Source organism: Oncorhynchus kisutch, linkage group LG3 (genome assembly GCF_002021735.2).
Source record: "Oncorhynchus kisutch isolate 150728-3 linkage group LG3, Okis_V2, whole genome shotgun sequence".
Classification (NCBI taxonomy): Eukaryota; Metazoa; Chordata; class Actinopteri; order Salmoniformes; family Salmonidae; genus Oncorhynchus; species Oncorhynchus kisutch.
Window position 1 is genome coordinate 22,506,039 of NC_034176.2, and position 72,089 is coordinate 22,578,127.

The following is a 72,089-nucleotide window of genomic DNA, read 5'->3' on the forward strand; positions in this document are numbered from 1 at the left end:
GTCCCCCTCCACATTCTGAGGATATGTATGACTTAATATTATGTCTCCAGAGAAACCAGAAGGCACAAAAATAAGGTTGTTTTTGGTTTTGTACACAGCCATACGATGTTGTATAGAAAAGTACAATCTTAGGCAAATATATCTCTACAGATTATCTGTCTATCTGGTCAAAATAACTGATACAGGTCCCCCTCCACCCTCTGGTGATATGGATAACTTGTTATTATGTCTCCAGAGAAACCTAAATTCAAATAAAGGACATATCTATCAAATTACCATAGGCAGAATTTGTGTTTTGGGCTGGGGTCAAAATTACCCCAGAGGATTAGATTTTTTTTAAAGTACAGAAACATTAAATAATGATTTAGATCAAGTTGGTTGACAAAGTCATGAAAAATCAGAAGAATAAAAAACAAACACATTTGGGTTATGATAAAACAAAATATTTTAAAAAAAAGATCCCCTCTGGGGACCCTAGTCGGTAGTATGGGTTAAATGAACTTTTTTGGCCTACACTCACTTTTTATACATGTTATTTATGTTATTTATTGAGTAGCCTAGCCTAGGCCGAATGTCCCAGAATCGAATTGATGTAGGCTCGCAGCCTAGGAACAAAAAGTAATGTAATCTTAGAATGTAATATTATTATTTGTTTAAGTGTATCCAATGATGTTATTTTTGGACTAATAAGGAAAAGTAAAACAGACTTCTCATTGCACTCAATGTGCACTCGCTCAGATTAGGCTACGCATTGAACCAATCAAATGCCTTCACGAAAGGAAAACAAACGCACCTTAATATACCACGAGACCTCCCATCAATGTCCTCATTGGCTGAAGAGTGTAACAATTTAGAGCGTTTCATTGCGCTGTGCTAGGCTGAACAGAAAGTGAAGCCAAGAAACTGCGGGTAGTTCGGTTCACAATCACTGAGAATAGCCGCTGAGGACGTTAATGGTGGAGTCGAGTACGCGAGCTAGTCCATTCAGGGAAAGGTCTGAGACAGACCCTACTAAGTAGGGCTTTACATGGAGAGCTGAAATTTAATATGAGGTTAACGACCTTAATGATGTACATATCCCTGGCTTTGCTATTTATTTTGTATATTGGATTTTCTGATGCTGCACCTCGCGTCAACTCCTACGATGCTTCGCCTATCTCCAGGAAGCCTCGCTCAGCCTCCGAGAGCTTGGAACCGCTCTACACCACATTGCCTAATCGTTTACCTGAGGGCAGGTTTGTGCTCGGCCAACTAAATGGGCTCACGCCGTCCCCTACTATTGGTTTCACCGGAGTGGCCAGCAAAACGATACGGGTCTCCACGACTCCTGTCTCGCCAACTGCAACCACCATTCAGCCACCAACAACTGACCCTACAACCCCAAGGCCAAGCACAGAAATGATTTTCAACACTAGAAAAAAAAATACGTTTTTGAGCTCCAGAACATCCAATTCAAGCAAAATATCTGCTGATGGGCAAGCATCAGTTTTTCCTCCAGAAAAAACGAACATGGTCTCCATGGTTTCTCAGCGGACGTCTAATGATGCATGGTCTTCAGATAACATCGATGCATCGATTTCATCCTCCGAGAATGGTCAAGGTGAGTAGCCTATGTTTGCTCTTGGGTGTGATAATAAAATATATAATGTTCTAAGAAGCATGTAATTGTCATTTGATCTTGTGTATTGTACAGAATATCCTTAGACTGCCACACCTGGTTACACGTAATTATAAATAGACTGATATATGAACGGATTGAGTCTCTGGACTTTAATTAATCGCCTCACACATTCACCTAGGTTTGCAGAAATTGCCCTTTTGATGCAGAATCTCAATTCATATGTGGCCAAAGGCCCAGTCAAAACAATGTCGGTATTATGGCTTTTGACGCAGAGCACAGGCGGGCTAAGAAACTGACAGCTTGTAGAAACAATAGATCATGGACCTCAAACCATGGACGGCAGTCTCCTTGTAAAATTATCAAATAACCGAATGATCCATATTAATTACAACATTCCAGTTCAATATTTACCAATTGCGCAATATGAATAGGCTATAGGCTACGTTTTGTGCTCACAGAGATGTTGCCCTTATTCTGAGGTAGGCTATGTGACAAGTGTGTCAGATATTATGGTGATTGGATAGGAGGGGACGGCATTTAAGCAATGTTTTTAGTTATCCATTCCCAGACTTCTCCTTGTCCGCATAAAACCATGAGATTGTATTTTTCATACAAGCAGACAATAACACATGTCCGTTTGGATAGTGGTCTGATCCCTTTGTGTCTATTCAACATCCTTAGACCACGGAAGAGGGATAGGGGAATGTGCTACTCCGCATCCAATCAAAATGACCAGATCAAGACATGAATGAGCCAGCACTGCTATATGTTCAGCGGCTTGTCTCTCACCTCCGCTGCTTCGCTATTCGTATGCATCGCAGATGATAAACGTCCCGACAGAGCCTTTGTGGAGTTTGGGGTGGGCAACACTTGTGAAATAGCTATTTGTCACTGTATAAAATGGCCTCCCAGGTGAGTATCAGGGGACTATGAAATTATGCGCAGCCACCAGTCCGATTTGGGGGTAGTTAACTAGTCAGCGATTCTACAACCTTGTCGAGGCTCCGTTGTTTTCGGGTAAAGGTCACTCTGATAACAATATCAACAACCTGGGTTAATGCCTCACCTCACTGACACAAATTCTCTTCCTGATGGAACACATTTCTGCTGTGTCACTGTTAGTGTGTTGACATGTAATGTCTTTCTTTTTACCGCTCCCAATCATTCAATGAAAATCATGGTGATAAAATATCACATTCTATGCTTCCCACATGTTCTGGAGTTTAAAGCACAGTAGCCTACAGTTGGAGAGGTGGTACCACCCTCCCATGTTTTTTGTTAGTAGAATAAACACTGTCATAGGAGGGTGTGTAACTTCAGACAGAGGTCATTTTACAGCAGCAGGTTGTTTTGAATCATCTCTGTCACATGTGTCCGTCTGCATACTTGAACCATGCAGCCACACTGCTTCACTTTGATGGAACTAATTGCTATGAGGAAGATGGACATTTCCTCATCTCCTTTTTTCACTGTGCTTACATTTCCTCATCTCCTTTTTTCACTGTGCTTACATTTCCTCATCTCCTTTTTTCACTGTGCTAACATTTCCTCATCTCCTTTTTTCACTGTGCTAACATTTCCTCATCTCCTTTTTTCACTGTGCTTACATTTCCTCATCTCCTTTTTTCACTGTGCTTACATTTCCTCATCTCCTTTTTTCACTGTGCTTACATTTCCTCATCTCCTTTTTTCACTGTGCTAACATTTCCTCATCTCCTTTTTTCACTGTGCTAACATTTCCTCATCTCCTTTTTTCACTGTGCTAACATTTCCTCATCTCCTTTTTTCACTGTGCTTACATTTCCTCATCTCCTTTTTTCACTGTGCTTACATTTCCTCATCTCCTTTTTTCACTGTGCTTACATTTCCTCATCTCCTTTTTTCACTGTGCTTACATTTCCTCATCTCCTTTTTTCACTGTGCTTACATTTCCTCATCTCCTTTTTTCACTGTGCTTACATTTCCTCATCTCCTTTTTTCACTGTGCTTACATTTCCTCATCTCCTTTTTTCACTGTGCTTACATTTCCTCATCTCCTTTTTTCACTGTGCTTACATTTCCTCATCTCCTTTTTTCACTGTGCTAACATTTCCTCATCTCCTTTTTTCACTGTGCTAACATTTCCTCATCTCCTTTTTTCACTGTGCTAACATTTCCTCATCTCCTTTTTTCACTGTGCTTACATTTCCTCATCTCCTTTTTTCACTGTGCTTACATTTCCTCATCTCCTTTTTTCACTGTGCTTACATTTCCTCATCTCCTTTTTTCACTGTGCTTACATTTATTTCCTCATCTCCTTTTTTCACTGTGCTTACATTTCCTCATCTCCTTTTTTCACTGTGCTTACATTTCCTCATCTCCTTTTTTCACTGTGCTTACATTTCCTCATCTCCTTTTTTCACTGTGCTTACATTTCCTCATCTCCTTTTTTCACTGTGCTTACATTTCCTCATCTCCTTTTTTCACTGTGCTTACATTTCCTCATCTCCTTTTTTCACTGTGCTTACATTTCCTCATCTCCTTTTTTCACTGTGCTTACATTTCCTCATCTCCTTTTTTCACTGTGCTTACATTTCCTCATCTCCTTTTTTCACTGTGCTTACATTTCCTCATCTCCTTTTTTCACTGTGCTTACATTTCCTCATCTCCTTTTTTCACTGTGCTAACATTTCCTCATCTCCTTTTTTCACTGTGCTAACATTTCCTCATCTCCTTTTTTCACTGTGCTTACATTTCCTCATCTCCTTTTTTCACTGTGCTTACATTTCCTCATCTCCTTTTTTCACTGTGCTTACATTTCCTCATCTCCTTTTTTCACTGTGCTTACATTTCCTCATCTCCTTTTTTCACTGTGCTTACATTTCCTCATCTCCTTTTTTCACTGTGCTTTACATTTCCCCTCAAACCAATTTTCTGCTGCTTTGAAATTGAACACAGACATCAGTCATGTGCACATTTCCTCTGCACACACATGACATGGGTTTTTGATCCTCCATTCTTATACTATGTGGTTTGCACCTGTACTTATTATTGCATAATTTGGTTCCAAGGTTAACCTCTCTTCCTCCGTGCTTTGTGCCCAGATAGGAAGTGACGAGTAACTTGTGATGGATCCTACAGTAGCTCAGTGCTATTTATTTGTGTGTAACATGGTTATAATTGTGTGTGTGAGAGAGAGAGGGAGCTGCACGGCCCTAGATCTCAGAGTCTTGGGTGTGATCTTGGCTGACAGTTGTGCAGGGAAGATGACTTCAGTGAACAAACGGAAAGCTGACAGTGCTCTCCATGCTTGCATAACCGTGCCCTTTCCCTATTACATAAAGCTGGAACAGTGGCCAGAGATGGAGGGCTAATCTGAGGAGGAGGCGACTGTTTCAGAAAATGACATTAAGTCGTCTCGAATGGCCAAGCTGATGTCTGAGAAGATGGCACAACAATAGAGTACAGTGTTCTGAAAGTTTGAAGGTGTTTACAGATGTTCCGCTGTAAACTGCAATTGAACTCAAATCAAATCAAATCAAATTTATTTATATAGCCCTTCGTACATCAGCTGATATCTCAAAGTGCTGTACAGAAACCCAGCCTAAAACCCCAAACAGCAAGCAATGCAGGTGGAGAAGCACGGTGGCTAGGAAAAACTCCCTAGAAAGGCCAATACCTAGGAAGAAACCTAGAGAGGAACCAGGCTATGTGGGGTGGCCAGTCCTCTTCTGGCTGTGCCGGGTGGAGATTATAACAGAACATGGTCAAGATGTTCAATGTTCATAAATGACCAGCATGGTCGAATAATAATAAGGCAGAACAGTTGAAACTAGAGCAGCAGCACAGTCAGGTGGAAGTTGAAACTGGAGCAGCAGCATGGCCAGGTAGACTGGGGACAGCAAGGAGTCATCATGTCAGGTAGTCCTGGGGCATGGTCCTAGGGCTCAGGTCAGTTGAAACTGGAACAGCAGCATGGCCAGGTGGACTGGGGACAGCAAGGAGTCATCATGTCAGGTAGTCCTGGGGCATGGTCCTAGGGCTCAGGTCCTCCGAGAGAGAGAAAGAAAGAGAGAAGGAGAGAATTAGAGAACGCACACTTAGATTCACACAGGACACCGAATAGGACAGGAGAAGTACTCCAGATATAACAAACTGACCCCAGCCCCCCGACACATAAACTACTGCAGCATAAATACTGGAGGCTGAGACAGGAGGGGTCAGGAGACACTGTGGCCCCATCCGAGGACACCCCCGGACAGGGCCAAACAGGAAGGATATAACCCCACCCACTTTGCCAAAGCACAGCCCCCACACCACTAGAGGGATATCTTCAACCACCAACTTACCATCCTGAGACAAGGCTGAGTATAGCCCACAAAGATCTCCGCCACGGCACAACCCAAGGGGGGGGGGGGCGCCAACCCAGACAGGATGACCACAACAGTGAATCAACCCACTCAGGTGACGCACCCCCTCCAGGGACGGCATGAGAGAGCCCCAGCAAGCCAGTGACTCAGCCCCTGTAATAGGGTTAGAGGCAGAGAATCCCAGTGGAAAGAGGGGAACCGGCCAGGCAGAGACAGCAAGGGCGGTTCGTTGCTCCAGAGCCTTTCCGTTCACCTTCCCACTCCTGGGCCAGACTACACTCAATCATATGACCCACTGAAGAGATGAGTCTTCAGTAAAGACTTAAAGGTTGAGACCGAGTTTGCGTCTCTGACATGGGTAGGCAGACCGTTCCATAAAAATGGAGCTCTATAGGAGAAAGCCTTGCCTCCAGCTGTTTGCTTAGAAATTCTAGGGACAATTAGGAGGCCTGCGTCTTGTGACCGTAGCGTACGTATAGGTATGTACGGCAGGACCAAATCAGAGAGATAGGTAGGAGCAAGCCCATGTAATGCTTTGTAGGTTAGCAGTAAAACCTTGAAATCAGCCCTTGCTTTGACAGGAAGCCAGTGTAGAGAGGCTAGCACTGGAGTAATATGATCAAATTTTTTGGTTCTAGTCAGGATTCTAGCAGCCGTATTTAGCACTAACTGAAGTTTATTTAGTGCTTTATCCGGGTAGCCGGAAAATAGAGCATTGCAGTAGTCTAACCTAGAAGTGACAAAAGCATGGATTAATTTTTCTGCATCATTTTTGGACAGAAAGTTTCTGATTTTTGCAATGTTACGTAGATGGAAAAAAGCTGTCCTCGAAATAGTCTTGATATGTTCTTCAAAAGAGAGATCAGGGTCCAGAGTAACGCCGAGGTCCTTCACAGTTTTATTTGAGACGACTGTACAACCATTAAGATTAATTGTCAGATTCAACAGAAGATCTCTTTGTTTCTTGGGACCTAGAACAAGCATCTCTGTTTTGTCCGAGTTTAATAGTAGAAAGTTTGCAGCCATCCACTTCCTTATGTCTGAAACACATGCTTCTAGCGAGGGCAATTTTGGGGCTTCACCATGTTTCATTGAAATGTACAGCTGTGTGTCATCCGCATAGCAGTGAAAGTTTACATTATGTTTTCGAATAACATCCCCAAGAGGTAAAATATATAGTGAAAACAATAGTGGTCCTAAAACGGAACCTTGAGGAACACCGAAATTTACAGTTGATTTGTCAGAGGACAAACCATTCACAGAGACAAACTGATATCTTTCCGACAGATAAGATCTAAACCAGGCCAGAACATGTCCGTGTAGACCAATTTGGGTTTCCAATCTCTCCAAAAGAATGTGGTGATCGATGGTATCAAAAGCAGCACTAAGGTCTAGGAGCACGAGGACAGATGCAGAGCCTCGGTCCGATGCCATTAAAATGTCATTTACCACCTTCACAAGTGCCGTCTCAGTGCTATGATGGGGTCTAAAACCAGACTGAAGCATTTCGTATACATTGTTTGTCTTCAGGAAGGCAGTGAGTTGCTGCGCAACAGCCTTCTCTAAAATTTTTGAGAGGAATGGAAGATTCGATATAGGCCGATAGTTTTTTATATTTTCTGGGTCAAGGTTTGGCTTTTTCAAGAGAGGCTTTATTACTGCCACTTTTAGTGAGTTTGGTACACATCCAGTGGATAGAGAGCCGTTTATTATGTTCAACATAGGAGGGCCAAGCACAGGAAGCAGCTCTTTCAGTAGTTTAGTTGGAATAGGGTCCAGTATGCAGCTTGAAGGTTTAGAGGCCATGATTATTTTCATCATTGTGTCAAGAGATATAGTACTAAAACACTTGAGCGTCTCTCTTGATCCTAGGTCCTGGCAGAGTTGTGCAGACTCAGGACAACTGAGGTTTGGAGGAATACGCAGGTTTAAAGAGGAGTCCGTAATTTGCTTTCTAATAATCATAATCTTTTCCTCAAAGAAGTTCATGAGTTTATCACTGCTAAAGTGAAAGTCATCCTCTCTTGGGGAATGCTGCTTTTTAGTTAGCTTTGCGACAGTATTAAAAAGGAATTTCGGATTGTTCTTATTTTCCTCAATTAAGTTAGAAAAATAGGATGATCAAGCAGCAGTAAGGGCTCTACGGTACTGCACGGTACCGTCCTTCCAAGCTAGTCGGAAGACTTCCAGTTTGGTGTGGCGCCATTTCCGTTCCAATTTTCTGGAAGCTTGCTTCAGAGCTCGGGTATTTTCTGTGTACCAGGGAGCTAGTTTCTTATGAGACATTTTTTTTGTTTTTAGGGGTGCAACTGCATCTAGGGTATTGCGCAGGGTTAGATTGAGATCCTCAGTTAGGTGGTTAACTGATTTTTGTCCTCTGGCGTCCTTGGGTAGGCAGAGGGAGTCTGGAAGGGCATCAAGGAATCTTTGTGTTGTCTGTGAATTTATAGCACGACTTTTGATGTTCCTTGGTTGGGGTCTAAGCAGATTATTTGTTGCAATTGCAAACGTAATAAAATGGTGGTCCGATAGTCCAGGATTATGAGGAAAAACATTAAGATCCACCACATTTATTCCATGGGACAAAACTAGGTCCAGCGTATGACTGTGACAGTGAGTGGGTCCAGAGACATGTTGGACAAAACCCACTGAGTCGATGATGGCTCTGAAAGCCTTTTGGAGTGGGTCTGTGGACTTTTCCATGTGAATATTAAAGTCACCAAAGATTAGAATATTATCTGCTATGACTACAAGGTCCGATAGGAATTCAGGGAACTCAGTGAGAAACGCTGTATATGGCCCAGGAGGCCTGTAAACAGTAGCTATAAAAAGTGATTGAGTAGGCTGCATAGATTTCATGACTAGAAGCTCAAAAGACGAAAATGTCATTTTTTTTTTTGTAAATTGAAATTTGCTATCGTAAATGTTAGCAACACCTCCGCCTTTGCGGGATGCACGGGGGATATGGTCACTAGTGTAGCCAGGAGGTGAGGCCTCATTTAAAACAGTAAATTCATCAGGCTTAAGCCATGTTTCAGTCAGGCCAATCACATCAAGATTATGATCAGTGATTAGTTCATTGACTATAATTGCCTTTGAAGTAAGGGATCTAACATTAAGTAGCCCTATTTTGAGATGTGAGGTATCATGATCTCTTTCAGTAATGACAGGAATGGAGGTGGTCTTTATCCTAGTGAGATTGCTAAGGCGAACACCGCCATGTTTAGTTTTGCCCAACCTAGGTCGAGGCACAGACACGGTCTCAATGGTGATAGCTGAGCTGACTACACTGACTGTGCTAATGGCAGACTCCACTATGCTGGCAGGCTAGCTAACAGCCTGCTGCCTGGCCTGCACCCTATTTCATTGTGGAGCTAGAGGAGTTAGAGCCCTGTCTATGTTGGTAGATAAGATGAGAGCACCCCTCCAGCTAGGATGGAGTCCGTCACTCCTCAGCAGGTCAGGCTTGGTCCTGTTTGTGGGTGAGTCCCAGAAAGAGGGCCAATTATCTACAAATTCTAACTTTTGGGAGGGGCAGAAAACAGTTTTCAACCAGCGATTGAGTTGTGAGACTCTGCTGTAGAGCTCATCACTCCCCCTAACTGGGAGGGGGCCAGAGACAATTACTCGATGCCGACACATCTTTCTAGCTGATATGCACGCAGAAGCTATGTTGCGCTTAGTGATTTCTGACTGTTTCATCCTAACATCGTTGGTGCCGACGTGGATAACAATATCTCTATACTCTCTACACTCGCCAGTTTTAGCTTTAGCCAGCACCATCTTCAGATTAGCCTTAACGTCGGTAGCCCTGCCCCCGGGTAAACAGTGTATGATCGCTGGATGATTCGCTTTAAGTCTAATACTGCGGGTAGTGGAGTCGCCAATGACTAGAGTTTTCAATTTGTCAGAGCTAATGGTGGGAAGCTTCGGCGTCTCAGACCCCGTAACGGGAGGAGTAGAGACCAGAGAAGAATCGGCCTCTGACTCCGACCCGCTGCTTAATGGGGAAAACCGGTTGAAAGTTTCTGTCGGCTGAATGAGCGACACCGGTTGAGCGTTCCTACAGCATTTCCTTCCAGAAACCGTGAGAAAGTTGTCCGGCTGCGGGGACTGTGCCAGGGGATTTACACTACTATCTGTACTTACTGGTGCCACAGACGCTATTTCATCCTTTCCTACACTGAAATTACCCTTGCCTAACGATTGCGTCTGAAGCTGGGCTTGCAGCACAGCTATCCTCGCCGTAAGCCGAGTACAGCGGCTGCAATTAGAAGTCATCATGTTAATGTTACTACTTAGCTTCGGCTGTTGGAGGTCCTGACGAATCGTGTCCAGATAAAGCGTCCGGAGTGAAAAAGTTGAGGAAAAAATAAATAAATATATGAACGGTAATTAAAAAGTGAAAACCGTAAAGTTGTCAGGTAGCAAAACAGGTTAGCAACAAAACGCACAGCAACTCGAAAACAAGCCTGCAAGTTGTGACCGGAAATGACGTAAAGAAAGTGCCTTCCGTTGATTTGATTTGATTGATATTTAATCTTTTGGCACCTCGAGTCAGTGGCACCACCAACCGTGCCGCTTGTAAAACAGTACCCTGTTGGATCATAGGGGACACTTCTATTTCAAACCCATCATTCACAGTTTCAATCTCCTACACGGACCATGCAAGGACAAGCAACCTAGTCAACACACTATCAATGTCCAACTGTTCATTTTCACTAGTCATGTGTATAATATGACACATATTCAACAATTAACCATTTCCACAATCCTCTGTTTTGTTCTCAGCTTTCAATGTACAATATTTTATAATGGTTTACAGTATGCAGCAGCCCTGCCTGCTTCCCACATCATTCCTGGAAATTAGACTGTGTGAATAACAGCAACCTGTCTCCTCTCCTGTAAGAACAGCCCACATGTGCTCAACACCACACCAATGGCAGCCTGGTATTTCCTCTGCATGTCATTACTCTGTTTTTTCTGGGAGATACAACAGTCATCTCATACTCCAACAACAGCAGTCTGTATCCTACCACATCCACTGCATCCTCCTCCTTCCCCTCCATCTCTCTCTGAGAAACAGTCAGACTCTATGCTCATCATGCCTGAGCTCAAATAAATAATACATGCCCACTTAGCAGAGTCTACACGGTCATGCAGATATCTGGCGCCTCTCATTGTGTGTGTGTGTATTTACAGAATATCCTAGTGGTGGTGTAATATAACAGTCTCCCCCTCTTTCTTGCTGTCTGTCCCTGCAGAGTCTCTGTGTAACTGCAGCAGTGAGGGGGCTCTAGATGTGGATGACTGTGACAAGAAGACAGGTCAGTGTTTCTGCATGTCAGGGTACACTGGGCTGCTTTGTGAGGACTGTGAGGAAGGACACTTCACCAATGGCACCACCGGCTGCATACCCTGTGGCTGTGACTCCTACGGAGCTGTCAACCACCTCTGTGACAGGTAAGAGCTCTCGCTTCCCATTGGCACTAATGGCACTGGGAATGAAACACTAGACACCTATTTTCATTTGATTTAACTAGGCAAGTCAGTTAACCTCTCTGGGATATGTGGGACGGTAGCGTCCCACCTCGCCAACAGCCAGTGAAAGTGCAGGGCGCCAAATTCAAAACAACTAAAATCTCATAATTAAAATTCCTCAAGCATACAAGTATTTTACACCATTTTAAAGATAACATTCTCGTTAATCCAGCCACAGTATCTGATAAAAAAAAAATGCTTTACAGCGAAAGCACCACAAACGATTGTTAGGTCACCACCAACTCACAGAAAAACACAGCCATTTTTCCAGCCAAAGAGAGGAGTCACAAAAAGCACAAATAGAGATAAGAATTTATCACTAACCTTTGATCTTCATCAGATGACACTCATAGGACTTCATGTTACACAATACATGTTTTGTTCGTGAAAAAGTGCATATTTATATAAAAAAATCTCATTTTACATTGGCGCGTTACGTTCAGTAGTTCTGAAACATGCGGTGATTGTGCAGAGAGCCACATCAATTCACAGAAATACTCACCATAAATGTTGATGAAAATACAAGTGTTATACATGGAATTAGAGATATACTTCTCCTTAACCGCTGTGTCAGATTTCAAAAAAGCTTTACCGAAAAAGCAAACCATGCAATAATCTGAGTACAGCGTTCAGACAACAAAGCAGCCAAAAATATATCTGCCATATTGTGTAGTCAACATTATTCAGAAATAGCATTATATATTCACTTACCTTTGATCTTCATCGGAATGCACTCACAGGAATCCCAGTTCCACAATAAATGTTGCATTTGTTCGATAAAGTTAATAATTTATGTCCAAATAGCTTCTTTTGTTAAAGGAGCATTCAGGTTCAACCGAACGTTGGACGAAAAGTTCAAAAAGTTATATTACAGCCCGTAGAAACTCGTCAAACTAAGTATAGAATCAATCTTTAGGATGTTTTTATCATGAATGTTCAATAATGTTCCAACCAGAGAATTCCAATGTCTGTAGAAAAGCAACTCTCTCGTGACCACACCTTAGAGCCTGTGGCACTCTGCCAGACACCTGGCTCAATCCCCTCTCATTCGCCCCCACTTCACTGTAGAAGCCTGAAACAACGTTATAAAGACTTGACATCTAGTGGAAGCCTTAGGAAGTGCAATATGACCCCATTTACACAGTATATTGGAATGGCAAAGAGTTGAAAAACTACAAGCCTCAGATTTCCCAATTCCGGGTTGGATTTTTCTCAGGTTGGATTTTTCTCAGGTTTTCTCCTGCCATATGAGTTCTGTTATACTCAGACATCATTCAAACCGTTTTAGAAACTTCAGAGTGTTTTCTATCCAATACTACTAATAATATGCATATATTAGCAACTGGGACAGAGTAGCAGGCAGTTTACTTTGGGCACCTTATTCATCCAAGCTACTCAATACTGTCCCCCTGTCACCAAGAAGTTAAGAACAAATTCTTATTTACAATGACTGCCTACCAAAAGGCCTCCTGCGGGGACGGGGGCCTGGGATTAAAAATAAATATAATATATATAATACAATATAATTATTGTATTAATTATTGGACAAAACACACATCACACAACAAGAGACAACACTACATAAAGAGAGACCCAAGACAACAACATAGCAAGGCAGCAACATAACAACATGGGAGCAGCACAACATGGTACAAATTTTTATTTGGCACAGACAACAGCACAAAGGGCAAGAAGGTAGAGACAACAATACATCATACTTAGCAGCCACACATGGTCAATAGGAGTGCCCATGATTGAGTCTTTGAATGAAGAGATTGAGATAAAACTGTCCAGTTTGAGAGTTTGTTGCAGCTCGTTCCTTTTGCTAGCTGCAGAGAACTGAAAAGAGGAGCGACCCAGCGATGTGTGTGTGCTTTGGGGACCTTTAACAGAATGTGACTGGCAGAACGGATGTTGTTTGTGGAGGATGAGGGCTGCAGTAGATATCTCAGATAGGGGAGAGTGAGGCCTAAAGAGTTTTATAAATAAGCATCAACCAGTGGGTCTTGCAACAGGTATACCGAGATGACCAGTTTAGAGGACTATAGAGTGCAGTGATGTGTCCTATAAGGAGCATTGGTGGCAAATCTGATGGTCGAATGGTGAAGAACATCTAGCCGCTCGAATGCACCCTTACCTGCCGATCTATAAATTATGTCTCCGTAATCTAGCATGGGTAGGATGGTCATCTGAATTAGGGTTAGTTTGGCAGCTGGGGTGAAAGAAGAGCGATGACGATAGAAGAAACCAAGTCTAGATGTTACTTAAGCCTGCAGCTTTGATATGTGCTGAGAGAAGGACAGCGCACCGTCTCGCCATACTCCCAAGTACTTGTATGAGGTGACTACCTCAAGCTCTAAACTCGCAGAGGTAGTAATCACACCTGTGGAAAGAGGAGCATTCTTCTTACCAAACCACATGACCTTTGTTTTGGAGGTGTTCAGAACAAGGTTAAGGGCAGAGAAAGCTTATTGGACACGAAGAAATCTTTGTTGTAGAGCATTTAACACAAAATCTAGGGAGGGGCCAGCTGAGTATAAGACTGTATCATCTGCATATAAATGGATGAGAGAGCTTCCTACTACCTGCACTATGTTTTTGATGTAAATTAAGAAGAGCGTGGAGCCTAGGATCGAGCCTTGGGGTACTTCCTTGGTGACGGGCAGTGACTGAGAGGGCAGAGTTTCTGACTTTATACCCTGCACTTGTTGAGAGCGGTAGTTAGCGAACCAGGCCAAAGAACTCTCATAGACACCAATACTCCGTAGCCGGCCCACAAGAATGGAATGGTCTGCCGTATCAAAAAAGCAGCACAATATTGCTTAGAATCAAGGGCAACGTTGACATCATTGAGGACCTTAAAGGTTGCAGTGACGCATCCATAATCTGAGCAGAAACCAGATTGCATACCCGAGAGAATAGTATAGACATCTAGAAAGACAGTTAGTTGATTATTGACAAGTTTTTCCATCACTTTTGATAAACAGGGCAAAATAGAAATAGGCCTATAACAGTTAGGATCAGCTTAATCTCCCCCTTAAATATTGGATGAACTGTGACTGGTGTCCAAGCAATGGGAACCTCTCCAGAGAGGATGGACATAGGGCAGCAACCTTAAAAAAGAAAGGGTCTAAACCATCTGACCCAGATGTTTTTTGGGGGTCAAGTTTAAGGAGCTCCTTTAGCACCTCAGACTCAGTGACTGCCTGCAGGGAGAAACATGGCAGGGGGAAAAGAGGGAGAAGCATCGGAGATAGTCACATTAGAAGGGGTGGGAGATGAGGAAATGTTGGACGGGCAAGGAGGCATGGCTGAGTCAAATATTAATCCTGACTTAATGAAGTGGTGATTTTAAAGAGCTCAGCCATGTGCTTCTTGTCAGTAACAACCACATCATCAACATTAAGGGACATGGGCAGCTGTGAGGAGGAGGGTTTATTCTCCAGGTCTTTAACTGTTTTCCAGAACTTCTTGGGGTTAGACCCACAGAGAGAGAACTGCTCATTAAAGTAACTAACTTTGGCCTTCCGGATAGCCTGAGTGCGCTTATTTCTCATTTGCCTGAACGAGAGCCAGTCATCCTGAGTATGGTAGTGCCGAGCCTTTCTCCAAATGGAATTCTTGAGATGAAGAAACTCTGCAAGATCACGGTCGCCCCAGGGGCTGAACCTGTTTTTAATTCTCATGTTCTTTATGTTGGCATGTTTGTTAACAATATCAAAAAAGAAGGTCCAAGTGTCTGACAGGGGGCTCAAGCTGATTTTATACCATTTTACAGAGGCGACTTCATGAAGGAAGACTTGCTAATTAAAGTTTTTTTATCAAGCGTCTATGACAAATTAGGACAGGTCGTTTCACTGAGCACCCATTACGAACACAGGCTGTAAAACAGTGATCACTAAGGTCATTACAGAAAACACCAGACTGATCAGGATTATTTGTGAGGATAACATCGAGGAGAATAGCCTTTTCTGGGTGTTTGAAGTCATACCTTGTGGGATTGGTAATAATCTGAGGAAGAGTTGGGGAGTCCCATTGCTTTAGGACTTGGTCATGTGGTTTAAGCGTGTCCCAGTTTAGGTCACCTAGCAGGACAAATTCAGACCTAGAGTAAGGGGCCAGGAGAGAGCTTTGAGCAGGTAGGGTACAGGCCGGTGCTGATGGAGGACGACAGCACCCAGCAACAGTCAACAAAGAGCTATTTGAAAGGATATTTATAGCTACTAGCTACCAAGCCAGAATTAATTGACATTTTTGAGTCCATATATACTGCATCTTTGGCAAAAATTCAGGAAGATGTAGTTTAGAAGTCAAATCTGTTTGAATAACTGATTTAGCAGACACTGTTGTGCATAAAGATACTGTTCTGAAATGTACATTTATCTTGTCACACAGGAAGTTGTAGAGTTCGAACTGCTCCAAATAGCTAGTGTTTATGATATACCGGATCCATCATGCGGAGTCATTATCCACCTGGTCTTGTTCAGCAGCCTGGCCAGCCAGGCCACCATACCCCTGGCCTTTGTAGGAAGAGACAGTGGGGCTGCCATACCTCTGTTGGTTCTCATATCTTGAACTAAACAACACAATGCCCCAGATGCAGCCTTACAGTTTGTGGGAAAGAGTGTGACTTGGAGAGAGGCAGCGTGTGTAGCTTAGGAACATGGTAAAAATAGCTGTCATATTTTTTACTTTAAACCTTGAAAGAGATGTGGCTGGTCAGAAATCTGAGTAAACATCCTTGAAATCCGTGTGTTTCTAATGCCTAGTGGCAGTGAATCAGCTGTCAGAATATACAGCAGGTTGGGCCTCCCGAATGGCGCAGTGGTCTAAGGCGTCACTATAGACCCGGGTTTGATCTCAGGCTGTGTCACAATTGGTTGTGACCGGGAGTCCCATAAGGTGGCGCACAATTGGCCTAGTGTCATCCGGGTTAAGGGAGGGTTTGGCAGGGGGGCTTTACTTGGCTCATCATGCTCTGGCGACTGCTTGTGGCTGGCCATGCGTCTGCAGACTGACTTCAATTGTCAGTTGAACGGTGTTTCCTCCAAAACATTGGTGCTGCTGGCTTCCAGGTTAAGCGAGCGGGTGTTAAGTACGGATTGGCGTGTCATGTTTCGGAGGACGCATGACTCAACGCCTCTCCTGAGCCCGTTGGGGAGTTGCAGCGTTGAGACAAGATTGTAATTGGATTGCAGTTGCATATCATGAAATTGGGGAGAAAGAGGGTCAAATACAGTTACTGATTTCTTTTGATTTTCCCATGATGTCAAGCAAAGAGGCACTGAGTTTGAAGGTAGGCCTTGAAATACATCCACATACACCTCCAATTGACTCAAATTATGTCAATTAGCCTATCAGAAGCTTCTAAAGCCATGACATCATTTTCTGGAATTTTCCAAGCTGTTTAAAGGCACAGTCAATTTAGTGTATGTAAACTTCTGACCCACTGGAATTGTGATTCAATGAATTCTAAGTTAAATAATCGGTCTGTAAACAATTGTTGGAAAAATGACTTGTGTCATGCACAAAGTAGATGTCCTAACCGACTTGCCAAAACTATAGTTTGTTAACAAGACATTTGTGGAGTGGTTGAAAAATGAGTTTTAATGACTCCAACCTAAGTGTATGTAAACTTCCGACTTCAACTGTATATATATATATTTATTTAATATACAGCAGGTCAACAACCTGTAGCTTTATATTTTATTGTGCCAAAGTAAGTCTATGACAAACATTCAGAACATTCAACATGTATGTTGCTGTTTTATACATGAATGTAAGGATATACAGTACATAGGACTCACATTGTAGGATTAGGGTTACAAAGGGAGGGTATATTACTAAACTTTAAAAGTTTACCTGTAAACCAGACTTTTGGTAACTTTCAAGTTTTTATTTTATCAGATGACATCTAGTGGCCTTTGAGTACCTCAAATTATCACAGGTGTCTGTAATTTTATCTGGCCCTCTGTGTGGCCTTATCACATGTAAAGTATATATAAAATACTCAAATAAGATTTGAAAATAATAAATAGAATGACAAAGCTGTGAAACATTATCCTAAGTAAAAACCATAAACTTAGTGAGTACCAAATGAGGGTTTCAACGTTAAATATCCTTAACATTTTTTTAAGGCACTTTTTTATTTATTTTACTATGTCAATATGTTTTGGCACCAAACTGGTGGCAGTTGTGAACAGTTGGAAGAGTTGCAGAGTTCATTGAAGATAATTCCGTTGTTGATTAGGTGCTTTTTTCAATAAGGCTATTTTCTCTTGAACCATATGGTCTATCCACTAGAAACAATATGGACACAGATATAAAATAATAACTTTTAAAACGTTATTCAAGTATACAATACCAAAGTTACCATAGATTAACTGTTATTTACCAAAATGACAGAAGATTCCAGTATATTTGGTAAATTACCAGTAGCTTTGCAACCCTATGTAGAATAAAAATGTCCACCTTTTGCCTCATTCTCTCATTTACCACAAAAAAATGAATCAATACAGCAGGGATCATCAACTAGGTTCAGCCGCAGGACGATTTTTTTTTCTTGAGCAGATGGTCAGGGGGCCGGAACAGAATTACAAATAAGTTTTAGTCTGCAAATTGACCACAAGAAGCCCAAACATATTGACTAAAACATAACCATTTCAAACCATGTTTACATTTGTATAGGATCCAATATCTCTCTATTATGCATGGGAATAATTTTGGAAAATTATACTTTGGAACAGATTTCCATAATTAGAAATCACTTAGAGCTGATTTGCTGGTGTTTTTAATGTCTTATGTCCAACAAAAAATAAAAAAGTCTCATCTCTGCTCTGGAAGAGGAGTTCTACTGAGATATCAGCAGAACTCCTTTCCCAGTAGAGGCTGATATCTCAGTAGAACTCCTCTTCCATTAGAGGCTGATATCTCAGTAGAACTCCTCTTCCATTAGAGAGGCTGATATCTCAGTAGAACTCCTTTCCCAGTAGAGGCTGATATCTCAGTAGAACTCCTCTTCCATTAGAGAGGCTGATATCTCAGTAGAACTCCTCTTCCATTAGAGAGGCTGATATCTCAGTAGAACTCCTCTTCCATTAGAGAGGCTGATATCTCAGTAGAACTCCTCTTCCATTAGAGAGGCTGATATCTCAGTAGAACTCCTCTTCCATTAGAGAGGCTGATATCTCAGTAGAACTCCTCTTCCATTAGAGAGGCTGATATCTCAGTAGAACTCCTCTTCCATTAGAGAGGCTGATATCTCAGTAGAACTCCTCTTCCATTAGAGAGGCTGATATCTCAGTAGAACTCCTCTTCCAATAGATTTATTTTTAAAAATAGTGCTGAAAAAAAAATCACTTGCAGGCAGCCAGTTGGGGAACCCTGCAGTATAGATCAAGTGAGAAGTGGGTAAAGGATCAACTAGGCCAGGGGGTTATTCTGAGGGCAGGGACATATGGGGCTAGCCCTGCCCTCACACAATAATACTACTACACATAATATGATCCTGCTCAGACAGTCTGAGCCAACAGTGCTAACCCAGCTAATGTAGCAGTGGTCTAACCTAGGCCAGGCCAGCTCTCTCCCAGCTGGTAAGCACTGTGATTTACACAGATTAGCTGGCTCCCAGACCCCCCAGCCTCACGCTTTAGGGGATTTCTCTCATATACTGATGGACCATCCAGCCTTTCTGTATTACAGTCATAGTCCTACTCATATTTAACTTTGGCATTCTATCACATTTGCTATTGGAACTTTGTCAGTGTGTCTGTGTGTTGTTCTCACTTAGGCCTATTTAATTGCATGGCCAGGAACCGAGGGCTTGGATTACATTTATAACCTACTGGTTCCAGAACACAGCATACTGACCTGATCCAGCCTGGAACCTGGGGAAGGACCAGGATGTAGTAGGATTGCAGACGTCTGGATCAGAGCTGCCTGCCTGGGATTTCTTCACATTTCCTCAAGGACATATGAACTGATCGGGTCTAGGATGAGCATACTTCTGATCTGTAAAGTGTCTCTAATAGTGCAACAGTTCTCTTCATAAAGACCAAAACAGGGTCTATCAAATGAAAAGATTTGGCATGGGTCCTCAGATCCTCAAAAGGTTCTACAGCTGAACGCAGGGCACTACAGAGGGTAGTGCGAACGGCCCAGTACATCACCGGGGCCAAGCTTCCTGCCACCCAGGACCTCTATACCCGGCGGTGTCAGAGGAAGGCCCTAAAAATGGTCAAAGACTCCAGCCATCCTAGTCATAGACTGTTCTCTCTGCTACCACACGGCAAGCGGTACCGGAGCACCAAGAGGCTTCTAAACAGCGTCTACCCCCAAGCCATAAGACTCCTGAACATCTAGTCAAATGGCTACCCAGACTATTTGTATTGCAACGCAACCCCCCCCCCCCCCATCACTGCCACTCTCTGTTGCCATTACTTTAATTAACCCTACCTACATGTACATACTACCTCAACTTTTCTCTTATTCTTATCCATATTTTTTTAATCTGCACTGTTGGTTAGGTGCTCTTGAGTAAGCATTTCACTGTAAGTTCTACACCGGTTGTATTCGGCGCATGTGACTAATAAAATTTGATTTGAAAGTAGTTGAGGATGAGGTACTCTGTGGATGTAGCACAGTATGAGATGTACTGTTTCAGTTATCTTGCATAGGAAGGATGAGCTCCTCTTTGTAGCACCACTATATTGCAATAAGAATCTGCTTGGCTCCCAGACCACTAGATCCTGTTGGTAGGAAGTTGCTACTTTTTAATTCACTCGTCTGTAAGAAGCTATATTTTACTGTGTCCCCACTGTGCTCTTTACCAAAATAAAATCCACAGGGGACCAACAACAAACAGGGAATATATCCTTGGCCACAGGGCTCATCAGTCAAAACAAAAGCTACTGAGCTGTGAGCTCGTCTTAGTGATAATGACTTGACCTATACCCATTAGGCTGAAATATGCTCATTAGCACATACAGTATGTGCACACTGCACATACAGTGCCTTGCGAAAGTATTCGGCCCCCTTGAACTTTGCAACCTTTTGACACATTTCAAAATTTGTCACATGCGCCGTATACAACCGGTGTAGACCTTACTTTGAAATGCTTACTTACAAGCCCTTAAAAAACAATGCAGTTTGAGAAAGAGTTAAGAAAATATTTACTAAATAAACTAAACTATAAAATGTGCAATAAAATAACAATAATGACGCTATATACAGGGAGTACCGGTACGGAGGTACAGGTTAGTCAAGGTAATGTGTACATGGAGGTAGGGGTAAAGTGACTATGCATAGAAATGAACAGTGAGTAGCAGCAGTGTAAATACAAAGGGGTCGGTGTCAATGTAAATAGTCCGGCTGGCCATTTGATTAATTGTTCAGCAGTCTAATGGCTTGGAAGATGAAGCTTTTAAGGAGCCTTTTGGCGCTCCGGTACTGCTTGTCGTGCGGTTGGAGAGAGAACAGTCTATGACTTGAGTGACTGGAGTCTTTGACCATTTTTTGGGGTCTTCCTTTGATACCGCCTAGTCTATAGGTCCTGGATGGCAGGAAGCTTGGCCCCAGGGATGTACTGGTCCATATGCACTACCCTATGTAGCGCCTTGCGGTCAGATGTCAAGTAATTACCATACCAGGCGGTGATGCAACCGGCCAGGATGCTCTCAATGGTGCAGCTGCTTGAGCCTGACAACGAGCCATCCTCGGAAAGTGACAGTGAAAATTAGGCCTCAGAGTCTGATGTTCAAGAAGTGGACATTGATGAGGTCCAGGGGAGAAGACATGGAAGCCTGAGAGGAAGACAACCAAAGATTTAGTTTCTAGACTATCATTTTACAGATGTATGTTGAAAACATTTTTGGGAGAAGCGATGGATCATTGGGGATCATTCAATATTCCCTTTTGTTGTTCAGTGAAATCATCCCATGTGAAGAGTCAACTCATTTAATTAAAGTTAAATTCGTAACTAAATTCTATTGCAAGGTTTAATCATTTGCAATTATGTTTCTGTCTCCATATGATATGATAAATATAACCAATGCAAAAAATTAATATTGCATATATTTCAGTTAATTCCCATGTATTCCTGTTAATTCCCACAGAAAGTTTCCACCTCTGAATATTCACCAAAATGTGCAACCCCAGGTATTACAGACTCGGTCAGGGAGAGGTTGAAAATGTCAGTGAAGACACTTGCTAGTTGGTCCGCGCATGCTTTGAGTACACGTCCTGGTAATCCGCCTGGCCCCGCGGCCTTGTGAATGTTGACCTGTTTAAAGGTCTTGCTCACATCGGCTACGGAGAGACGTGATCACACGGTCATCCGGAAAAGCTGGTGCTCTCATGCATGCTTCAATATTGTTTGACTCAAAGCAAGCATAAAAGATATTTAGCTTGTCTGGTAGGCTCACGTCACTGGTTAGCTCGGGCATGGGTTTCCCATTTGTAGTCCGTAATTGTTTGCAAGCCCTTTAGTAGGATTACATTTTAGTCCTGTATTGATGCTTTGCCTGTTTGATGGTATGTCTGAGGGCATAGTGGGATTTCCTATAAGAATCCGGATTAGTGTCCCACTCCTTGAAAGTGGCAGCTCTAGCCTTTAGCTTTGTATGCGTTTCTGTGTGTGGGGTAAAGGTGGTCTAGAGTTGTTTTTCCTCTGGTTGCGTATGTGACATGCTGGGAGAAATAACATTAAACGGATTTTAGTTTGCCTGCATTAAACTCCCCACTTCAAGCACCGCTTCTGGATGAGCATTTTCTTGTTTGCTTTTGACCTTACACAGCTCATTGAGTGCAGTCTTAGTGCCAACATACAGCTTATCATGAGGTACTCTACCTCCAGTTGAGCATAACCTCGAGACTTATTTAATATTAGACATCGTGCACCAGCGGTTTTTGACAAATAGACACACACCCCCACCCCTCGTCTTACCAGACGTAGTTATTCTGTCCTGCCGATGCACGGAAATCCAAGCCAGCTTTATATTATCCGTGTCGTTGTTCAGCCACGACTTGATGAAACATACTGTAAGATATTGCAGTTTTCAATGTCCTGTTGGTAGGATAGTCTCGAAAGTAGAATCATCCAGTTTATTTTCCAGTGATTGCACGTTGGCCAATAGAACGGATGGTAGAGGTGAGTTACACACTCGTCGACAAATTCTCTTACGGCTGAAATCCCGTTAACGGGATCGATTTGACAACAGCCAGTGAAAGTGCAGGGCGCCAAACTCAAACAACAGAAATCTCATAATTAAAATTCCTCAAACATACAAGTATTATACACCATTTTAAAGATAAACTTGTTGTTAATCCCACCACAGTGTCCGATTTTCAAAAAGGCTTTCCAACGAAAGCATACCATGCGATTATGTTAGGTCAGCGCCAATTCACAGAAAAACACAGCTATTTTTCCAGCCAAAGAGAGCTGTCACAAAAAGTTATATTTCATATTCATATATAAAGTTCATATTTATATCCAAAAATCTCAGTTTACATTGGCGCGTTATGTTCAGTAATGTTTTGCTTCCAAAACATCCAATGATTTTGCAGAGGGCCACATCAATTTACAGAAATACTCATCATAAATGTTGATGAAATTACAAGTGTTTTACATGGAATTAAAGATATACTTCTCCTTAATGCAACCGCTGTTTCAGATTTCAAAAAAGCTTTACGGAAAAAGCACACCATGCAATAATCTGAGTACAGCGCTCAGGCACCATACAGATACCCACCATACAGATACTCACCATGTTGTGGAGTCAACAGAAGTCAGAAATAGCATTATAAATATTCACTTACCTTTGATGATCTTCATCGGAATGCACTCCTAGGAATCCCAGTTCCACAATACATGTGTGATTTGTTCGATAAAGTCCATCATTTATATCCAAATACCACCTTTTTGTTCGCGTTTAGTTCACAAATCCAACTTCAAGAGGCGCAGGCACTTAGTCCAGACAAAGTCAAAAAGGTTATATTACAGTTCGTACAAACATGTCAAACGATGTATAGAATCAATCTTTAGGATGTTTTTTTAACAAATCTTCAATAATGTTTCAACCGTACAATTCCTTTGTCTTTAGAAATTAAAAGGAACGCAGCTCACTCTCACGGGCGCGAGCCTGATGTAGCTCATGGCATTCTGCCAGACCCCTTAGTCAAACAGCTCTTATTCACTCCCCCTTCACAGTAGAAGCCTGAAGTCCTGAACAAGCCTGAACAAGGTTCTAAGACTGACATCTAGTGAAAGCCTTAGGAAGTGCAATCGGACCAAATTTTACACTGTATATTGATTGGATAGGCAAAGTGTCACGCCCTGGTCAAAGTATTTTGTGTTTATCTTTATGTATTTGGTCAGGCCAGGGTGTGGCATGGAGTTTTTGTATCGTGGTGTGTTTTGTCTTGGGGTTTTGGTGTGTATATATTTGGGATTGTAGCTAGTGGGGTTATCTAGCAAGGTCTATGGCTGTCTGGAGTGATTCTCAATCAGAGGCAGGTGCTTATCGTTGTCTCTGATTGGGAACCATATTTAGGCAGCCATATTCTTTGAGTTTGTCGTGGGTGATTGTCCTTAGTGTCCTTGTTCCTGTCTATGTGTTAGGTTACACAAGTATAGGCTGTTTCGGTTTTCGTTACGTTTATTGTTTTTGTAGTGTTCATGTTTAGTCGTGTTTTACGTTTGTTTAAATAAACATGGATCGCAATCTACATGCTGCAGTTTGGTCCGACTCTCCTTCACCACTAGAAAGCCGTAACACAAAGACTTGAAAACCTACAAACTTCAGATTTCTCACTTTCTGGTTGGATTTTTTCCTCTGGTTTTTGCCTGCCATATGAGTTCTGTTATATTCATAGACATCATTCAAACAGTTTTAGAAACTTCAGAGTGGTTTCTATCCAAATCTACTAATAATATGCAACATCTTAGCTTCTGGGCCTGAGTAGCAGGCAGTTTACTCTGGGCACCTTATTCATCCAAGCTACTCAATACGGCCCCCCAGCCATAAGAAGTTAAGGCACCCTGATTTCCGCCCCCTGTGTTTCCATATTTTCATCACGCAGGGATTTGGGCCTGGTCTCAGAGAAGCAGTACATCCTTCGTATCGGAATTATTAAATAAAAAATCTTCATCCAGTTCGAGGTGAGTAATCACTGTTCTGATATCCAGAAGCTATTTTCGGTCTTAAGAGACGGTAGCAGCAACATTATGTACAAAAAAGTTACAACAATGCGAAAAAACGAACAAAATAGCACAATTGGTTAGGAGTCCGTAAAACGTAAGCCATCCCCTCCAGTGCCATTATCTTCTTGGTCATTCATGTGATGACTGCTTGTCTAGCTTGCTAGCTAACATTTTGAAAGTATGTGGTTGACATGATCAGTCCAGTCAAAGCAGTCCGGTAGAAATGACGTGATTTGACATAAATTTTATCTGTGGCCAATGACTTTTTAAAAATCTTTATTTAACTAGGCAAGTCAGTTAAGAACAAATTCTTATTTTCAATGATGGCCTAGGAACAGTGGGTTAAGTGCCTGTTCAGGGGCAGAACGACAGATTTGTACCTTGTCAACTTGGGGGTTTGAACTTGCAACCTTCCGGTTACTAGTCCAACGCTCTAACCACTAGGCTACCGCCCCAAGAAGACATAGTGCCTTCTTGTATGGGCACTTCCAAGGTAACTCTATGGCAGCACCCAAGGGGCTTGAATTTTTGAGCTCTCCCCATAGATTTTGCAGTGACGTAGTGTCCCCATGAATGACAGAACACTGAGCCAATCACGGCGCAACTAGAGAACATTACCAACCTCTACGTTCCATATTTTCCGCTGGCTGCCCCACCACCACAGAAAGCACTAAGCTAGGCTGAAACACCTGCATTTGGAGCTGCCTCGAGAAAGCAAAAAAGATACCATGTTTGAATGCAGATATATATATTTGTTTACATTGTTTGCAAACTGATATGTGACATGTCTTGCTAAACAGGTGGGGCTATCACGGCTCTGGCTAAAACCCAGATGCAGATACAGGAAGCGGATAGTACAAGTCTCAAGAGTTTATTATAGTACAAGAGGCAGGCAAAAGGTAAGTCAAGGCAGGCAAAGAGTTGTAATCCAAATCAGAGTCAGGCAGGTATAGAACGGCAGGCAGGGTCAGGGCAGGCAGAAAGGTCAGAACTGGGAAGACTAGGAAAAACAAAAACTAGAGCACAGGAAACACAGGAACATGCTGGTAGGACTTGACCGGGGCGAACTAGCAATAGACAAGCAAAAAATGAGGTATAAATACACGGAGGATAATGGGGGAAGATGGGAGACATCCGAGTGGTGCAACGGTCTAAGGCACTGCATCTCAGTAGGCCATCATTGTAAATAAGAATTTGTTCTTAACTGACTTGCCTAATTAAGTAAAAAATGGGGGGTGGAAACAAGCACAAAGACAGGTGAAACAGATCAGGGTGTGACAGGGGCTCTAAACAGGTGGTCCACCTGCCCTAAATTAATACTAAATAATTAGGAGTGTAGCATTGGAAACAGTGCCGACTGCACTTTCTGTCTCCGTGTGTATAGGCTGGGGGCTTGATGAACAGATAAACTGTACAAGGACAGTAGGATGTCTGATAAATGTGTTTTTATTACCATTTTCATCATTTTATTTCACCTAGTCCTGCATGTTTTCACTGTACCCTGCAATCACACCTGCAACCCTGTACATGTGACTAAGCACTGAATTTTAATCTAAAAATTAGACTAATCTCAAGCCTGTGGAAAACCTAGCTGTTGCTAAGAGACAGTAGTATTGAGCCCCAGATGATATTATAGGGGGCTTCATAATGCTGTATCTTAGCAACTTAGTTAATGATTGTATTCTGATATGAAATGGTACAGCTCTGTAATCACACTACCATTATTTAGCTCCACAGTTAAATCAATATACTACCAAAAACAATAATGCTCAGATTAATTCCTTTTCCTTTTTAATTCCTTTTTCCATAAATATCAATAGTTTATTTGGGTGAATTCTTAGGTGCACTGTTTTCAAAGTTGCACTTTTATTCTTCACCCTCGTCCTCTATGGAATGGGAACAGTCTGTAATTAAATATTGATTTGGGTGCAGCTGTTTCTGCCTATTCCTTTAGTCTCGCGCTCTCATACAGTGGATTAAGCAAATTACAATAACATTTTGTTTGCATATTTCTTGTCAGGAAGGAATTGAGAGATTGTGAGCCCTTTTGAAAGAATACAAAAACATGCCTTGGTGTAAATGTGTTTCAGGTGCTTGAATTTATTTTGGGATATTCCGTTGAAAAAGCTCTCTGTTTTCAAGGATCACAGAGCAAATATCTCCCTTTTCCTGTAGGTTTGATTGAACAAGTTAGAATTACTGGGGCAATCAATGGAAACCCGGGGAGCTCACTCTCAATATCCTCCCTTCCCTGTGATTGGGTCATGTCATTATGAACCAGTTTAGCAGAGCACAGAGGGGGAGCCGAGGTGGTTGGCACCAAAGTGATGCATCAGTTCACGCAGTGATGTCCTTTGCTCAGACCTGAAATAAACTGTTATTCTTTCCTACAATGTGACAAGCTAGCCTCTTGATCTAGTGGTGCATGCAATTCGCTCTGGAGTGCAGGTTGTAGGTAGGTGCATGGTATCCAAACCTGACAGGGCTCATCTGGTATATGCTAGACCGGCCCAGCTGTGTGCTTTATTTGACAGGGAGGAAGAAAGAAGGCGAGAGTGCTGTGTAGTAAGAAGCCCAGTGACAGGGCACTGCAGATGACCTCACATTAGCAAGTGACAGGCCACATCCCGGGCTGTATTAGTGTATTGGACCCAGTGGGGAGGCTTTGTTGCTCTAATGGCTGGAGTGCAGTGGCCATGACTGCCAGCACATTCTGTCTGGCTTTACTCTAAGCTCAGTTACATAACTGGCCCAGTGTGTGATCCTGAGCCAGGGGCTCTGCGGAATGGATCACAACTCTTGACCCTTGTTGTTGAACATTCTCTCTCTGAAGATCTGACAGAGTGAGCCCTGAATCTAAAACCTGCGTGGTATAAAACGGTGTGTGTTTGTCCTGACTGACGACCCTGCTCCCACCCCGCATGGTCATATACACCCTGTGGCTAAAGAGGATGCAGTCAGTGCTGCTGCATCACAGATATGTGCTCAGTCTATTGTGATTCCCCAGGCATATACGAGCAACGTATTGGAGGCATCACCTCGGCAGCAGCAGAACGGGGTTAAGCTAAGCCTGGTTGCCATGTAATACTGACCTAGTTAGTATGCGGCTGTAACGCGGAACTTAGCGGCTGGGCTACCCTACCACAGCACAGCCTGCATCCCAGTGAAACCACTCCAAAAACAATAATAAGCCCCCCCTTCCCCCTAGCCACGCTCTCACTGGAGAAAACACAGCCCGGTCTACGGGACCATGAGCTGTAACCTGGGCCTGGAGTAAAACTGCTCATTGACAAGCTAGGTAGGTGGTCATTGTGAGTGTGACTAGCTTTTCAACCATATCCTGGTCGTAGGAGGCATTTCCATAGAGGCCCCAGCCTTGCTCCCCATACCAACTTTTCTAATCTATGGTCTGTTTTGCCCTCAATGTCTTTTTGAATGGATCCTGGGGTTTTTATTTCCTCGAGTCATAACTACTCACAGAATGCCTTTCCCAGCTACAAATAAAATATTTGTCATATCATCATCTATATATTAGATTATATTTGAAAGAGTTTCATTGTGACTCAATAGATGTCATCACAGATGGTGGCTTATGTGTCATCGCAGGTTGGTTTGGGGGTGATATCAGTCAGGGACAATTGGGCCACCAAGGATGAGATCAGTGCTGTAGTATAACACTGATTACGTCCTGTCAAACATATAAAACTCAGATTTTTTCACCATCTGCTCTCTTTGGCGAGAAAAGAAAAGCCTCTTACATCAGAGAGACTGAATCACTGACAGTGACGCTGGGAACCTGCCTCCATATTTCCTATGTGATTTGTACCATATATTTTATAGCGAAGGCTGCAGCAGAAGTCAACTCCTTTGTCTGTGAATCTTTCGTCTGCCTGTGTGTGCACAATTGGCTGGGGAACAATGTGTGTGTGCGCTGGTGGCTCCATGGCACTATGGGGAAACTCGTTTAAACCTGTCTGAAGGCTCTCGATATATGAGTTCACTCATGTCCTAAAATAAATGTGTTCATATGAGCAGAATATTGTATATACATTTGTTCATATGGGCAGAATATTGTATATACATTTGTTCATATGGGCAGAATATTGTATATACATTTGTTCATATGGGCAGAATATTGTATATACATTTGTTCATATGGGCAGAATATTGTATATACATTTGTTCATATGGACAGAATATTGTATATACATTTGTTCATATGGGCAGAATATTGTATATACATTTGTTCATATGGGCAGAATATTGTATATACATTTGTTCATATGGGCAGAATATTGTATATACATTTGTTCATATGGGCAGAATATTGTATATACATTTGTTCATATGGGCAGAATATTGTATAAAATGAATAAATAAAAATGCACTGCAATCGTTGCCTTCCTTTTAGACAAAAAATAAAACAAGGTTGGGCGAATAACTTGAAAAATTTAATCTATAAGTCTAATAATACATTCATTATTCAATAAACATCCTCATATCAAAAAAATCTATTTCAACCTTGTAATAATTCATTTTCTTTCAATTTGCTTGATATAATTTAATTATCAATATTAAATAAGAGTAATAAAATAATACTTTTCAGAACATTGAGTTTTTCAGGATAGGCTAATTATTAGAGATTCTGAGGCACTGCATCTCAGTGTAAGAGGTGTCACTACAGTCCCTGGTTCGAATCCAGGCTGTATCACATCCAACTGTGATTGGGAGTCCCATAGGGCGGTGCACAATTGGCCCAGTGTTGTCCGGGGGTAGGCCATCATTGGAAATAAGAATTTGTTTTTAACTGACTTGCCTGGTTAAATAAATAAATACACTTTTTTTAAAGGTTGTCAGCAGCACACTAAAGCTTGGAAGAGTATTCTATATGAAAAGGAGAGTATGTGGTTCTTCAATAGGCTTTGTGTAGGCTAATATACATATTTGTTGGGTGCTCATTTTGTATCCAGCTGTTTAGTTAGGCCTAGTGATATTGTCGACCATCATCAGCTGAGGAAATATTTTTCTGAATGACAGTCAAGTGACAGTTGTTGTGATAGACCTATAGCACCCGATACAAAAACAGCCCGTGCGTAAAATACTGTTCGGAAGAATGTCCAGAATATTATGATGTCTCGTTCGTTGTGCCAGTGAAGACTGTTCCAATGACCCTACAGTTATGTTGATTATCTGCTATTGTCTGCTTGAATCAGCGTCTGACAACTTGGATGGAAAATTACTGAGGATAATAGCGGACGATATTGCCACTCCTATTTGCCATGTCTTCAATCTAAGCCTACAAGAAACTGTGCCCTCAGGCCTGGAGGGAAGCTAAAGTCATTCTGCTACCCAAGAATAGTCAAGCCCCCTTTACTGGCTCAAATAGCTGACCAATCAGCCTGTTACCTGTTGCTGACAGGTATATAAAATCGAGCACATTGCCATGAAATCTCCATAGACAAACATTGGCAGTAGAATGGCCTTACTGAAGAGCTCAGTGACTTCCAACATGGCACCGTCATAGGATGCCACCTTTCCAACAAGTCAGTTCATCAAATTTCTGCCCTGCTAGAGCTGCCCCGGTCAACTGTAAGTGCTGTTATTGTGAAGTGGAAACGTCTAGGAGAAACAACGTCTCAGCCACGAAGTGGTAGGCCACACAAGTGCACAGAACGGGACCGCAGAGTGCTGAAGCGCATAGCACTTAAAAATCATCTGTCCTCGGTTGCAACACTCACTGCAGAGTTCCAAACTGCCTCTGGAAGCAAAATCAGCACAATAACTGTTCTTCGGGAGCTTCATGAAATGGGTTTCCATGGTCGAGCAGCCGCACACAAGCCTAAGATCACCATGCGCAATGCCAAGTGTCGGCTGAAGTGGTGTAAAGCTCACCGCCATTGGACTCTGGAGCAGTGGAAACGGGTTCTCTGGAGTGATGAATCTTGCTTCATCATCTGGCAGTCTGACGGCCAAATCTGGGTTTGGCGGATGCCAGGCGAACGCTACCTGCCCGAATGCACAGTGCCAACTGTAATGTTTGGTGGAGGAGGAATAATTGTCTGGGGCTGTTTTTTATGGTTCGGGCTAGGCGCCTTTGGAAATCTTAACACTACAGCATACAATGACATTCTAGATGATTCTGTGCTTCAAACTTTGTGGCAACAATTTGTCCCTTTCCCGTTTCAGCATGACAATAACTTGACTGGCCTGCACAGAGCCCTGACCTCAACCCCATCAAACACCTTTGGGATGAATTGGAATGCCGACTGCGAGCCTGGCCTAATCACCCAACATCAGTGCCTTACCTCACTAATGCTCTTGTGGCTAAATGGAAGCAAGGTCTGTACGCAGTGTAGTACATTCCACAAAAGTTTTGCTCATCAAGATGGAAGCATCAGGAATAGCCCTACGGTATTAGAAGTGCTGTTAATTCTGCAACACTTTAACAGAAAATAGCTGTCACTTCCGTACTGTGTCACGTCCCTATTGCTCACTGTCCCAGTCTACTGCTACGGTAACATTCTCCTCTCCGCCTCCACTCCCATGGAGTCATATGATTGTACACGTGTGTTTTTCGTCTTTAAAATATGTATATATATTTATTTATTTTACACACGCCCCACTAAGCATTACCATCAACTTCAGAATTTCATGAAGAGCAGTGTTTTAACAAAGCCTCGTTTGAATAAGGCCCACGCACTCATGTGAAGGCATTGAGGCAACTGCTCTGTCACTTCTTGGGAGCTGCATTGCGATTTGCTTGTTGTCCACAGATCTATTTTGTTGATTGTTTTTGATGAAAGGGAGTGATCAGGCATGACTCATCGCTGTGTGTTCTTCCTTTGAGACTCTGGCATCAGCACACATGATGATTGGAATCAGAGAGCGTGTGTGTACGTAGCCTATAGATGTGCAGCCTTCAGTTTTTTTTCTGATACATTTTTAAATGTTTTAAAATGTATTTTCTGTGAATGAACAACCCCCTTTCTTTTCCTCCAGTCTGTCTAATGTATGATTCAATAGGAGCATCAGCTCGTATGTTTGGCAGGCTGACCACGCAGTAGTATGTGGAATGTGCAGGTGAAATGCAGTGGAGTGTGTTGGCATTAGGGAATGAAATAAGTGATGTTCAAAGCTCAAAGGGGTGCTAAAGAGCTCAAGTTTAATTAGATTAAATTGGGCAAGAGCAAGACTGGATAATCAAACAGAAAGCACCCTCTACTGAGATAGCTTAGTCCCAGCTTTCAGCAATCATACACAGCTAGTATAGGCATCATCAGCAGCAGCACACTAATTAATTGTTTAGTTTTAGCCTGCCATTTTATTATCTTAGAGATTTAGATTGACATAGAAGAATAAATAGTGTTAATCATTTGTTTTTTTAATGTGTAGTCATTTTTCTCTTATCTCATTCCAAAAGGGATTGTACCGTAATCTAAACCACAGTGAATTCTTTGTCATGAATGACTTGCCTTGCCAATTCAGGGTTAGTTATAAATTACATGTCAGTCCACGATGACCAGAGGCAACTAGGTGTGAATTAGTTATTGCTCGAGACAGATCTTTTCTTTAGTCATCGCAACCCCTCTTTCTACCCAGCAGGAGATGGGGCTGTGTAGGAGAGGGTTTTGTGTCCTTTTGTGTCTTGCTGAGGGCCCTTGAGACGGGCTGAATTCCTGAAGAGGGTCTCACAGGTAACCTGACCCATCCACTCAAGGTCACTCTATAATAGTCTATAACCACGTTTCCATCCATCCACAGTTGTATGCAAGTAAAGTCATACCATATTAAAAAAAAATCACGTCAACTGTGATGGAAAAAGGAAGTTTCATTCAATTTTATAAATGCCGACCGATATTTTTTTGTTTGACATGGTGGGATCTAATAAATAAAAGTTCCAATAAATATTGAGGGTCTTATTCTGGTGACATGTTGATCAATGCTTGACTGCTGTTTGACAAATAAAACTCTTCTTGCTCTTATCCATAATAATCTCATAATGTAGACTAGCCTATCCGCACAGCCTACCCGCACTATATCTGCAAGCTGTTGGCTAAAGCCCACGTACTTTAAAACACACAGTCCCCAAATACAGAACAAATTCAAGAAAGCATACAGTTTTATATAGATCCATTATTGCATGGAACTCCCATCTCATATTGCTCAAATGAACAACAAACCTGGTTTTAAAAAATAGATAAAGCAACACCTCAAAGCACAACGCCTCTCCCCTATTTCACCTAGATAGTGTGTGTATGTACTGATATGTAGGCTGTGTATGCCTTTTTTAAATGTTTATAGTTCTGTCCTTGAGCTCTTCTTGTCTACTAATGTTCTGTATTATTTCATGTTCTGTGTGGACCCCAGGAAGAGTAGCTGCTGCTTTCACAGCAACTAATGGGGATCCTCATAAAATACCAAGACCAGTCTTTTTTTTGTTTTTGTGACAACTATCGGTTGATCAAGCCCTGATCTGTTTCACCTGTCTTTGTAATTGTCTCCACCAAGATGTTACCCATATTCCACATTATCCCCTGTGTATTTATGCCTGTGTTTTTCCAGTTTCTGTTTTTCTCATCCTCCTGGTTTTTGACCCTTGCCTGTCCTGTCCCTGTCCCTGAGCCTTCCTACCGTCCTGTACCTTTGCTCCACCTCTGGATTACCGACCTCTGCCTGACCTGACCCTGAGCCATCCTGTACCTTGGTCCCACTACTCTGGATTACCAACCTCTGCCTGACCTGAGCCTGCCTGCCATCCTGTAACTTGGTCCCACTACTCTGGATTACCAACCTCTGCCTGACCTGACCCTGAGCCAGCCTGCCATCCTGTAATTTGGTCCCACTACTCTGGATTACCGACCTCTGCCTGACCTGACCCTGAGCCTGCCTGCCATCCTGTACCTTGGTCCCACTACTCTGGATTATCGACCCCTGCCTGCCTTGACCTGTCATTTGCCTGCCCCTGTTGTAACAATAAACATTGTTGCTCCACACATTTTGCACTTGGGTCTTACCTTGGTACCTGATACACTTGAACTTTAGATTTTTGTATTCAGTACATTAAAATTGACATTTTGTGTGCACTGTCATCATACACTGATTTTTATCTGCAACAAGTCTGTTTGGTGGAAACACCACTGGTGGTAAAATGTGTATATTTTCTTTATGCAGATTTTAGATTTTCGCATTAAACTGTCGCCAATTGGATGGCAACCTAGCTTGTGATGAGAACCTGGCAGAAAGGGACTGTGCTAGGCTGAGTATAATCGTACCTGGCCTGTAGGCTGTGTGATCCAGGCAGCTACTGTCTACAGCCTTGGACCAGATGTCCCTGGAGTGCTCCAGTTTGTGGTCCCGACTCTACCGTGCTGCCCTTGCCCCCAGAACATGCCAAACATGTTAGTAGAATTATATATAAAAGGCCTAGACAGCGTAGAACTGTGGAGGATGGGGGGGCTAGGCTATCCCAGGTTATTGAATCTGACTGGAGTAGCTGTGTTCTGTTCACCACGGACAGAGTGGAGGATCTGGTTAACCAGGGAAGGGATTGTGATGGGAGTTATGGGTAGCAGATGGATTGATGGAAGAAACCACTCAGGGGGAACCTGTAGGATGTCATGGCTAGTACAATCCTGCCATCAGAAGAGTCTCTAACCAAATAGAGCAGGTCCACCATTACAGCAGTATAGTTGAGCTGTTACAGAACCTAAAGGCTGGATAATCAAATAGAAAAGAGTCAAAGTATGTGACCGTGTGCTGACTGTGCGCTCCTGTCCTTTCAGCTCTGGAATGTGTGTGTGTAAGACGGGAGTGTACGGGCCCAAGTGTGACGAGTGCCACCCAGGCTTCTTCCGTTTCAGCAGCACAGGGTGCCAACCCTGCCAGTGCAACAACCTTACTAACTACTGCCACCCACAATCTGGTGAGTAATCCACTACACCACACCTTCTATCTACAAACCACAACAATCACACTTTCTTGTTTCTGCTACACATTAATCCTGTTCGTCTCCATCCCCGTTTCCACAGCTGTGTATTGTTGTGTTGCAGTGGACATTAAAAGATATCGAGAGGCTTTAAGGGGGTGAAGTTGTATGGAATTGTAGAAACCATCTGTTTGCTATTGTGATACATAGCCAGATGGCACAGTAGTCTTTCCTGGGATCAATGGAGGAATGCCGTATATTTACTTCCTTAGCTCAGGTCTGATGTCAACTAGAATGACCCTCTCAGTCAGCCAGGAAGCGTTACATAAGAAACCTGAGGGTATGTTAAAAAACAAAGACTGTCTTTTCCAGATTAACATGGCAGTAATCTGTTCCATTTCTATCAGAAAACTGAAAAATCAAGATGATTGTTCCTACCTCTATAGGGTCATTGATTTTAGATAGGAGTGATAATGGTGTTCTCTATCGAGAAGGACAGAGAAAACAACAGTGTTTAGTGTATTTCTTCATTTTAGAGAACAGAGGACGTCTGCAATGTCCCACTATACAGAATAATTTATATTCCACAAAAAACACTCAACTCCATCACTATGTAATTACCAATGAAATAGTCAATTTGAATGTAAGTATATAAACAGTATATTAATACAATAGTGTTACTAGGGTAATTACAGCATTACCTAACAGGTATAGAGTAACAGAAGAAGTTCACCATCCAGCCTAGGCAGAGTAAAGACCCAAGAACAGGTAACTCAACAACCTGAGGCTCAAATTCAAATCAACAGGATAGCAGTATTTGCTGCTCTAATGTGTACAAACAAAACCACTATAGGGTTTAGGTGTGGTCAACAAATGGCATGTATCATATTTCCGACAGTTTTCAAAAAGAAATCACCATAATATTCTCTCCTTTTCCACACAGGCGTCTGTCTGAACTGCCAGGGCAACACTCAAGGACCCAACTGTGAGGAATGCAAGCCCAGATTCTACCGCAGCTCTGGTGCTGCCAGCACCGATGCCTGTGTCACCTGCCCCTGCTCCAACACCACCTCCACTGGCACCTGTCACACCGGTGAGTAGCCACTACCCCCTGCCTCAGTAGTGCCCTTCTTAGTTAGGTCGCCTTATTAGAACCCTTGCCGGTCTGGTTGCTACTTCTATTTTGTATTTTTTATTGAACCTTTATTTAACTAGGCAAGTCAGTTAAGAACACATTCTTATTTACAATGACAGCCTACCAAAAGGACTCCTGCAGTGAAAAAGAAGATTATTATAATAATAATCAAATAAAAAATATTTAATATATATATATATATATATATATATATATATATATATATATATATATATATATATATATATATATATATATATATATATATATATATATATATATATATATATATATAGGACAAAACACACATCACGACAAGAGAGAAACCACAACACTACATAATGAGAGCTCTAAGACAACAACATAGCAAAGCAGCAACACATGACAATACAGCATGGTAGCAACACAACATGGTAGCAACAAAACATGGTGCAAACATTATTGGGCACAGACAACAGCACAAAGGGCAAGAAGGTAGAGACAATACCTTACGCGAAGGAGCCACAACAGTCAGTAAGAGTGTCCATGATTGAGTCTTTGAATGAAGAGATTGAGATAAAACTGTCCAATTTGAGTGTTTTTTGCAGCTCGTTCCAGTTGCTAGGTGCAGTGAACTGAAAAGAGGAGCGATCCAGGGATGTTTATGCTTTGGGAACCTTTAACAGAATTTGACTGGCAGAACGGGTGTTGTATGTGGAGGCTGAGGGCTGCGGTAGATATCTCAGATAGGGGGGAGTGAGGCTTAAGGGTTTTATAAATAAGCGACAGGTATACAGAGATGACCAGTTTACAGAGGACTATAGAGTGCAGTAATGTGTCCTATAAGGAGCATTGGTGTCATATCTGATGGCCGAATGTTAAAGAACATCAAGCTGCTCGAGAGCACCCTTACCTGCCGATCTATAAATTATGTCTCCGTAATCTAGCATGGGTAGGATGGTCATCTGAATCAGGGTTAGTTTGGCAGCTGGGGTGAAGGAGGATCGATTACGATAGAGGAAACCAAGTCTATATTTAACTTTAGCCTGCAGCTTGGATATGTGCTGAGAGAAGGACAGTGTACCATCTAGCCATACTCCCAAGTAATTATATGAGGTAACTCTATATGACCTCAAGCTCTAAACCCTCAGAGGTAATCACACCGTTGGGGATAGAGGCATTCTTCTTACCAAACCACATGACCTTTGTTTTGGAGGTGTTCAGAACAAGGTTAAGGGCAGAGAAAGCTTGTTGGACACTTAGAAAGCTTTATTCTAGAGCTTATAACACAAAACCCAGGGAGGGGCCAGCTGAGTACAAGACTATCATCTGCATATAAATGAATGAGAGCGCTTCCTACTGCCTGAGCTATGTTGTTGATGTAAATTGAGAAGAGCATGGGGCCTAGGATCGAGCCTTGGGTACTCCCTTGGTGACAGGCAGTGGCTGAGACAGCAGATGTTCTTACTTGATACACTACACCCTTTGAGGTAATTAGCAAACCAGGCCAAAGACCCCTCAGAGGATCCACAAGAATGGAATGGTCTACCGTATCAAAACCTTTGGCCATGTCAATAAAAATAGCAACACAACATTGCTTAGAATCAAAGTCAATGGTGATGTCATTTAGGACCTTTAAGGTTGCAGTGACACATCCATAACCTGAGGGGAAACCAGATTGCATACCAGAGAGAATACTATAGACATCAAGAAAGCCAGTTAGTTGATTATTGATAAGTTTTTCAAACACTTTTCATTAACAGAGCAAAATAGAAATTGATCTATAACAGTTAGGATCAGCTTGATCTCTCCCTTTAAATAAAGGACCCACCATGGCTGCCTTCCAAGCAATGGGAACCTCCCCAGAGAGGAGAGACGGGTTAAAAAGGTCAAGGAGAGGCTTGGCAGTGATAGGGGCAGCAACCTTAAAGAACAATGCCCCTCGCTCATTCATATACTTACATGTACATGTTCTCATTCACCCCTTTAGATTTGTGTGTATCATGTAGTTGTTGGGGAATTGTTAGATTACTTGTTAGATATTACTGCACTGTCGGAACTAGAAGCACAAGCATTCTGCTACTCTCGCATTAACACCTGCCAACCATGTGTATGTGACAAATAAAATTTGATTTAAGAAAGGGTATAAACCGTCTGACCCAGATGGTTTTTTGGGGAGCTCTTTTAGCACCTTAGACTCAGTGACCGCCTGTAGGGAGAAACTTTGTAGCAGGGCAGGGGGAAAAGAGGGAGGAGCATGGGGCTCGTCGCATTAGAAGGGGAGGGAGTTGAGGAAAGGAGGCATGGCTGAGTTAATTAGGAATCCTGACTTAATGAAGTGGTGATTTAAAGAGCTCAGCCATGTGCTTCTTGTCAATAACAACCACATCAACATTAAGGGACATGGGCAGCTGTGAGGAGGAGGCTTTATTCTCCAGGTCTTGAACCGTTTTCCAGAACTTCTTAGGGTTAGACATACATAGAGGGAACTGCTCCTTAAAGTAACTAACTTTGGCCTTCCGGATAGCCTGAGTGCGCTTATTTCTCATTTGCCTCAACGAGAGCCAGTCAGCGTGTGCCGAGCATTTCGCCAAATGTAATTATTGAGGTGTTGTAACTCTGCCAGATCATGGTCGAACCCGGGGCTGTACTTGTTTTTAATTGTCATTTTCTTTATGGGGGTGTGTTTGTTAACAATACCACTGACAATATTTTAAAAAGAAGGTCCAAGCGTCTTCGACAGAGGGGATCATGCTGATTCTATACCAATGTTAATAGGCCAGGTCATGAAGGAAGGCTTGCTCATAAAAGTTTTTTAGCAAGCGTCTATGACAAATCAGGTCATTACAGAAAACACCAGACTGATACCTATCAGGATTATTTGTGAGGATAACATCAAGAAGAGTAGCCCTTTCTGGGTGTTTGGAGTCATAACATTGTGGGATTAATAATAATCTGAGAAAGATTTAAGGAGTCTCATTGCTTTAGAACTTGGTGTGGTTTAAGCATGTCCCAGTTTAGGTCACCTAACAGGACAAATTCAGACTTAGTGTAAGGGGCCATGAGAGAGCTTAGGGCAGGTAGGGTACAGGCCGGTGCTGATGGTGTACGATAGCACCCAGCAACAGTCAACAAAGAGCTATTTGAAAGTTTATTGCATAAAACCAGAAAATCAAATTGTTTCGGGACAGAGAGAGCACTGGAGGTGTTCCTTGGTAAAGATTGCCACTCCACCACCTTTGGAAAATCTGTCTTGCCGAAAAAAAAGGTTATAACCAGAAAGGTTACCATCAGTGTTCAAAACACTATTTCTTAACCACGTCTCAGTAATGACCAACAAATCTGGATTGGAGCTGTGAACCCACACTTTCAATGGATACATTTTAGGTAATAAGCTTCTAGTGTTAACATGCAGGAAACCCAGGCTTTTACGAGAGCAGAAATAAGTGAAGCAGATATCAGACCACAAGTCAGAATTGGTGCTAGCAACAGTAGATGGGCCAGGCTGTACATGCACATTTCCAGATATCATCTACAGTAATACAATCGGGGCACGGCAGACGACAGGGAGAGATCTGCAGTGTTGATGTATGACATTTGAATGTGCATTAGATAGCAACAAGATAATATTGTACAGCAATTTCATCAGGTAACATGAATACAAAGCCAGCAAGTGGTGGTTAGAATAGGATGGTAGGCCAAGAGTCTGTGTAACCAATAGAGAGTCAGAGTCCCGAGTGTGGGAACAAACAGTCTGTCCTACAGTTGGGTTAACAAGCAAGTTCATAGTCAACAAAGCACGCAGGAGTCATGAGGCAAATAGCATAAAGCACAATAAAACAATACGACTTGGGGCTAGCCATTGTATGTTCAGAGTCACTCGCCCCAACAGTGCGAGTGTGCTGGAGGCGAGCGAAAGCTTGGGAGAGGGAGGGGGGAGGTGTACCTGTACCAGATGGGGAGAGACAGGCCATGGCAGACAGTGATCAGATTGCCAGGTGGAATCCAAGCAGCAGGCAACAGGAGTAGGTGTCACACCCACTTGGGAGAAGCTTTTTTCGTGTGGCAGATTCCTTGTAGAAAATCACAGCTAGCTAGCTAACATAGCTAGCAAGTCTCTGTCCAGCTTTTTTCTTCCACTTGGAAAAGGAGGTTGTTAGCTAGCTATATCTCTTCCGTTTCAGTTTTGGCGCATGGTCTTTTACGACGTCCAGAAAAAGTTGTCCTGTTGTGGCTGTTATTGCAAGGATTATATCTTTTCAGTTCCAGGTTGGATGGTGTTTCAAGGTTTCTTGTGGTTCTTTTACTAGGCTGGTGTATCTGGCATTATGTCTTGGTGTGCCCTGCCTGGCAGAGAGAGAGTGACCACAGAAGGTAGTGGCCCAGGAGTACTCTTAATGTTCCAACAGCAAAACACCATCAACAGTCACTGCCAGGGATGAAGGCTCTGGTCCCCATTACCAGGGGTGCAACTTTGGTTTTAGAAGTGGGGGGGGCATCTCTAAACAACTTACCCGACTGCTAGGAGGCATCCGCAAAATCCTAAAGTACCCCGTTGACTCGTTTTGTATCACATTCCAATGATAAAACTGGGGAAGACAAAATTGCAATTTCAGAATGTGGGGCCCCCGTCCCCAATGAAAGTTGCACCCCTGACAATTATTATAGCCCCATTCGCAGGGATACTTCTAATCTTTCACAGATAATTGCAATTTACTTGTGATGGTTTGTCAAAGAATCAATGTCTGGACCCTCTGGTTGATGATGTTTAATCCCACCTATCTGTCTTATCCCTGCTGGTCAAGTTATGTTTCATCACCGAGCATGGGTCTGCTCACATCAGCTTCATCACAAAAGTCTAGGTCACAGTGTATGTCTGTGCTCCTGTAGACACGTATTTGATATTAAGCATGTTTTAACCAGGCAAGCCAGCATTCGTTTGTACCCATACTAAACTAATACCTCAGCAGCTGAGGCCTGAGCCTTGGTGTCAAGGACATACATAGAGTCCCTGTCTATCACCTCCTCCCTACCTCTGATCTGACCAATCAGCCGCAGCCATGTGACTGCTGACAGCCTCCCATTGGGTCCCAGCAGCCTGGCAACAGCCATGTGGAGAGGGTTCTGAAGCCTGTCAGGTTGTTTGCCCGGCCAGGGCTGAGTGCTGAGGGGGGCTAATCTGAGCAGCTACATCACTGCACTGCGAGGGGAAGGGACACACACACAACATGATCCTCCTATTGCTGCCTTGTGAAGTCAATTGAGTGTGGTGCCCACCCCCCTCTGTTCTGTTGCTGCCTGACTAGCTTGCTGTGAAGTGGCCCAGCTGTGCCCATGATGTTCAGTGTGCTCTATGTTCAGCTCAAACTCTGCCTTGTGTGAGTGTGTGGGTGTGCGTGCGTGCTTGTGTGTGTGTAAATCAAATCAAATGTATTTGTCATATACACATGGTTAGCAGATGTTAATGCCAGTGTAGCGAAATGCTTGTGCTTCTAGTTCCGACAATGCAGTAATAACCAACAAATAATCTAACCTAACAATTCCACAACAACTACCTTATACACACAGTGTAAAGGAATGAAAGAATATGTACATTAAAATATATGAATGAGTGATGGTACAGAATGGCATAGGCAAGATGCAGTAGATGGTATAGAGTACAGTATATACATATGAGATGAGTAATGTAGGGTATGTAAACATTATATGAAGTGGCATTGTCTAAAGTGGCAAGTGATACATTTTTTACATCAATTTTTACGTTATTAAAGTGGCTGGAGTTGAGTCAGTATGTTGGCAGCAGCCACTCAATGTTAGTGGTGGCTGTTTAACAGTCTGATGGCCTTGAGATAGAAGCTGTTTTTCAGTCTCTCAGTCCCTGCTTTGATGCACCTGTACTGGCCTCGCCTTCTGGATGATAGCTGGAGGGATCAGGCAGTGGCTCGGGTGGTTGTTGTCCCCTTGATGATCTTAATGGCCTTCCTGTGACATCGGGTGATGTAGGTGTCCTGGAGGGCAGGTAATTTGCCCCCGGGGATGCGTTGTGCAGACCTCACTACCCTCTGGAGAGCCTTACGGTTGTGGGCGGAGCAGTTGCCGTACCAGGCGGTGATACAGCCCGACAGGATGCTTTCGATTGTGCATCTGTAAAATTTTGTGAGTGCTTTTGGTGACATACTGAATTTCTTCAGCCTCCTGAGGTTGAGAGGCGCTGCTGCGCCTTCTTCACCACGCTGTCTGTGTGGGTGGACAAATTCAGTTTGTCCGTAATGTGTACACAGAGGAACTTAAAAGTTTCTACCCTCTCCACTACTGTCCCGTCGATGTGGATAGGGGGGTGCTCCCTCTGCTGTTTCCTGAAGACCACGATTATCTCCTTTGTTTTGTTGACGTTGAGTGTGAGGTTATTCTCCTGCCACCACTCCACCAGGGCCCTCACCACCTCCCTGTAGGCTGTCTCATCATTGTTGGTAATCAAGCCTACCACTGTCGTGTTGTCTGCAAACTTGAAGATTGAGTTGGAGGCGTGCATGGCCACGCAGTCGTGGGTGAACAGGGAGTACAGGAGAGGGCTCAGAACGCATCCTTGTGGGGCCCCAGTGTTGAGGATCAGCGGGGTGGAGATGTTGTTACCTACCCTCACCACCTGGGGGCGGCCCGTCAGGATGTCCAGTACCCAGTTGCACAGGGTGGGGTCGAGACCCAGGGTCTCGAGCTTGATGACGAGTTTGGTAGTCGATGAACAGCATTCTCACATAGGTATTCCTCTTGTCCAGATGGGTTAGGGCAGTGTGCAGTGTGGTTGCAATTGCGTCGTCTGAGGACCTATTGGGGCGGTAAGCAAATTGGAGTGGGTCTAGGGTGTCAGGTAGGGTGGAGGTGATATGGTCCTTGACTAGACTCTCAACACACTTCATGATGACAGAAGTGAGTGCCACGTGTGTGTGTGTGTGTGTGTGTGTGTGAGAGAGAGAGAACTGGATTGAAAATTATGTTCAGGCCTGTAAGTGACTGAGCTGGCTGTATTGCAGTAGACAGGGGGGATGGTAAAGGTATTGGGTAAATATCCAGGTCAGGTTGTACAGTATCATCATGTGAAGGTTTGCCCCCCAGCCGTCACCGTGCTGACTGGGTCATGTTCTCTCCTGGTGATATAACACATCGGCTCACTCTGACTGAAGCGTTTCCACTGCCAACAGTCCGGGGTTAAAACAGACCAATCAGAAACTGCCTATAGATAAGAGTTGTTATCACTCTTGCACTTTATTGGTCTAACTCTTTTCTAAAACATGTATTGTGTCTTTAAAAGTGTGTCTGTTGTGGGCACAAATATTGTTCCCATAAGTCTAAAAGAGTTAGATATGATTTAGAGATGAATGATCTTGAGCAGACTACAGCCTGCAGCACAAATTTGAGGTACCATTAAATGTGTGGCTATTTTCTTGATTAACTTGTTTAGTAGGAGGTGATCAACACTTACACTAGTGACATGCAGCAAGCCTAATTACTGTGCTCAATAATATTTGGTGTCAGAGCTCTTGGCCCTTAATGGATGTGACAACATCAAAAGGGGATATATCACAGTTAGTGAAGCCATTAGGAGAGAAGGAAGGCACTGTATAGTAGCATCATATTACTAAGGTTCAGAGGCCGGAGGAGAAAGCTGACTCCTGATAATGATGAGTGATGATGATGCTGCTCTGATACAAGGGATCAGTCTTTAAAAACAGTTCAACTGAATTTGATTCCGCGCTGTAGATATGTGTGTTAGTAAGTTGCTTTTGATAAAAGTGTCTGCTAAATGGCATGTTATTATCGTTGAATATTTTCGCTGAGTCTTTTGGGGAAGTAAAAAAATGTCTCATTCTTCAACAGAAAATCCTATTATTAGCCAGGGTAGTCTTATATAACCCATGTGTAGCCCGTATGTAGCCCGTAGACTACTAAACACTGCCAGAGGGCTTATACCCTCTGTGTTGTACTGTATTAGAAATTAATCTCTTTGGCATTCTGGTGCCATCTAGTGGTGGTGCATCAGCCAAGTCTATTTTATGACTGACATGTATTAGTGTGTGTTTTTGTTTCCCTAGACTCTGATGGGTTCCCAGTGTGTGACCAGTGCCTGTCTGAGTACAGCGGTCAGCAGTGTGACCGGTGCAAGGCTGGCTTCTACAGTTCCAATGGTGTGTGTGTCACCTGCGACTGCAGTGGGAATGCAGACCCTACAGGGCCGGCCCAGCTCTGCCACCCTGACACTGGCCACTGCCTGAGCTGCACCGTCAACACCACGGGGCCTCAATGCCAGCTCTGTGCCTCCGGCTTCACAGGGGACGCCCTTGCCCACAACTGCACCCGCCCAGGTAAGCGTCATTCAATAATTTGGTGCAGAGGAGTATTAGTTATTGAATGAGCCATGAGTAGCTCAATTCAATCCCATTCACATTGTGAATAATTTGTTTTCTAGCAGCACGGATCGTTCTTACCCCAGAGCCTGCTACAACAACAGAGACTCCTAAAACCACCACTACAACCTCTGCTCCAACCCCCAGCAGCAAGGGCCTGACTGCCACAGTGCCCACCAGTGCTCCCACTTCCACTAATAACTCCAGCATCCTACTGAGCATAGCCACCACCCAGGTCCTGCTCACCAGCCTGGGCAGCCCCACAGTCAATACCACGGCCGCTCTCACGGAGGTCTCCTGGACCCAGTTCAACATCATCGTCCTGGCCGTCATCATTCTAGTAGTGGTGCTGCTGCTGGGCTTCGTGGGAGGAGTGTACACCTACAGAGAGTACCAGAACCGCAAGCTCAACGCTCCCTTCTGGACCATTGAGCTGAAGGAGGACAACATCAGCTTCAGCAGTTACCATGACAGCATTCCCAACGCTGACGTGTCTGGCCTGCTGGAAGACGAGGCCAACGAGGTGGCGCCCAACGGCCAGCTGGCTCTCACCAACCAGGGCAACTGCTACAAGGCCTAGCCCACAGGGCAGACAGACAGCACACTGCGGACAGACTGGACACTCCCGGAGAGGCTTCCGGCCTGGCTGCCTGCTTCACAGGACAGAGGCATGAAATGGATAAAGACTTTCAAAGCTGCTGGACACCAAACCCAAATCTCAATGCGTAACTTGACTCCTACCCAGCTCCTTCTGTGGAGCAGAAGGACACCAACATACTGACAGATGTTTGCAAAGAGAAAAGGAATGGAATGTTTCTGTTTGTCCTTACGTTTGGGCTCCATTTCAGATTTGTGTGATTCACGTAAAAGAAGTCGTCGATGAAGGGTCCAAAGAAGAGTAGACTTTTTAAATTCAGTTGTGCCTGCAGAGGGCACTGTAACAGATGTGGTTGGTTGAGGTAATGGGGAGTTTGCCCATGCAAGAGTAGAGGACCATGGGAGAATCTCAATTGCATACTATTCGTGTTATCTCTCCGAGCCTCCTTCTCCAAACCGATTGGATGAGAGTGAAAGTCAGAGGTCCCTCCCCTCTAAAGGAAGTGAGGAGAGAGGACACAAGGAGTATGCAATTGAGATTCTTCCCATGTCTCTGTTGTATGGCACACCGTTCCTTATGCAGCTCAATGGACATCAGACTACACTAGGAACCCTAGCATTTCAGAACCTTTTAAAACGAACTAACAGTTTAAGTTATAACTTGAACAGAGATCTAGTCTAGACTATGATTGTTATTCCATTTATTTTGATTCCTTTCTTATTTATTTTCAAGTTTTCTTTTTGGGATAAATGTTGCGCATGTAAGATGTGCGTTTCATGGTGTTTTAACTTGTGTGCTTATATTGAATGCAAATTGAAAAGGGCAAAATGTTTTCATATGTATGTCTTTTTTTGTGAGTGATATAGGAAATGGGAAGGCTGCTGGCTTAATGACATCCTCTTTTGTTTTCAGTTGTATCCTGTATAAAGAATTTCCAGGTCCTTACCTTGAGTATTAACGAGGGGTGTTTAGATGATAAAACAAACATACATTGTATCCTCTCTCTACTCACTACTGTTCACTGCAGGGCAGTTGGTCCTATTGTTCGTTATGATTCTCACTTTGACCTATTTACTGATGGTGTGCAAATCTGCTGGTTTGAGAAATGCCTACCTCAATGGAAGTTGCTGAACAATTTTTTTTTTTAGTAATAGTCCATTTAGGCTGGTTTCGTTTAAGTAATCCACTTCTAGGACACAATGATGCCAGCCACAATTTCTTATGTAAGTCTTAACAGTACAAAATAGAAACAGATCTTGGTGATGTGTTGCTGGCAGCATCACCGTTAATCCCGCTCAAGTGTTTTTAATAAACTACAATTGATATCCTGGATTTGTTTCTGGTAAAAGTATCATGAGTGAGTTAAGCTAGTAAGGGAACTCACTCCTCAGGGAATGCCTCTTTCCCCAGTGTGATCGCTGTAAATAAGAGTAGGACATTGTACAGATGAATGTGAATAGGATCATTATTATTGTACAGGTAGAGTGCAGTTTACGCTCAGAACAGTCAGTACCCTTACACTGAAAGACTCAAATATGGGCTAGGCACAGTCCACACAGGAAATGACCTATCAATAGACCTACCCTCTGTATTATGTTGCAGGATATGCTACATGCCATCATCCCTAACTACTGTTAAATAATGAATGGTAAAACTGTAAATAGTACAAACTGAAAATGTCACACACAATGCTAAATAAAAATGGGTTTTTTGGTTAGTCTGTAACTGTGTTTAACTCCTTTATATTTGCATGTTTACCCTACCTGGAATTGTTTTGGTTATATTGTTTTTACAGTGGCAGCATTTCTGTGAATTGAAGGCTTAACGACATCAACTAAATAATGATGGCTATCGTTTGAGTCACTCACCAGTGCTAATGAAGGTTAGCGTCATTTCAACTGGGAAGACTGGGCAGATTTGTTTTTCATTTGTTTGTTTCATATTGTCATAGTCTTTGCTTCCTTTTTATGGGCATACGCGGAAACATGGTCAAATGTTTTCATGTGTACATGGCTTGGTACTGTGTAACAGTAGCTCCACCTCAGCACCTGCTGGGACCAGGAGCTCTGGAACAACGGAGGGGTGTCCTGTCAGTGCCAGCCTGGGCAGCAGTGTTCATTTTGGTAGCTATTTTAGTTTTACTCCTAGGTTTTAGTCTGTCACATTTTAGTCATTTCATCCTTTGCTGGTTTAATTACCATCAGTCGACGACAACTCTGGACAATTTTAGTCTAGTTTTAGTTACAGCCATTTTGTCAGTGCATTTTTTTGTATTAAATAATTTATATTTAGGCTATCTCTAACTTCCATCATGTGCACATTCAGATAGCCTTGTCCAACTAGGCCTACTGTCCCCTCATATACCTTAACTGGCAACATTGATATTGTGGCGGGGGGAGTATTACCAAACTCCTAATATTCAACAAATAGCATTTGTTTTTCTCAGGAAAAAAACAACCACTCATATTTGTGGACCGCGGCGCAAGAGCTCAAACACAGATGAATGAATAGCAGCACATATGGGAAAATAGAGCTTCTGGTGTGATCAAAGAAAAATTATAAGCTGGGTGGTTTGACCCCTGAATGCTGATTGGCTGACAACTGTGGTATATCAGACCATTTACCACGTGTATGACAAAACATTTATTTTTACTGCTCTAATTACATTGATAATCAGTTTATAATAGCAATAAGGCACCTCGGGGGTTTATGGTATATGACCAATAAACCACAACCCCTCTGGCCTTAATGCTTAAATAGCTACATGAAAATGAGAGCGAGAGTAAAGATTATTGTTCCAAGTTGAGGTTAGTTACAAGTCAAGTATCCTGGCACCTGGCTTCGCATCAGTTCAAAAGATTGACGAGTGACTGAAGTTTTGATGAGTTTTGATGTAGGGTCTGGGCATGTTGCAGCAGTATGTCGGAGGGAGAGTCCTAGATGTGAGAAGTGTGCAGGAGGGCGTGAGACAAAGGAATGTGTCGTTTCAGTGGAGAAAGTTGTAGGGGTGCCCGCGGGGCTGGAGATCAGAGGTGTTTGGTGAGTGAAAGGCAGGTTTAGGTTGCCAGGGTCAGAGTAGTAGGGAAAGTGGTGTTGTATGCTGAAGCAGTGAAGAGAGTGGTAGAGGAAGATGGGTACAGGGTGAGGGATACTAAGATGATTTCTTTGAGAAGGCAGAGACTAATAGAGAGTGATGGGAAGAATATGTGCTTCAGTGAAGTAGGTTTCTTGGCATTCATAGCTATGGTTGCAGAAATGGATGGAAAGTCCCAGAAAAGAGAGGTGGCAGCGGCAGAGAAATACTTGGGATTGCGAGGTTTTACTGCAGAACAGTTGCAGGGGGTGTTGAGTGGTATTGTTCTGTCCCCCCAGACCGTTGGTTTAGATGGGGTGTTTTTTTAATTGTCAAGGTCATATTTTGCTTAACCTTATCACAAAGAATTTAATGTAGGTAGCTGTGAAATGCCTCACTCCAGTACAGTAGGTGTATGCACCTTAAATTGGATGCAATCTGCCAACACAATTCCAAAGAAGAAGAAGTGACCACCTGGAAGCTGTGTGGGAGGAAACCCGGGCAGATCAGCTCAAACTGAAATATGTCAATTTAGCAAACAAACACTTTTCATCTGTTTTGTCCAATCCTAAGCATGAATTAATGCAGAATATTTCATGCAATCCTCTCACTCCAAGTATGGATACCTGCATACTTGGAGTGTGTCTGAAAGTGGGTGTTTCAAAAGAAGTGGGTGGATCAACAGCTATGGACGTAACATTAATGGGTGGATCAACAGTGATGGGTGTAACATCAGAGCTCCATTATTGTTTAGACCAGCCATTTCCAGGTGCACCTCAGGTCAGCTTAATTTTTACATAGCAGGTTAGGATAATTAGCGTGTCAGGTTAGAGGAATGAGGTTAAGGTTAGGAAAAGGGTTAGGCTTAGCTAAAATGCTACAGTTGTCAACAATAGACTCGTCATGCAGCCCAATCAGCCATGCAAAATGGTCTTGAGTGGCAACAAAACTGCCCAATAGCTGATTTCCATACACCCACTTCTGTTGATCCTCCCACTTCTGTTGACACGCCCACTTTCAGACACACTCCATGTATGCAGTTACCTACGACTCTCTCATTGGCAGAATTGTCTCCCACACAGCTCCAGGCTGTCACTTCAGTTACTTGTCAATCGTTTGAACTGATGTGAAGCAAGGTGCCAGGACACTAAAACAATTGAGGGGTACAGTCGGCTATCAACATTTTAGACGTTTTCTTATTATTTTCACTTCAATCTATACATTTGCATAATAACTTCAGAAATGCCAGCTGCTGATTACAACCAGGCCCCTCTACCGGAGCTATTACCCCTCTACTACCGCAGACTTTTCCCTTTCTCTCAATATTACCGGTGGCCGAAATATGGAGGAGTGACAAAGAACTATTCACATTGAAATAGTCATTCAGAACTCTGAACGAGCTGGAGAAGGAGATGCAGAAGATAAATCTGTACAAGATTGACGTTGGAGCGGTCTACAGTCACAGGCCTAATCAGTATAACACAGTCAAGTCTGGATCCTTCCAGGCTCTGGAGAAGGAGCAGGTGTTTGATGTTGATATGACAGACTATGACAATATCAGAAGCTGTTGCAGTGCTGCAGACATCTGCCCAAAGTGCTGGACTCTGATGACTATTGTCATCCGTATCGTGGACAGAGCCCTTGGAGATGTCTTTGGTTTCCGGCACTGAGAGGGGTGCATTGCTGGGTGTGTGACAAGGCCACCCAGAAGCTTTCAGTGCTCCGCTCCGCGTGTCTGAGTACCTGAGTCTGGTCAAGGATGAAGACGTGACGGTGAGGAAAGTAGTACTGTCACACTCAATTCATCCATTCATCAAAGAATCCCTGGTGGTGGTGGAGCACCACTTTCCCCAGTACTTTCTAGTGGGACAGGACATACTGGGCAACAAAGAGGTTGCAGACAAATTGCTGTCCCTCGTGCCCAAAGATGTCAGAAAGGAGCTTCTGCAGTGCTTCCAGACTGAGAAAAACCCTGAGAAGTGCTGGGGAAGACTTAACACTCTGGTCTAAAACAAACATACAACTGCCAAGGGCCACTACTTTGAGAAGGAGGTCATGTGCAGTACTTTTACCCTCGGCTCGTTGTGAACATCAGTAAAGGAGTCAACCATTTGCTGAAGAGCCCCATTCAGCATCCATCCCAAAACCAGGGGGATTTCTGTTCCTATTGACCTGAGAAAACTGGATCGCTTTGACCCCTTCGATGTTCCCACTATCAGTCTGATCTGTGAGTTGGATCGGCCCAAGACAGCAGAGGAGGAAGATGAGGAGGAGGAGGACACCAAGGAGAATGAGAGAGAAGCAGGAGAGCAACGGAAGATAAGAGACTACAAACAAACAAGCTTGGTGAAGTATGTAAAAACTATTTGATCAATTCCTGTAAGGGATGGCTCTTTCAAGGAAAGGGGGCATCTTAAAAAGAGAGATCTTCAAAAGGACTTCTAACCCTGAGCAGTGTCCAACGGAACACTGTCTGTTGCTGGGATTGGTACCTACAATGGTTGGCTAATCTTAACAAGCCAATCATATCAGTTGTTCATAATCTGAGAGTTAAAGATGGAGAACACACATTACAGATATACTGTAAACAAATGGTCTCAGTTTGAGAATTGTCTTGCAAATATTTTACTCTTTATCAATGATTGAAAATCACAGTTGTGCAAAACGTTTAGAAAGCCTATTGCTGATAATGACTTTGTACTACAAAAAACAAAACAAAAAAGTGCCAGGACATGTAGGCAATTTTTGCTTTGATCACATCAGTAGCTCTATTTTCAAGGGGGCTGTTATTCTTTCATCTGTGTTGCCGCTCTCGCACCGCAGTCTGCATGTCATATTAAATGTCCATTAGTCTCACGTGGGATTCACGTCTCGTCACATTTTCATTGACTAAAATGAAAAGAAATTTGTAATCGTTTTTTTTTATGATAGTCATCTCCTCCTTTGGCCAGAGGCCTACTACTCACAATGGGACTGCTTTTTGTAACGTGGTTGTGTTTTGGCGCGCGATGTAGATGTATGGCAGATCCCTCTGAACACATGTCTGTTAAACTGTTCTTGCAACCACATCTACACTCTGTGCCCTGTGTTGGAGATGAAAAGCAAGCAGAGAGCAACTGGCAAACGTTGTCAAGGCCGGTGTGGTGATACTAATGATTTCTTGGAACTAATTGCTTGATTGGCTTCTATGGTTGTGGCTAGTTGGAGTACAGCTACGGACAGAAATGACTTTTAGCACGTTAGGAGAATTAGTATAGCAGGTTAGGAAAGAGGTTAGGTTGGGCTGAGCTAAAATGCTACAGTTGGCCCTGATGCAACAACTAGATGGAGCTGTACTACATCTAGCCACAACTGTGGAAACCATCAGTTCATGGAGACAACATCAGTAAGGTTGATGGCACTAGGTTGAGGGAATATTTGGAGGTGTGGTTTTACACACATTTCTTTTTGCACAACCATGAGTGAATTTCATGCCAGTTTTTATGTGTTCTGTTGTGTTATGACGATAGAGCTTGTCCACAACCAGTTATGGCCAAAGAGCTGTAACTCGAATCCATTGTTGTTGAATCACGATATTTGCTAAAATATCTTCTTTGGTAAGATTGAGGCTAGGTTCCCATTAGCTCTCGAGAACCTAAGGGGGGTACAGTGGCTTCAGAAAGTATTCAGACCCCCTTGACTTTTTACACATTCTGTTACGTTACAGCCTTCTTCTAAAATGGATTAAATAAAACATTTTCCTCATCAATCTACACCCAGTACCCCAATAGTGAAAACAGTTTTTTATGAATTTTAGCACATTTATAAAAAACTGAAATACCTTATTTACATAAGTATTCAGACCCTTTGCTATGAGACCCGAAGTTGAGCTCAAGTGCATCCTGTTTCCATTGATCATCCTTGAGATGTTTCTACAACTTGACTGGAGTCCACCTGTGGTAAATTTAATTGACTGGACATGATTTGGAAAGGCACACACCTGTCTATATAAGGTCCCACAGTACATGTCAGAGCAAAAACCAAGCCACGAGGTTGTAGGAATTGTCCATAGAGCTCCAAGACAGGATTGTGTCGAGGCACAGATCTGGGGAAGGGTACCAAAACATTTCTGCAGAATTGAAGGTTCCCAAGAACACAGTGGCCTCCGTCATTCTTAAATGGAAAAAGTTTGGAACCACCAAGACTCTTCCTAGAGCTGGCTGCCTGGCCGAACTGAGCAATCGGGGAGAAGGGCCTTGGTCAGGGAGGTGACCATGAACCTGAAGATCAGAGATCCCTTGTGGAGATGGGAGAACCTTCCAGAAAGACAACCATCTCTGCAGCACTCCACCAATCAGACCTTCATGGTAGAGTGGCCAGACGAAAGCCACTCCTCAGTAAAAGGCACATGACAGCCCACTTGGATTTTGCCAAAAGGCACCTAAAGGACTCTGGTCTGATGAAACCAAGATTGAACTCTTTGGCCTGAATGCCATGGGCCTCGTCTTTACGAAACCTTGCGCCATCCCTACGGTGAAGCATTGTGGTGGCAGAATCATGCTGTGTGGATGTTTTTCAGCGGCAGAGACTGGGAGATTAGTCAGGATCGAGGAAAAGATGAACTGAGCAAAGTACAGAGAGATCCTTGATGAAAACCTGCTCCAGAGTGCTCAGGACCTCAAACTGGGGTGAAGGTTCACCTTCCAACAGGACAATGACCCTAAGCACACAGCCAAGACAATGCAGGAGTGGCTTAGGGTCAAGTCTCTGATTGTCCTTGAGTGGCCCAGCCAGAGCCCGGACCTAAAAATGGCTCTGCAGTTACGCTCCACATCCGACAGAGCTTGAGAGGATCCGCATAGAAAAATAGGACAAACTCCCAAATACAGGTGTGCCAAGCTTGTAGCGTCATACCCAAGAAGACTTGAGGCTGTAGTCGCTGCCAAAGGTGCTTCAACAAAGTACTGAGTAAAGGGTCTGAATACGTATTTAAATGTGATATTTCAGTTTTTATTTTCTAAATTTGCTAAAAATTCAAAATACCTGTTTTTGATTTGTCATAATGGGGTATTGTGTGTAGATTGATGAGGAGACAGATACAATTGTATCTACACAAAACACAGCCCTTATTTTAAGTGTTTCTAAAATCCCCTATGGGAAAAATGAATGGTGGAAAAACGTTTGGAACCATTTCCCTGTTTGACCGCTAGGTATTAAGGCTATTATGACTCATACTGTGGTACTCTATTCAGGAGCCTGCTCTCAATGAGTGTAGACAGTCTGCTGCTGCCGCTCTGCTTATCGTCAGATGGGGCGAGGAGAGGAGGTAGGGGGCCCACGTTCGTCATTTGGGGGCTCTGCCTTGATTGGGTAATTAATTACTGGTCAATTGTGTGAGTCAGGGGCTGGACCCAAGTCCATAGGGGTCCAAGAGGCAAAACATAAATTATATAAATAAACACAAGTCATTTTTCCAACAATTGTTTACAGACAGATTATTTCACTTATAATTTACTGTATCACAATTCCAGTGGGTCAGAAGTTTACATACAATAAGTTGACTGTGCCTTTAAAACAGCTTGGAAAATTCCAGAATATTATGTCACAAGTTACCTGTGGTGTCTAGATATAATTTGCCTTCTACGTCATCAAAAGGAAAATCAAACTCAACATCCTAATTAGGATCTGTCAAAAAAGATTTCATTCAGTTATAGAACTCTTGGGTTGTGAGATCTGGGGACCACTCGCCAACCAAGAGTTCATAAAATGGTACAAACACCCAGTTGAGACTTCTCATGCAAAAATGTACTTTCTGTGCAACGCAAAACCACAAACAATGCATGCAGAATTAGGACCACACCCGTTAGTTATCAAAATCCAGAAAAGAGCTGTTAAATTCTAAAATCACCTAAAAGGAAGTGATGCCTACACATTCCATCACAAAGCCCTCACCTATAGTGAGATGAGTCCCCTCAGCCAGCTGGTTCTGAGACTCTGTTCACGAACATAAACAGAGCCCCAGGACAGATACACAATTAGACCAAACTAAATTATGAGAAAGCAAAAAGAGAACTATTTGGCAATGGAAAGAATCAACCAAAAAAACTGAGTGAATTGGAATGCTATCTGTCCCTAAACAGAGATTATGCAGTGGCAGATGCCAAGTGTTGGCTGGAGTGCTGTAAAGGTCACCGCCATTGGACTCTGGAGCAGTGGAAACGCATTCTCTGGAGTGATGAATTGCACTTCACCATCTGGGAGTTCAACGGACGAATCTGGGTTTGGCAGATGCGAGGAGAACGCTACCTACCCCAATATATAGTGCCAAATGTAAAGTTTGCAATAATGGTCTGTGGCTTTTTTTGATGGTTCGGTCCAGGAACTAGTTCCAGTGAAGGGAAATCTTAACGCTACAGCCTACATTCTAGACGATTCTGTGCTTCCAACTTTCTGGCAATAGTTTGGGAAAGGCCCTTTCCTGTTTCAGCATGACAATGCCCCCATGCACAAAGCGAGGTCCATACGGAAATGGTTTGGCGAGATCGGTGTGGAAGAACTTGACTGACCTGCACAGTGCCCTGACCTCAACTTCATTGAACACCTTTGGGATGAATTGGAACCCCGACTGCATGCAAGGCCTAATCAACCAATATCAGCGTCCAATCTTACTAATGTTCTTGTGGTTGAATGGAAGCAAGTCCCTGCAGAAATGTTCCAACATCTAGTGGAAATACTTCCCAGAAGAGTGGAGGCTGTTATAGCAGCAAAGGGGGGACCAACGGTTTTGGAATGAGATATTTCCAACCTTTGTGAATGCAATGTTTACAGTTCATTTCTCATAGTTTTTTGTTGATATTGTTTTTTCTTCTCACGTTTGTTTATTGTTTAATTTACTTGCTTTGGCAATGTAAACACGTTTCCAACACCAATAAAGCCCCTTTGAACTGAAAGAGAGAGAGGTATGGAGGTTTTCCAATACAATGTAGATGTATGTGTTCCAGAGTAGAGAGACACACAGTATGTTGCTACTGTAATTGAAAACTGGCAATGTCTGCTGTGGCAGGTGAGAAAGTGCAAGTTACCTGAATGTCTTGTATTTATATTGTGTTGGCTTTTTAATTTTGTATAATTTTTTATTTAACCTTTATTTAACTACTCAAGTCAGAACAAATTCTTATTTAAAATGACGGCCTACCAAAAGGCAAAAGGCCTCTTGAGTGGGCGGGGGCTGGGATAAAAAAAAAAAATCTCTATATATAAATATAGGACAAAACACACATCACGACAAGAGAGACAACACTACATAAAGAGAGACCTCAGACAACAACATAGCAAGGCTGTCACGATAGTTGGAAGCATACTCGGACCAACGTGCAGCGTGATCTGGGTTCCACATCTTTTTTATTTAAGGTAAGTGAACCACACAACAAAACAATAAAGAATAAACGAAACGTGACGACAATGGAGCGCTAACATACAGCTACACATAAACACAAACCATATCCCATAACACACAGGTGGAAAACATGCTACTTAAATATGATCCCCAATTAGAGACAATGATAGCCAGCTGCCTCTAATTGGGAATCATACCAAACACCAACATAGAAAAACTCAACTAGAACTCCACGTGGAAAATAATAACTAGAAAAAAAAACAGTCACGCCCTGACCTACTCTACCATAGAAAATAAGGGCTCTCTGTGGTCAGGACGTGACAAAAGCAGCAACACATGACAACAACATGGTAGCAGCACAAAACATGGTACAAACATTATTGGGCACAGACAACAGCACAAAGGGCAAGAAGGTAGAGACAACAATGATTCAGACAAAGCAGCCACAACTGTCAGTAAGAGTGTTCATGATTGAGTCTTTGAATGAAGACATTGAGATAAAACTGTCCAGTTTGAGTGTTTGTTGCAGCTCGTTCCAGTCGCTGGAGGATGAGGGCTGCGGTAGATATCTCAGATAGGGGGGAGTGAGGCCTAAGAGGGTTTTATAAACAAGCATCAACCAGTGGGTATTGCGACAGGTATACAGAGATGACCACTTTACAGAGGAGTATAGAGTGCAGTGATGTGTCCTATAAGGAGCATTGGCGGCAAATCTGATGGCAGAATGGTAAAGAACATCTAGCCTCTCGAGAGCACCCATACCTGCCAATCTATAAATTATGTTTCCGTAATCTAGCATGGGTAGGATGGTCATCTGAATCAGGGTTAGTTTGGCAGCTGGGGTGAAGGAGGAGCAATTACGATAGAGGAAACCAAGTCTAGATTTAACTTAAGCCTGCAGCTGTGATATGTGCTGAGAGAAGGACAGAGTACCGTCTCGCCATACTCCCAAGTACTTGTATGAGGTGACTACCTCAAGCTCTAAACTCGGAGAGGTAGTAATCACACATGTGGTGTGAGGAGAGGGGCATTCTTCTCACCAAACCACATGACCTTTGTTTTGGAGGTGTTCAGAACAAGGTTAAGGGTAGAGAAAGCTTGTTGGACACTAAGAAAGCCAGCTGAGGGGCCAGCAAAGTATAAGACTGTATTGTCTGCATTTAAATGGATGAGAGCGCTTCCTACTGCCCGAGCTATGTTTTTGATGGGGCCTAGGATTGAGCCTTGGGGTAGTCCCTTCGTGACAGGCAGTGGCTGAGACAGCAGATTTTCTGACTTTATACACTGCACTCTTTGAGAGAGGTAGTTAGCAAACCAGGCCAAAGACACCTTAGAGAAGGTGAGTGGAAAACAGATTGCATACCAGAGAGAATACTATAGACATTCTTTTGAATAGAATGGATTATTTTTGTATTTTATACAACATTCTTAGTAGATTTCATCTCTTGTCTTATAACATATTCAATTCTACAGGTAATTTTTGGGGAGCTCATGTTTCTTTATATTCATGTAGCTTCTTATCTGACATGTTTGGAGTTGTATTGCTCTGTTACGCAGACACTTTAATATATTTTTACAGTCGAGTTGCCCTGGTCATGTGAGTATACAGTATCTTTAACCTCTCTAGGGTATCGTCCCACCTGGCCAACATCCAGTGAGATTGCAGAGCGCCAAATTCAAATACAGAAATACTCATTATAAAAATTCAGAAAAGATACAACTATTTTACATAGGTTTAAAGATTAACTTCTTGTGAATCCAACCACGGTGTCAGATTTAAAAAATGCTTTACTGCGAAAACATACCGTACGATTATTTGAGAACATCATATCATAGTAGTAGACAAATCATAGTAGACAAATCATTACAAACAGTAACCAGCCAAGTAGAAGAGTTACACAAGTCAGAAAAGTCAGAAATAGAGATCAAATGAATCACTTACCTTTGATGATCTTCATATGGTTGCACTCAGAAGGCATTCATTTATTCAATAAATGTTCATTTTGTTTGATAATGTCTCTCTTTATATCCAAAAACCAGCGTGTTTTCTTCAGTAATCCACAGGTACAAACGCAATCACAACAGGCAGACAAAAAATCCAAATTGTATCCGTAAAGTTCATAGAAACATGTCAAATGATGTTTGTATTCAATCCTCAGGTTGTTTTAAGCATAAATAATCGATAATATTTCAACTGGACAATAACGTTGTCAGTATAAAAGGTAAACAAGAAAGGCACTCTCTCGGTCGTGCGCATGAAAAAGCTCTGTGACACAGCAAGGTCCACTCATTCAGACTGCTCTTATTCCCAAATTTTTCAGAATACAAGCCTGAAACATTTTTTAAAGACTGTTGACATCTAGTGGAAGGCATAGGAACTGCAATTTGAGTCCTAAGTCAATGGATACTGTAATGGCATTGAATATAAAACTACAACAACAACAAAAATCCTACTTCCTGAATGGATTTTTCTCAGGTTTTTGCCTGCCAAATCAGTTCTGTTATACTCACAGACACAATTTTAACAGTTTTGGAAACTGTAGTGTTTTCTATCCAAATCTAGCAATTATATGCATATCCTATCTTCTGGGCCTGAGTAGAAGGCAGTTTAATTTGGGCACGCTTTTCATCCAAAATTCCAAATGTTGCCCCCTACCCTAGAGAAGTTTTAAAGAGCAACTGCCCCTAAAAACCAACTTCTCATTTAGAAAACAGCCTATGTGGCATCGATATGAGTCAAACCGTCAAAATTGACTACAAAGTGTAAATGGGATAATTTTGGTCATAATGTCTGTCTTGTCCAAAATTGAGATTTGTGAGACTTGTGGTGGTGACTGCATCACAACGTAAATGAAGGTTAGTTTTGTTTCAATCCTGCCCACAGCTGGCAGCACACAAGTAATCATCCATTTGGAGTGCAGTTTCACGTGACCCTATCGTAATGCCTGTGGTAAATTTGGGGTGACTTTGGGTATCCCTATGGGGCTAGTTATGGACCATTGGTAAATTATACAATGTACTTGGGATATGTTAAAACTCCAATAGCTCCAAATTGCAATGACTTAACCTCAAACCAACTATAAATTGTAGAAATTCATATACAAATATTGAAAGCATTTAATGAGACAACTAAACGATGTTCAACATGAAAATATTGTCATATTTACATTGTGTAATATATTCACAGTCCCCAAATAGTCTGCTTGAAGCTAATTGGCTAAATAACTCTTCCCACCTGCGAGCACACATGAGACACCCACATCAAACCACACCCTGAAACCACCTCACGTTTGAATTCAGTCATGGCCGCTAGCATTTCTTAATGAACCAAATCCAAAACGAGGCCAAATCAGGAAGTGCAGTCACCGTTTAAAACAAACTAATAACATGTTGTACCTCTATGTTGCATCCTTGCAGATTAACCAAGGAGGAGGACAGATGATAACAGCAGGCCACTGGAGCACTTAGAACAGCCGTAGGTAGGGGAAATTGGTAGGGACGAGGATGATTTATGTGACCAAGACACAGGCCCAAAACAAGTTAAGCTACCCCAATATGCCCTTTACCGTTTTGGATGGCAAAACTAAAAAGACACACCAGACAAGACACAGAGATAGCAACAGAAGAGTAGGATATGATGGAGAAAGACACACCAGACAAGACACAGAGATAGCAACAGAAGAGTAGGATATGATGGAGAAACACACACCAGACAAGACACAGAGACAGCAACAGAAGAGTAGGATATGATGGAGAAACACACACCAGACAAGACACAGAGACAGCAACAGAAGAGTAGGATATGATGGAGAAACACACAACAGACAAGACACAGAGATAGCAACAGATGAGTAGGATATGATGGAGAAAGACACACCAGACAAGACACAGAGACAGCAACAGAAGAGTAGGATATGATGGAGAAACACACACCAGACAAGACACAGAGATAGCAACAGAAGAGTAGGATATGATGGAGAAAGACACACCAGACAAGACACAGAGACAGCAACAGAAGAGTAGGATATGATGGAGAAACACACACCAGACAAGACACAGAGACAGCAACAGAAGAGTAGGATATGATGGAGAAACACACACCAGACAAGACACAGAGACAGCAACAGAAGAGTAGGATATGATGGAGAAAGACACACCAGACAAGACACAGAGACAGCAACAGAAGAGTAGGATATGATGGAGAAACACACACCAGACAAGACACAGAGACAGCAACAGAAGAATAGGTGATGAAGTTATAATCTCCACCAGGCACAGCAAGAAGAGGACTGGCCACCCCTCATAGCCTGGTTCCTCTCTAGGTCTTTCCTAGGTTTTGGCCTTTCTAAGAATTTTTCCTAGCCAACGTGCTTTAACACCTGCGTTGCTTGCTGTTTGGGGTTTTAGGCTGGGTTTCTGTACAGCACTTTGAGATATCAGCTGATGTACGAAGGGCTATATAAATACATTTGATTTGATTTGAAGAGAAACACACCAGACAAGAAGCAGAGATAGCAACAGAAGACTAGGATATGATGGAGAGGGACACCAGAAGAACAGAACAGGCCATAACAACAGAAGAGGATAGACAAAGGATACAGTAAAAAGCAAGAACCTAAGACAGGAAACAGATGAAAAGAGAGACAGCAACAGACAAGATACAGCAAAAGTGACAGAAGAGATGGAGAGAGAACAAAGTGTGGATGAGCACACAGTAGACAGTATCACTACAAGCTGCTCCATAGATTCTAATTAGTTTGATTTATTTGCAAACAAAAATGATAACAGGTGAAATGCAGACAGTGAAAAACTATAACATGGTTTCCAAATAATTTTCAGGTGAGGTGAAAAGGCCTGTAAATTACCATTAAACAATTGTTTACTTTTACAGTTTTTACAACCAGGGCAGGGTAGGAGAGGAGGGTAGACAAGAGACAGCAATACAGAAGACTGTGAGACAGCAACAGAAGAGGGCAGACAAGAGCGACAGCAACAGATGACAGAAAAAGTGATGGAGAGAGGAAGAGGAGTGAGCACACAGTAGACTGTATCACAGCTGCTCTATGGATTCTAATTAGTGTGTGCATGTGTGTGAGAGAGAGGGTGTTTCGGTACTGTGTGATTCTTTAATCAATTTAGCTTATTGGGCAGGTCAAGTTGTTGAATGGTATGGAGGTTTTTGACAATACACTGTAGACAGTGGTGTAAAGTACTTAAGTAAATATACTTTAAAGTACTACTTAAGTAGATTTTTGGGCCTGTACTTTTATTTTACTATTCATATTTTTGACAACTTTTACTTTAACTTCACTAAACAAAATTCTGTACTTTTTACTCCATACGTTTTCCATGACACCGACAGGCAAATGGTCTAATTCACACCCTTTTCAAGAGAACATCCCTGGTCATCCTTACTGTGTCTGATCTGGCGGACTCAATAAACACATGCTTCGTTTGTAAATAAATAAAAAATATACAAAATGTGGCAGTCTGCTTTGCTTAATATAAGGAATTGATTTATACTTTTATTTTTACATTTGATACTTAAATATATTTAAAACCAAATACTTTTAGACTTTTACTCAAGTAGTATTTTACTGGGTGACTTTCACTTTTACTTGAGTAATTTTCTATGAAGGTATCTTTATTTTTACTCAAGTATGACAATTGTGTACTATTTCCACAACTGACTGTAGATGTATGTATTCCAGAGTAGAGAGTGTTCCAGAGTAGAGACCTACAGTAGCTACTGTAATTAAGTACTAGAACTCTCTGCTGTGGCAGGTACGAAGGTGCCAGTTACGCGAGAAATATCTTCTCTCAGCCGGGGGAGGATCCCCCAGACCTCCCTACTGGTTTGGGGCTAAACTCCGAATGTTTTCAAATCCTAGAAACGCCCCTGGGTGCGACGTGGGCGACAACATTGATATAAATCGGACTTGAATGTCAAAATCCATTGCGTACTCCCTACATGCTGATCATGACAGCTGCTGGCGCTGAGGCAGTTTGCTGTGAGATCCCTGCGGAGAGTGACAGGAGTCGTTATGCCCGAGTGAACCGCAGAGACAAAGGGCGGCCAATGTGCCTCACTCGGTTCGCTGCGCTTGTCTCTTTACTTCTGTCTTGTTTGGTACTCTTGCTAAACGCATATCATCATAAAGCAGCAGACTACCAGGTGAGCTTCTCATTCAACAACGCACAAGTGTTATTCGATTAAATCAACCTGTTATCTGCAAATAATCCCGATTCAGAATCATTTATGGATAGTGTTGTGTGTGGTTAGAAACGAAACTGGTACAGTAGCCTACAGTAAATGTGTATAATTATTAGAGAGCCAACATCAGAACACGCTTGTCATTCTAATTGTGGTAATACTTGGGGACTGTATTTAGATCAATATATATATATATATATATATATATATATATATATATATATATTTAACCTCGCTATGGAACTCCCAATCACAGCCGGTTGTGATTCAGCCTGGAATCAAACCAGGGTGTCTTTAGTGACACCTCGAGCACTGAGATGCAGTGCCTTAGACCGCTGTGCCACTTGGGAGCCAAATCAAATACATTTTTAAGATATTATGCTCATAAAGTCTTAATGGATCTTGTGTTTTTATTTGTAGCACACTTCAGCTGGAGGTGATTCTATGGGTAAATTATTATTATGACTATGGTTATGATAATCTAATCATCATCATCATTATCATCATCATCATCACTGTCTATTTTATCCCACCATAGGTGGCGTTCAACAGCAGCAGCAAATTGAAAACAATCTAAGTGCCCATCTGACAGGTACAATTATGATACACACACACTATTCCTTGAAAGACCAATCATTAAGACTAAGCTAAAAAGTAATGGCCTCTCTTGTCTCTCCTCCAGCTCCATACTCATTTAATCATTCAAAAGTGATATACCTTGAATGGGAGTACAACCTTGGACTTGCTCACCTTAGCGGCTTTAAGTATCATGACTGCGACCTCATCGTGCTCAATGATGGCATGTACATGGTTTACCTGCAGATCACGTTCCGAAGCCCTGGTCACTTTGTGTGTAACGAGGAGGAATCAGGTTTCATCATCACCCAAAAAGTAATCCTGTTTGCAAAGGGCTACCAAAAAAACAGAGACCTGCTAACAGCATCTGACACAGTGGACTGCATTCCTAAATCGAATGACTGTCAGCCAACTGGTTCAGAGGGCTGCAAGGAGGAGTCAGGGACTCAGTACTGGGAAAAGTCTCTCTGCACGTTCGGGGTGTTTAAACTAAAAGCTGGGGACAGGCTCAGAGTGAGGAAGGGGGACAGGTACCATGAGCTGATGCTCCTTCAAGAAGACAGGACATTTTTTGGGGCACATCTCATTTGATGTTGTTCCCCAGAAACAACAGGTGCAGGGTAATAATGGATATATTATTATTTATTTTTTAAATTGTATATATATATATATATCAGTATAAAAAAATAAATAATAATAATAATAAAACATTTAAAAATAATAATAATAATAATATATATTATTATTTTTATTTTTTTAAATGTTATTATTATTATTTATTTTTTATACTGATATATATGGTTGTTTTTGATTGACTATGCCATAACTTTGTTGTTTTCTGTGTCATCTCCATGATAACCTAACTTTGTGGAAATTAGTGTAATCACTAACCACACTTATCAGACAAATTAATGTCTTTCCACTGTATACTTTACTTACTACTTGGAGTTTTAATTTGATAATTATTTCATAATGTGTGTGAGAGAGCACTTGAAGAAGGAAATCAGTTGTATTATGCTCTCATAAAGTGTCCATAAATAACTTGTTGTTCAGTTAAACAGTGCATTAACACAGGCAGCGCAATTATGTTTCCCCGAATTGGTATTTTGACCAATCAGATCAGCTCTTTTGCCAATATCAAAGTGTCAAACAAATGTGATCATAATGTGATATAAGGAGAGGCTACTCCTTTACTCTGAAATGTCATACATTTTACTCTGCAACTCCAGTAGATTATTTTAATCAGTCTGTTTCATATTGTTTCACCTGGTCAGCAACAGAGAATTCAAATGAGCAGGTGTAACAGATGGGGATTTGTAACCTCTCTCCTCAGCCTGAAATGTCTCCCCCCGCACCCCAGAGAAGTTGTCAAGAGGGTAGTCACGTTTATTTGCAAGACAGAGGTCTCAAGTTCCAGTCAGTCTCAGTGTGAGCTGCTCTAGGAGAAAAAGTATAATAAGCAAGAACAGTGATGTCCGTAACACAGGCAATTAGGGAACTTTCTATCAAATTAGATTGATGATCTTACTCAATGCCTAGAAAGCCTTGTAATCAGTTTGTGTTAATGAACTTAGCCATGAGTAGAGTCTGACTGTGTCAGCTACAAATGTCCCTAAAGCTCATCCTGATCTTCTACTGTATAAAAAATTAAGTGATGTTTGATGTGTCTCCAGCAGAATAACAACAGGATGAACATGCAATATGTTGTTTACCATGTCAGCCTAACCTTACTTAAGAATGTAAGGAATGCACACTATTGCACCATTGTGATGGTCAACACCCATTGTAAATTATGATTAACTGATGCATGGCTCACTGTGTCACGCCCTGACCTGAGTATTCTTTGTTTTCTTTATTGTTTTGGTTAGGTCAGGGTGTGACATGGGTGATATATGTGTTTTTTGTACTGTCTAGGGGTTTTGTAGGTTTTTGGGGTTGTTTACTATCTAGGTGTTTATATATGTCTATGGTTGCCTAGATTGGTTCTCAATTAGAGGCAGGTGTGTATCGTTGTCTGTAATAAGACACCAGAAGCATGGGTGGGCTACATAAACAATAAACATGTGAGGACAGATAGAGAGGGGGCGTTTTAATAAAGTGATGGAGTCCAGGTGAGTAAAATGAAGCGCTGATGCGCATAACAATGGGGTGGCATGTAGCCTAGTGGTTAGAGTGTTGGGCCAGTAACCAAAAGGTTGCTAGATCAAATTCCTGAGCTGACAAGGGAAGAATCTGTCGTTCTGCCCCTGAACAAGGTTCCCACTAGGCTGTCATTGTAAATAAGAATTTGTTCTTAACTGACCATCCTAGATTTAAAAAAATTCAAACGATGGTGACAGGTGTGCGTAATGATGGGCAGGCTGGCCGCGGGCGCCTGAGAGAGGGAGTGGAAGCAGGCATGACAAAACATGTGGGTTGGGTTTTAGGGGGGTGGGAATGGTATGATAAATATAATTTCTATGGGAGTAAACTGCACATGCCATTTTGTGTTATTGCTGCCAAATACTTTAGGGAAGGAAATAAATACCAGACTTTTAAAAAAACTGAGTGGGTTGTGTTGAAAAATGGAATGTGGAATGGAATGTAAATAACCTCATTACTGAATCATGGAGAGAAAGAAGCTTATACAGTGCCTTCGGAAGTATTCAGACTCCTTGACTTTTTCCACATTTTTACAATAAAGCTTTATTCTAAAATTGATTAAATAGTTTTTTTCCCTCATCAATCTACACACAATACCCCATAATGGGCTCCAGAGTGGCTCAGCAGTCTAAGGCACTGCATCTCAGTGCAAGAGGCATCACTACAGAGCCTGGTTCAGACCCCAACCAGCTGTAATATTCACATGTGTAAACATACTGAATTATCACATTTACATAAGTATTCAGACCCTTTACTCAGTACTTTGTTGAAGCACCTTTGACAGCGATTACAGGATCGGGTCATCTTGGATATGACGATACAAGCTTGGCACACGTGTACTTGGGGAGTTCCTCCCATTCTTCTCTGCAGATCCTCTCAAGCTCTGTCAGGTTGGATGTGGAGCGTTGCTGCACAGCTATTTTCAGGTATCTCCAGAAATGTTTGATCGGGTTCAAGGCCGGGCTCTGACTGGGCCACTCAAGGACATTCAGAAACTTGTCCTAAAGCCACTCCTGCGTTGTTTTGGCTGTGTGCTTAGGGTCATTGTCCTGTTGGAAGGTGAACCTTCACCCCAGTCTGAGGTCCTAACCTGCTCCAGAGCGCTTTTCATCAAGGATCTCTCTCTACTTTGCGTTGTTAATTTTTGCCTCAATCCTGACTAGGCTCCCAGTCCCTGCCACTGAAAAACGTCCCCACAGCATGATGCTGCCAACACCATGCTTCACCGTAGGGATGATGCCAGGTTTCCACCAGATGTGATGCTTGGCATTCAGGCGAAAGAATTCAATCTTGGTTTCATCAGACCAGAGAATCTTGTTTGTCATGGTCTGAGAGTCTTTAGGTGCCTTTTGGCAAACTCCAAGTGGGCTGTCACGTGCCTTTTACTGAGCAGTGGCTTCAGTCTGGCCACTCCACCATAAAGACCTGGTTGGTGGAGTGCTGCAGAGATGGTTGTCCTTCTGGAAGGTTCTCCCATCTCCACATTGAAACTCTGGAGCTCTGTCAGAGTGACCATCGCTCAGTTTGGCCGGGCAGCCAGTTCTAGGAAGAGTCTTGGTGGTTCCAAACTTTTTCCAATTAAAAGTGATGGAGGCCACTGTGTTCTTGGAGACCTTCAGTGCTGCAGACATTTTTTGGTACCCTTCCCCAGATCTGTGCCTCGACACAAAACCAGTAAAGAAAATATGGATAAGAATAAGAGATAAAAGTAACAAGTAATTAAAGAGGAGCAGTAAAAAATAACAATAAATACATGGGTGCCGGTACAGAGTCAATCTGCGGGGGCAACGGTTAGTTGAGGTAGTATGTACATGTAGATAGAGTTCATTTAAGTGACTATGCATAGATGACAACAGAGAGTGGCAGTGGTGTGGAGAGGGGAGGAAGGGGGGGCAATGTGAATAGTCTGGGTGGCCATTTGACTAGATGTTCAGGAGTCTTATGGCTTGGGGGTAGAAGCTGTTTAGAAGCCTCTTGGACCTAGACTTGGCGCTCCGGTACCGCTTGCCGTGTGGTAGCAGAGAGTCTATGACCAGGGTGGCTGGAGTCTTTGACAATTTTCAGGGCCTTCCTCTGACACGCCTACTATAGAGGTCCTGGATGGCAGGAAGGTTGCCATACCAGGCAGTGATGCAACCAGTCAAGATGCTCTCGATGGTAGAACCTTTTGAGGATCTGAGGACCCATGCCAAGACTCCTGAGGGGGAATAGGTTGTGTCGTGCCAGCTTCACGACTCTCATGGTGTGCTTGGACCATGTTAGTTTGTTGGTGATCTGGACACCATGGAACTTGAAGCTATCAACATGCTCCACTGCAGCCCCGTCGATGAGAATGGGGGCGTGCTCGGTCGTCTTTTTCCTGTAGTCCACAATCCTCTCCTTTGTCTTGATCACGTAGGGTGAGAGGTTGTTGTCCTGGCACCACACGGGCAGGTCTCTGGGATGATGGTGTTGATGTGGGCCATGACCAGCCTTTCAAAGCACTTCATGGCTACAGATGTGAGTGCTACGGGTCGGTAGTCATTTAGGCAGATTACCTTCGTGTTCTTGGTCACAGGCACTATGGTGGTCTGCTTTAAACATGTTGGTATTACAGACTCGGACAGGAAGAGGTCAGAGCCGGTGTTCTCGATCTTAGTCCTGTATTGACGCTTTGCCTGTTTGATGGTTCGCCGGAGGCCATAGCGGGATTTCTTATAAGCTTCCAGGTTAGAGTCCAGATTTTTGAAAGCGGCAGCTCTAGGCTTTAGCTCAGTGCGGATGCTGCCTGTAATCCATGGTTTCTGGTTGGGGTTATGTATACATGGTCACTGTGGAGACGACATCATCAATGCCCTTATTGATGAAACCAATGACAGATGTGGTGTACTCCTCAATGCCATTGGAGGAATCCCAGAACATAATCCAGTCTGTGCTAGCAAAACAGTCCTGTAGGTTAGCATCTGCTTCATCTGACTACATTTTTATCTAGTCACTGCTGCTTCCTGCAATTATTTTTGCTTATAAACAGGAATTAGGAGGATATAATTATGATCAGATTTGCCAAATGGAGGGTGGGGGAGAGCTTTGTATGCATCTTTGTGTGTGGAGTAAAGGTGGTCCACAGTTCTTTTACCTCTGGTTGCACATTTAACATGTTGATAGAAATGAGAATAAGTTTCCCTGCATTAAAGTCCCCGGCTACTAGGAGCGCCGCCTCTGGGTGAGCGTTTTCTTGTTTGCTTATGGTGGAATACAGCTCATTCAATCAAATCAAATCAAATCAAATCAAATTTATTTATATAGCCCTTCGTACATCAGCTGATATCTCAAAGTGCTGTACAGAAACCCAGCCTAAAACCCCAAACAGCAAGCAATGCAGGTGGAGAAGCACAGTGGCTAGGAAAAACTCCCTAGAAAGGCCAATACCTAGGAAGAAACCTAGAGAGGAACCAGGCTATGTGGGGTGGCCAGTCCTCTTCTGGCTGTGCCGGGTGGAGATTATAACAGAACATGGTCAAGATGTTCAATGTTCATAAATGACCAGCATGGTCGAATAATAATAAGGCAGAACAGTTGAAACTAGAGCAGCAGCACAGTCAGGTGGAAGTTGAAACTGGAGCAGCAGCATGGCCAGGTAGACTGGGGACAGCAAGGAGTCATCATGTCAGGTAGTCCTGGGGCATGGTCCTAGGGCTCAGGTCAGTTGAAACTGGAACAGCAGCATGGCCAGGTGGACTGGGGACAGCAAGGAGTCATCATGTCAGGTAGTCCTGGGGCATGGTCCTAGGGCTCAGGTCCTCCGAGAGAGAGAAAGAAAGAGAGAAGGAGAGAATTAGAGAACGCACACTTAGATTCACACAGGACACCGAATAGGACAGGAGAAGTACTCCAGATATAACAAACTGACCCCAGCCCCCCGACACATAAACTACTGCAGCATAAATACTGGAGGCTGAGACAGGAGGGGTCAGGAGACACTGTGGCCCCATCCGAGGACACCCCCGGACAGGGCCAAACAGGAAGGATATAACCCCACCCACTTTGCCAAAGCACAGCCCCCACACCACTAGAGGGATATCTTCAACCACCAACTTACCATCCTGAGACAAGGCTGAGTATAGCCCACAAAGATCTCCGCCACGGCACAACCCAAGGGGGGGGGGGCGCCAACCCAGACAGGATGACCACAACAGTGAATCAACCCACTCAGGTGACGCACCCCCTCCAGGGACAGCATGAGAGAGCCCCAGCAAGCCAGTGACTCAGCCCCTGTAATAGGGTTAGAGGCAGAGAATCCCAGTGGAAAGAGGGGAACCGGCCAGGCAGAGACAGCAAGGGCGGTTCGTTGCTCCAGAGCCTTTCCGTTCACCTTCCCACTCCTGGGCCAGACTACACTCAATCATATGACCCACTGAAGAGATGAGTCTTCAGTAAAGACTTAAAGGTTGAGACCGAGTTTGCGTCTCTGACATGGGTAGGCAGACCGTTCCATAAAAATGGAGCTCTATAGGAGAAAGCCCTGCCTCCAGCTGTTTGCTTAGAAATTCTAGGGACAATTAGGAGGCCTGCGTCTTGTGACCGTAGCGTACGTATAGGTATGTACGGCAGGACCAAATCAGAGAGATAGGTAGGAGCAAGCCCATGTAATGCTTTGTAGGTTAGCAGTAAAACCTTGAAATCAGCCCTTGCTTTGACAGGAAGCCAGTGTAGAGAGGCTAGCACTGGAGTAATATGATCAAATTTTTTGGTTCTAGTCAGGATTCAATGCTATCTTGGTGCCAGCCTCTGACTGTGGTGGTACAGTTGAAGTCAGAAGTTTACATACACCTTAGCCAAATACATTTAAACTAATTTTTTCACAATTACTGACATTTAATCCTAGTAAAAATTCCCTGTCTTAAGTCAGTTAGGATCACCACTTTATTTTAAGAATGTGAAATGTCAGAATAATAGTAGAGACAAATATTTCTTTCAGCTTTTATTTCTTTCATCACATTCCCAGTGGGTCAGAAGTTTACATACACTCAATTAGTATTTGGTACGATTGCCTTTAAATTGTTTAACTTGAGTAAAATGTTTCGGGTAGCCTTCCACAAGCTTCCCACAGTAAATTGGGTGAATTTTGGTCCATTCCTCCTGACAGAGCTGGTGTAACTGAGTCAGGTTGTAGGCCTCCTTGCTCCCACATGCTTTTCCCGTTCTGCCCACAAATGTTCTATAGGATTGAGATTAGGGCTTTGTGATGGCCACTCCAATACCTGGACTTTGTTGTCCTTAAGCCATTTTGCCACAACTTTGAATTATGCTTGGGGTCATTGTCCTTTTGGAAGACCCATTTGCGACCAAGCTTTAACTTCCTTGCTGATGTCTTGAAATGTTGTTTTAATATTTCCACATAATTTTCCTTTCCTCGTGATGCCATCTATTTTGTGAAGTGCACCATTTTCAGCTTGCAAGCCTCTCCCTTTTTCCTCCAAACATAACAATGGTCATTATGGCCAAACAGTTCTATTTTTGTTTCATCAGACCAGAGGACATTTCTCCAAGAAGTACGATCTTTGTCCCCATGTGCAGTTGCAAACCGTAGTCTGGCTTTTTTTATGGCGGTTTTGGAGTAGTGGCTTCTTCCTTGCTGAGCGGCCTTTCAGGTTATGTCAATATAGGACTTGTTTTACTGTGGATATAGATACCTTCGCACCTATTTCCTTCAGCATCTTCACAAGGTCATTTACTGTTGTTCTGGAATTGATTTGCACTTTTCGCACCAAAGTATGTTCATCTCTGGGAGACACAACACGTCTCATTCCTGAGCGGGTATGACGGCTACGTGGTCCCATGGTGTTTATACTTGAGTACTATTGTCTGTACAGATGAACGTGGTACCTTCAGGCATTTGGAAATTGCTCCCAATGATGAATCAGACTTGTTGAGGTCTACAATTCTTTTTCTGAGGTCTTGGCTGATTTATTTGTTTTTTTCCCATGATGTCAAGAAAAGAGGCATTGAGTTTGAAGGTAGGCCTTGAAATACATCCACAGATACTCCTCCAATTGACTCAAGTTATGTCAATTAGCCTAACAGAAGCTTCTAAAGCCATGACATCATTTTCTGGAATTTTGTAAACTTGTAAACTTGTAAACCCACTGGAATTGCGATGCAGTGAATTATAAGTGAAACAATCTGTCTGTAAACAATTGTTGGAAAAATTACTTCTGTCATGCACAAAGTAGATCTCCTAACCGACTTGCCAAAACCATAGTTTGTTAACAAGAAATCTGTGGAGTGGTTGAAAAACTAGTTTTAATGACTCCAACCTAGGTGTATGTAAACTTCCGACTTCAACTGTATGTATGTAAACAGTTACAAATAATATAGATGAGAATTCTCTCGGTAGGTAGTGTGGTCTACAGCTTATCATGAGATACTATACCTCAGGTGAGCAATAGCTCGAGACTTCCTTAGATATCGTGCACCAGCTGTTGTTTACAAAAATACATAGACCGCCGCCCCTCGTCTTACCAGACACCGCTGTTCTATCCTGCCAGTACATCGTATAACCAGCCAGCTGTATGTTGATATTGGCGTCGTTCAGCCACGACTACGTGATGCATAAGATGTTACAGTTTTTAATGTCCCATTGGTAGTTTAATCTTCCCAATAACTTGTCCATTTTATTGTCCAATGATTGCATGTTTGCGAGCAGAATTGAGGGGAGTGGGTGTTTATTAGATCGCCTCCTACTCCTCAGCAGGCAGCCCGACCTCCGGCCTCTCTTTCTCCGCCTCCTCTTCACGCAGATCATTGAGGTTGGGGACTGTTCCAGAGGGAGCCGTATATCCTCCACCTCGGGCTCGTCAGAGTCGTGAAAGAAGGAAAAGGATTCTGCTCGTCCGTGGTGAGTAATCGCAGTCCTGATGTCTAGAAGTTATTTTCAGTCATAAGAGACGGTAGCGGCAACATTATGTACAAAAATATTTTAAAGAAATATGTTACAAACAATGGAGATAAACAAACAAAAAAAACAATTGGTTGGGGGCACATAAAATGTCTGGCTTCTGCTCCAGCGCCATTTGATCAATTATGTAAATAAGATATTTATGTTTTTTATTTTGTATACATTCGCAAAAATGTCTAAAAACTTGTTTTCACTTCGTCATTATGGGGTATTGTGTGTAGATTGCTGAAATTATTTAAAAAATCCATTTTAGAATAAGGCTGTAACGTAACAAAATGTGGAAAAAGTCAAGGGGTCTGAATTCTTTCCAAAGGCACTGTATGTGCATTTTGAAAAACAAAAAACTTTATAAATCATTATAAAAGTATGGAAAATAAGTATAAAATCGAAAACTAGCAACTATAATTGAAAGGTAGAAGTGTGATGACAATCTTTTAATAATGACACTTGATGTGTTATATATTAAAAAAAGAGAGAAATACAAATCAGGTCCATAATTATTGGCACCCTTGATGTAGATGAGCATACATGGAATAAAATACAAATCTTAAAACAATAGGGGTCAAAATGATTGGCACCCCTGTTTTCAATACTCGAGCACCCTCCCCTTGAGAGCATAACATCACTGAGCCTTTAATAGACCATTCCTCCATACAGACAAATTATGGACTGCCCTCTTCATTTCAAACCACAGGTTTTCAAAGGGGTTCAAGTCCGGAGATAGATGGCCATTGTAAAATGTTGACTTTGTGGTCCATTAATAATTGTTTGTGGATTTTGATTAGTGCTTAGGGTTATTGTCTTGCTGGAAGATCCAATTGCGAACAAGTGTCGGCCTCCTGGCAGAGGCAACCAGGTTTTTGGCTAAAATGTCCTGATACTTGGTGAAGTCTATGATGCTGTTGACCTTAACAAGAGCCCTAGAACCAGTGGAAGCAAAATAGCCCCATTACATCAAAGATACACCACCATATTTTACAAATGGTGTGACATACTTTTCTGCAGATGTTTTTGTTTTCCAATG

The 72,089-nt window shown here is 42.7% G+C and overlaps 1 protein-coding gene, 1 non-coding gene and 1 pseudogene across 5 annotated transcripts; all 3 read left to right on the top strand.

Annotated features, from left to right (window-relative positions):
• Positions 1-857: 857 nt before the first annotated feature.
• LOC109877897 (multiple epidermal growth factor-like domains protein 9) lies at positions 858-46,470 on the top strand. 4 transcript variants are annotated; one of them, XM_020470138.2, is made up of 6 exons: positions 858-1,600; positions 11,235-11,433; positions 34,492-34,631; positions 35,578-35,727; positions 43,839-44,108; positions 44,216-46,470. In XM_020470138.2, the coding sequence occupies exons 1-6, from the start codon at positions 1,048-1,050 to the stop codon at positions 44,728-44,730; spliced, it is 1,827 nt and encodes a 608-aa protein (XP_020325727.1). In that variant the 5' UTR covers positions 858-1,047; the 3' UTR covers positions 44,731-46,470. The 4 variants fall into 4 exon arrangements, with proteins under 4 accessions (XP_020325727.1, XP_020325721.1, XP_031674925.1 ...); XM_020470132.2 differs by having other exon boundaries at positions 866-1,600; positions 44,213-46,470; XM_031819065.1 differs by lacking the exon at positions 858-1,600 and adding an exon at positions 2,391-2,533 and having other exon boundaries at positions 44,213-46,470.
• A 2,593-nt stretch (positions 46,471-49,063) lies between these two features.
• On the top strand, positions 49,064-50,266 carry LOC109871705 (DNA primase small subunit pseudogene; annotated as a pseudogene).
• A 10,815-nt stretch (positions 50,267-61,081) lies between these two features.
• LOC109871716 (uncharacterized) lies at positions 61,082-64,686 on the top strand. The gene is made up of 3 exons (XR_004208491.1): positions 61,082-61,371; positions 61,949-62,002; positions 62,093-64,686. It is a non-coding gene; the product is annotated as an uncharacterized LOC109871716 (transcript).
• The last annotated feature ends 7,403 nt before the right edge of the window (positions 64,687-72,089 follow it).

Bases quoted from the DNA above. Each gene is read 5' to 3' on its own strand.
- LOC109877897 (XM_020470132.2), top strand. From the start codon at position 1,048: ATGAGGTTAACGACCTTAATGATGTACATATCCCTGGCTTTGCTATTT. The intron at 11,434-34,491 runs GTAAGAGCTCTC...CTGTCCTTTCAG, and splicing joins GTCAACCACCTCTGTGACAG to CTCTGGAATGTGTGTGTGTA. The intron at 44,109-44,212 runs GTAAGCGTCATT...TTTGTTTTCTAG, and splicing joins CCACAACTGCACCCGCCCAG to CAGCACGGATCGTTCTTACC.